Source organism: Capsicum annuum, chromosome 12 (assembly GCF_002878395.1).
Source record: "Capsicum annuum cultivar UCD-10X-F1 chromosome 12, UCD10Xv1.1, whole genome shotgun sequence".
NCBI classification, from domain to species: domain Eukaryota; kingdom Viridiplantae; phylum Streptophyta; class Magnoliopsida; order Solanales; family Solanaceae; genus Capsicum; species Capsicum annuum.
Genome location: NC_061122.1, coordinates 162737491 through 162799407, shown reverse-complemented (window position 1 = coordinate 162799407; position 61917 = coordinate 162737491). Strand labels below are relative to the sequence as shown.

At 36.5% G+C, this 61917-nt stretch overlaps 1 pseudogene; it reads right to left on the bottom strand.

Moving 5' to 3' along the window:
• Positions 1-9952: 9952 nt before the first annotated feature.
• Positions 9953-53256, bottom strand: LOC107849148 (annotated as a pseudogene).
• Between the last annotated feature and the right edge of the window lie 8661 nt (positions 53257-61917).

The following is a 61917-nucleotide window of genomic DNA, read 5'->3' as shown; positions in this document are numbered from 1 at the left end:
CACTCCTATCCCTTGGACGAATATTTTCATTTACGTGATTTCTATGAGCAAAACTAATAATAAGGCTTTCATCGTATAATATACTCAAAGAATTATCTCCAATATCGTGATCAACTCTACCAACGTCATCACTAACTTGAGCCTCATCAAACAAATCATACACATGCTCAAGTAATGGACTACATTCATGAGTAAGTTGATCGCTATATACACCCTCACTAGTTGTCAGCAACTCACATGCCAACTTAGACTCACCTTGTTTTCACAAAGGTCAACTAGTGTGTGAATACTTTTAGTACATGGCAATGAAACCTTATTCAAGTCACTAGTTCTAGCACTAGATGGACATAAATCATTCGTACGAGAAAAATCAATTTTGTCATCTATAGGATCAACTAGTGCTTGCTTACTTACAACAAGAATTGGATCTTCTTTCAACCTAACAATACTAAGAGTATCACAAAGGTAAGGCTCATGCAATTCTCCTTTAGGCAAACCTCCAACTACATCCACTTGGCTATGACTAGCCACTTCACAATATTCTAAAATTGTAGGAGTGTCAGAGATATCATTTTTACCTTATAGCTCATATAAGGAGGGCATTTGGTTTCCAACTCCTTTGCATGACACCCACTCTCTTTCTCGTCTTTTAATATCATGTGTGATAGCTTCAAGACGATCCAAGTCAATAGAATTAAAAGGAGGAATTGGATTTGGGGAACTAAAAATTTAGCATAGCCTTTCAAGGTTCCATTTGAATTCTTCAAAGGGGTCCTTGAAAGCATTATTATCCATGGCACCTAATAAAAATAACAATAAAAATAACACACAAGTTAGCTCAAAAGTATCCTCACCACACTCTCACACCTTTGGTTACGTCACGCTTGGCTTCACAAGTGTTGAAAATTGGCTTGTAATCCGTGAGAGGTTGAGGGATGAGTTCCACTCTTGCCTGAAATAGATTTTCATTTGAAGACTCAAAGAAATCTTGTTCGGACTTAAGCTAAGAAACTAAAATGAATCAAAAAGACATAAAGCACACAAGAAACATAAACACGAACAAAAACAAACTCAAAACTAACTTACAACCTAGTAGGTGATTACCAGTTTGTCAATTAGTACTAGAATCAATAAATGAAACTAAAGTAACAAATAAAAAAAACTTAGAAATTTAAAATTTGAGCCTAAGGGTCGTTCTTGAGAGTGATGATGTGGCAACCACGTGGCAGCCTTGAATTGGCGTTAAAATTGTTGAAAGTTTGAAATTTTTTCTTGTCTCAAAGTTGGATTTGATCAATCTTCAATTTGGAATGGTGGAAATCGGTTAACGATGGAAACACAAGACCTGGAGCCCTTTTTCAAATTTAAAAAGGAGTTTGACTTTCTTGCATGTTTTTAGCAAAACACCTTTTTGAAGACCTTTTGGCTCTTTCCTCTTTTGTAAGTCTTAGAAAGTGCTCTTTCTTTCTTTTGGTAAACAAGACTTTGAAAGACCTTTTGTTCCCTTCCCCTTTGGATGTCTTAAAGTTGTGTCTTTCAAGACTAACAACAAGACACACTCTCTTTCTTTAATTTCTAAGATCAAACAACCACTTTCTCTTCAACAAGATATGAAGATGGTGAAGAACACCAAGAACACAACTTTGAATCTTAGGGTTCTAAGGTTCACGTTGGACCCCCAAATATCAACAATTCATGTTCAAGCTCAATTCTTCAACAATAAACATCAACAACACATTTTTTCAGCCACCAATCCCCAACAACAACATCGACAAAACATGTTCAAGCTCAAGATTTAAATTTAGACTCAAGTAGTGTTAGTGAGGAAAAGCCTAACACTAGAAACATTCAAAACACATAAAAACCTCCTAGACCTAGGCTCAAACTTTCAGCCAAGGAACAACAACAAGAACAACAACTTTTTTTGAGATTTTTCAAAGCTTCGGCCAAGATACAAAATATGAACAACAATTTCGGCCAAGACACAAAAACAGATAGAATGTGTTCTTTTTTTTATTTTCAGTTTTCTACACTTTTTTTTAATTTTCAAACTAACCAGCCCAAGATTGATTTTGTTGGAACAAAATCAATCCTTGCTTTGATATCAAATGATAATGGATCGACTAAGAACTCACAAAAATAGCCAACAACACAAGAACAACAAGAAGAAAACATGACATTAAAGAAGCAACACCAACGATGTTGAGATAAAAAGATGTAAACAACAAAACTATTACAAGAAAGTAAAGGATAGATAGTGAGACATACACTATTACAAGAAGTAGGAACTAAAGTGTGTATCAAATAATAGAACTCCTAAGACTTACTTGTAACACTACACTCTTACATAGACACAAGAGGAATGTCAATCTCCTCAAGCACCAATATTTTTAAGCCAAAATGCAACACAAGTGAATCTACACCTGTTCTTGCCCTAGTTTCGGGTAAAACTTTCTCACAAGAGAGAAAATCTCACAATGTTTCTTCAGTAACCCATATGCAACAAAACTAAGTGAAATAACCCTAAAGAGTTCTTATAGTCTATTATAAATGAAGATAAAATGACCACATTGCCTTTAATGAGAGGGGTAACCCTGATGTGTTAAAACACTATGTGCAATCTCTAAAATACCCCTAATTAAGGGACGGCCATGGTGTGTTTGGACTTGATGAATGGTATCTCTTCAATGCTCTCAATATTGTGGGTGGTTCATGCTTCAACACTTGTATTCTTGGGTTGGAATCAAGTTAAGCATCCATACAACCTTCCACACACAAAATTACTCTATTGTGGGATCCAAGTGGGTCCCCCATGTGTGTCCCCGTGCCTTTAATGTGGCCACAATTGAATTTTGTATTTTTTGGCCTTGCATGATGTCTTCAAACTTGACCACAGCCAAAATGAGTCCAAAGAGGAATAGTCTAAAAAATAAAACCATAAAATAAGGGTCTTCCGGAAAATGGAAACTCACCACTTTAAGCTGAGTCATGAACAACCAGAAATTACCTATCATTACACAGGAAAAGCAGAAGTATCTTTGAACCCTGCATCACGGGGGATACAACGTCCGAGGATGATTAGATAGGTGAGCGCTAGCATGTAATCAGGATAGGAATAAAATAATATCAATCTGAAGTCAAGTCCAAACCCATTGTACATGTTCACATATATACATACTTGCATACACATATATATATATACGATGCTAGTATAAGAAATAAGGTTTAGCATGAAATTTAAAATATTAACCTAGACTATGTAGCTCAACCGTCTGAAAGACACCTACGAAAAATATGGGTTCAGCTTCCCCTTCTGATAGAGACCCAGTATGTGTTAGTCGCACATACCAGAGATATCCAAGTAAGTCCATGGAATGCCCCGACTCCACATCAATCTAGGATAAATATGTATAGTATAGTGTGAACTATGCACACGGTCATAACACCCCCACGCCGGCAAATGTGGTTTTCATTATTCGTCCTCTTTTGGACTTACATCTTCACCGTGAGCTACACAACCAAACCCAATTAAAAGAAGTTTCACATAACCCATCTATTTAACCAAGGAATTATCCTTTAAGTCATCAACCACATGTATCGTCATCCATTACACTTGCAAACTTTTAATTATGTCCTACCAATTCCATCAACTTGGAAAAATGCCACGACCCCCTTTGTTCAATAAATCAAGTTGGAAGAATGTCACGACCCCCCTTGTTCAATAAATTAAGTTGGGGGAATGCCACGACCCCCTTTATTCATTAAATTATGTTTAAAATAAAAAACATGGCCAACAAGGCCTTTAAAATTCTTTTTATCTATTTATCTATTTATTTAATGCAATAGTTTAGGGAAATCATATGATTAAGCATATTTCAAATTCAATTAACACAATTTTCAAAATCAAATTTCAAACCAAAATCATCAATTTGGGGGAGTGCCTCAACCCTCATCCCATTCACCATACCCAGCAACCCAACGAGTTTCAAAATACATAAATAAAATATGAACACTTGCATTAAAATCATGGGATTTCAAATCAAGTAGCAATCCATCGAAAACCCTTAACCCAAATCAAAATCCATATTTAAATACACATGTATAACCATTCACATGCTTTAAATAAAAGAAATTAGAGGGATAGGTACATGCCTAAAAGTATTAGGAATTATGGAGAGAAATCAACCTCTGAGCCCTAGATGATCAACCTTGGGAAACCCTAGCCTTGTTCTTACTTTGGGGAATTTGAGAGAAAAGAAGTGTATTTTAATTACTTTTGGAGTGTTAATAAGAACCTAAAGTGTTTTTAAGTCGTGGGCCACAATTGGGGAAAGAGAAAAATGACTAAATTTCCCCCAATTAAAACATAGGAAAAACTATAGCCAGTGACTACGAGTCATGTCACGACTCCTGACATCAGATTATGAGTCGCTGCCACGACTTTTAGTCTAGACAGAGACACGTGGAATCTTCATTGCTAACCCTATGATTCGTAATTGTACCATACGACTCGTACACATGCCTTACAACTCGTAGGGTCCTAGTCGTAACCATCACAATGACTTGGGCACCTATACTAGTTTGGTCATGAGTCACACACTATGACTCTTGACCACTCCTTACGACTCGTGACCACTCCTTACGACTCGTTAGGTACTAATCATAATTAAGATAAAAACTTGGGCAACCTCACTGGTCACCCTACGACTCAAGACCTATGACTCATAAGGATATCTTATGACTCGTTAGGTGAGTCATAGCCTGGGCAGTAAGCTCAAAACTCAAGAAATTTTTAGAGGCAAAAATCTGGGATGTTACATTTATCCTAATTGGTAAGAAACTTTTCACGCATATCTTCCTTTAATAGAAAAGCTCAACTCAATGTTAAATTTCCTATTTCTTAAAATAAATCACACCTTAAAATTTGAATGATTCAACCCACAAAAAATACACAATCAAATATACCCTTTTCTCAATTTTGTTGGTCAAACTTTTCCAACGAACAAAAATACTTCTTTTTCACCGTGCAACACTAGTAAGTTGTTTATAAATGAATAAAAGTAAAATGGAATAGGATAATATAAAAACATGGAACTAGAGGAAATTTCTATTACAAACTCTTCTTTTGTCCAGTTATGTTCAAATTTTAAATTTTGGTACGGAATTCTATGTGTATCTAGATTTTAAACCAGTGAATAAATTTTCTGAGCAAATAATATGATAAAAATTTGTGTAGATCTTAATCGCATATAAAGATATATGAATGAAGAGATAACATGAGTGACATATATGGAAACCTAAATCATCCTGAGCTATATCCAATCGACTTAATCTATTGTATTTGACTATTAAGTGTCATTTTTTATGAGCTCTGCACTGATGCGAATCCATGAACAGAGAAAGGGGGTATATTTCTTTGTGTTTGAACTGATGTATATAAATTTTTCATGAGCTATGCACTGGTAATTATCCAGTGGCTTAATCTCATTGAAAAATTTTGTCTAATAGAATCGAGGGTATATTGATTTGTATCATTTTTATGGATCGAGCGGATTAGATTACAGTGTGTTTTATTTTTTTAAAAATGAGTCATTCAACCTTGATTTGAGCTTTTATGTTAATGGAAGTGTACATGTGAAATGTTTCTTAACAATGAGTGTAAATTTGACCCTAATATATGACATCGTGGGTTAATTTGGCCCTAAAGTATGATAACAAGAATAAATTTGACCTGAAAGTATTACGAAGGGTATATTTAGCTAATTTTTCAAAGTAGATGGGGTAAATTTGACCAATTTCCAATATGTAAAAGCTAAAATAATGTATATATTAATAATATCAAAGGTTTCAAAACATACATGACAAAATTACCCCTCAAATTCCTACTAGAACATTTTCTAAATCCCTTTTCATCTTTCTTCCAAGAAATTGAACTTTATTTGTTTGTCCCTTTAATTGTAATCTATCATTTTATTTGGGTAAAGATCATGAAAAAGTGCTAACGTTCAAACATTTTCCCAAAATATCCATAAGTTTAAGAACTTAAAATTAGTTCGTGTTTTTTATGTTCATTTTGGGGATAAACAATTTTTCACTTGCTTATTTTATGTTCTTATATTCGTTAATTTAAAAGCTTCTGCGTTCTTAATTTTATGCTTTTAACGTTAGCATAAATATCTGTTAAGAACTCAGGACATGGGGAAATAGTTTTTGCGAACTATGTTGTAAATAGTTTTTAACACTATATATCAACTTTTCTCAAGAATATTGTGAAATTTTTTTTACAAACATTTACGTTCATTTTGGGGTAAATGAGCAATTGATGTTTTATAAAAATGTATAGGTAGAGTGTATTTTGTAAAAAAACTCCGTTGCAACGAAAGTTTAGAGGATATCTTTACATAAACTAACATTTTTTTTATAAAAATTATACGAGACATTATTTTTAATACATTAAATCAAACAGTGTATAAGAAATAATGTTAGCATAACTAATGCAAGCATAACTAATTCCAATATTATTAATGCAAGCATAACTAATTGGGGGAATCCACAACCCCCTTAGGTCATTTAATCAAGTTAGGGGAATGCCACGATCCCCTTTATTCATTAAATCAAGTTTAAAATAAAAAACATGGCCAACAAGGCCTTCAACCCCCCCCCCCCCCCCTTTTTTTTTTATCTATTTAACCATTTATGCAATGCAAAGTTTAGGGAAGTAAGCTGAATCATCTGATTAACCATATTTCAAACCCAATTATGCAAGTGGATTAAGGTAATACAATTTTCAAAACCAAAATCATCAATTTTGGAAGGGGGAGGGGGAAGGCCTTGACCCTCATTTCATTTATTATACCTATGTACCCCAACGGGTTTCAAAAACATAAATAAAACATGAACACTTGCATTAAAACCATGAGATTTCAAATCAAGTTACAATCCTCCCAAAACCCTCAACCTAAATTCAAATCTATATTCAAATCCACATGAATAACCACTTAAGCACATGCTTTAAGTAAAATAAATTTAATGGGAGAGGTATTAGCAATTATGGGGAGAAATCAACCTATGAGCCCTAGATGATCAATCTTGAGAAGCCCTAGCCTTGTTCTTACTTTGGGGAATTTGAGAGAAGAGAAGTGTCTTTTGATTTCTTTTTGAGTGATAATAAGACCCTAAAATGTTTTTAAGTCGTGGTCCACAATTAGGGAAATAGCGAAATGACTAAAGTACCCTTAATTAAAATACAGGAAAAACTATCGCCAGTGAATGTGAGTCACGTCACGACTCATGATGTCTGGTTATAAGTCGTTGCCACGACTCATGGTTTGGGCAGAGACATGGGGCCTCTTTACTATTAACCCTACGAGTCCTACCCTACAACTCGTACATAGACTTTACGACTCGTAGTGTCCTAGTTTTAACCACCATAATTACTTTAACACCTACACTGGTTTGGTAACGAGTCACACACTACGACTTGTGATTACTTCTTACGACTCATTAGGTACTAATCGTAATCAGGATAAAAACTTGGGCAAACTCACTGGTCATCCTACGGCTCAAGCCTATGACTCATAAGGAGATCTTATGACTCGTTAGGTGAGTTGTAGCCTGGGCATAAGGTCAATACTCAAGAAATTTCCAGGGGTAAAAATCTAGGTATTCATTACTACCTCCCTCCCCAGGATTATTCATCCCCAAATAAAGAGTTAAGGCATTAATTAGTACGATTGTAAGACAAAAACACAACCACAATTCCTTTAACAAAGTCATAAAACAAAGAGAGTAGGAAAACCATACCTTAAGCATGATTATCCAACTTAGGGAACAAGAACAGATACTTGGACTTCATGTCCCCTTCAGCTTCCCAAGTAGCTTCTTTAATTTTTTGGTTCCTCCATAAAACCTTACCGACGCCACATCTATAGTCCTCAAATGATGGACTAGTATATCCAAAATCTCTTCCTAGACTTTCTCATAAGACAAGGAATTCGAAATAACAATATCAATAATGGGCACCACCAAAGAAGTATCACCCACGCACTTCTTCAACATCAAAACTTGGAAAATCGGGTGAACGAAACCCAAAATCTAAGACAAATCCAACTCATAATCAACTTTCCTCACCCACCTCAAAATCAAGTACAAACTAATATAATAGTGGCTAAGCTTCCCCTTCTTTCCAAACCTCATTATTCTCTTCACATAGGATACCTTCAAGAACACCCACTTACCAACCTTAAACTTTAACTCTCTTTGCCTCACATCTCCATAGGACTTTTAGGGACTCTGAGTAGTCTTAAGTTGATCCCAAATCACCTTCACCTTCTCCATGGCTTGGTGAACTAAGTTCGGATAAAACAATCTGATCTCTCTAACCTTAAACCAACTAATAGGAGATCTACACCTCCTACCATAAAGATCCTCAAAAGGAGCCATCCCAATACTAGTGTGACAAATATTATTATACGCAAATTCAATGAGAGGCAAATGATCCACCCAACTACCTCCAAATCAATCACATAAGCCCTTAGCATATCTTTCGAAGTCTGAATATTCTTTTCTATTTGTCCATTCATTTGAGGCTAAAATGCAGTGTAAGGTTCACCCATGTGCCCAAGACTTGCTGAAACAAATGCTAAAAGCAAGTAGAAAATCACGTATCTTGATCCAAAATGATAAAAACTGGAGCACCATACAATTTAACGATCTCCAGATTAAACAACTTTGTATAATCATATTCGATGTAAGTAGACCTTATAGGTAAGAAGTGAGCAGACTTAGTTATTGTATCCATGATGACCCAAATCAAATCAAGTTGATGCCGATATCGCGGAAGATAGGTAATAAAGTCCATGTTGATGACCTCTCACTTCCACATAGGCAACTCAACCTCTTGAGGCATTCTACCAAGCCTTAACTGCTCAACCTTCACTGACATACCATACACCTAGCCACGAAGTTAGCCATATCTTTCTTCATATTGTTCCACTAATAAATCTCCTTTAGGTCACGATACATCTTTGTCGAACCAGGATGAATTGTATACCTCAACTCATGAGCCTCAGTAAAAGATCTTTCTTGCAGCCCATCAACTTCAGGAACACACAATCTACCTTGGTACCTCAAGATAACATCTCCACCATTCTCAAATGTCATAACGTTCTGTTAACCCACATTATTCTTAATCTGCATCAAGATGGGGTCCAAAACCCGCTTTTTCTTCACCTCTACACTAATAGAGGACTTCACCAACTCTTGTATAATCACATCTTTATCATTGGAATCCAAAAGACGAACTCCAAGGTTAGCCAACTGGTAAATGTCCTTCACTAATCTTTGCTTCTCACTATCCATATGAGCCAACCTACCTTTGGAAAACCTAATAAGTGTATCAAAAACCACATTAGCCTTACTTGGATGGTACTGGAGACTCATATCCTAGTCCTTGAGCAACTCAATCCATATCCTTTGCCTAGGATTCAACTCCATCTAGATGAACACATACTGCAAGCTTTTATGATCTGAATAGATATCAATATGAACCCCATACAAGTAATGACACCAAACCAACAAGCTGACAAAGTTCTCCTATAAATTCCTTATCAAATATGAAGGTCTCCCTAATACTGCAACAAGCTTAGTCAGGTCATCAACGTGACTGTTGTTACCACTTAGAAGAACTGATAACACAAGAATAATATCAGGATAAAAAGGTAAAAATTACCAGTGAATTAACGGTAAACCTAACAATCGATAATCAAATTGTATTAGTTGCATAGATTAGGTTGGAAAATTACAAGCAGATCACATTTTGGTCAATAAGGTAATATTATAAAAAATATTTATACATTTCAATATTAAATCTTAATACATAAGCTACTGCAAAGATAGGGTGGTGAGATAAGTTAAATATAAAGTGCAAAAGAAAGAAAGCATAGTTAGCATTTCAACCTGTTCCATCATTGGCAATATCAACCCCATCAAAGCTTAGGATTACATTAGATGGCATCAGTATCATAGACTCGAGAGCCGTAGGGTCGATTTTTCTTTTACAGACACCTTTCTGATCATGTTTCATTCCCATTGATAAATGCAGATCTGGATTTTCCATCTTTTGCCACTCAACCCTAAGAATGGGAAACCCTGGGGAAAAATAAAAATAATGATAATATGCCAAAAAGACATTACAAAAATAAAAAAGTCAAATGGGCATTAATTGTATATAGTAGCTTGTCCAATTTTGACAAAAGTAGTTGCACACTTTCAAGTTACATTATGAGAAAATAAAAGAAGATGATCCTTATGCATCACGCATAAAGGTATTCATATTATAGCACATTAAAATAGTGTCAGTGGCTAGTAACCTAGGACATGCATTCTATCCATCTTTATCTTATTTTCAATTATTTGTAATAGTTGGCATGCATGACTTATACATGTCTCGTTGTATCAACTTTTTCTGACACTAAAAATTTCACTTAGCCATTCATTTTGAAAACATCAAAATTCTATTACTTTGCTTTTATTTTTAATATATAAGGAAGCATCATAACCGTATCGAATATGCAGATTAGCATATTATCCTCATTATTTGTAGACTCAGGAAAATAGTTCAAGTTTAGTGCAACTTATGATCCCACCTAAATATAACTTCTTAAAATAAATAAAATTGTAACCTTTGGGTTTTAGAAAGAATCCTTTGTAAATCATAAGTCTTTGATGAAGAGTCCTGATGTGTCGTGGTTTCATGGCACATTCGATGCTTAAAAGGGTGAAATTATGCATTGACTTAGGTTGTTTCATCGGATATGATGTGTGATTTGTATGTATTGCAGGTAAATTAGGTCACAAGTGGTGTTTGACTGGAAAAAAAAGAAAAAGCTCAGAAAGGTTGAAGTACTGATCAAGCTATGAGTCATTAAGTCACCTTACGACTCGTATCCAGACTCATGAGGATAACAGTAGCAAAAGCTAAGCAGAACTAAAGGAGCTAAGTAAAGACTGACCATGACTCATAAGGAGTAACTACGAGTTGTGGTGCACAACCTTGATGAAAAGAGTAGAAAAAACTGAGTTTCAGGAGTAAAATAATGGCTGACCATGACTCATAAGGAGTGACTACGAGTCATAATGAGAACTGTGGATAAAAGTCCTTAGGATTGACAAATAATGCTCTAATGGTAATGAGTGACGACCACGAGTCGTAAGGTCAGAGTATGGCTCATAGAGAGGAGCCATACTAATAAAAGACTCAACAATGCTGAAAGAAAAAGTTCACTGGAGTGACTACGACTAGCAACATACTACTAGTAAGGATACATGACGAGTCGTGACCACTAAAGACACAAAAGAGCTACGATAACAGGTAACGAGTAGTAACTAGTCCTAACGACTCATTGCCAAAGGTGTAACCAATGCCGATATAGTTTTTCTATTTTTTTTAATTAGGTTTCCTTTGTTATTTTAAGATACTATAAATTACCTTGGGTTATGCTTTTATTATCTTACATACTTTTGATAAATTCCTTAACTGCTGTGATTGCGCATATTGTAATCTTCTTTATATTAATTGTCTTCTAAGCTACTGCAGAATCTTGGAAATTGCCTATATTCGAGATCATTCTCAAAAAGGAGTTTGAGATTGGAAAAACGAATTATGATAGTGATTCAAGGATATCAACCCTCGTCTAATCTACTTGAGACCCAAAGGTGATAGTTGTACTGGGTCAAGGATAAGGTTTAGAAATATAATGCCCTGAGACTTTAAAGGTGTAGGGTGAGATTTATCAATGTGTTCACAAGACTGTTGGTAATGCATAGCTTGTCAGACTTTGTATGCAGAGCAGTGGGATAGGTGAATTGAACACAAGAAACTTATGGAGTTAGAAGCTAGGGGAACACAGTCCTAGTGTTCAAGCTCTATTTTCTATAACCTAAAGCACTCAAGTTCGGTTACGTTACGTATTACTGTGACTTTCAAATTCTAGAATTTACTTTTCCACACTGCCCGTGATTTTATCAAGTTTGAGACATAATTCCACACATTTCTTTGTGTTTGACCCCAACCAGGTTTGGGTTACTATATTTGACATCGACCAAGGCATACTTCTTTAGAGGTTTGTTTTTTGTACAAGTGAAAGTGTATCATGGCCACGATTTAGGGATGAGGAGGAATATTCAGATCCCCCTTGAGGATATCGAAAGAATGAAGACTACTTTGTTATGTTTTGGGCTTCGGGTCACTTTTGGGCCCATTGTGTAATAAATAGCCCATGGCTATAAATAGATAGTTTTCTTTCATTTTTAGGTAGATTATTTTGGATATGTTTTGAAATACACTTGCGAGTGTTTATGTTAAGCTTTTTGGGCGCTTACGAATTATCTAAAAATATGGGTTGTGAGGGTTTAAATTCCCTCTCAGTCTTCGTAGAAGAATTGGTGCTTGTAGTCGGATTATGTTTGAGGGCCTCAATTTAGTATGTTGTGGTTTGCTTTTGTTCCTTCTCTTATGTCATTCCATCTATCCATTACGTTATTGCTTTATTTTATTTTGTTGTCCTTTTTTTTGTTTTGTTTCTAATTTCGTGTTTTACATCTCATATTATTTGGTATCAGAGCCGACCTTAGAATCGTTACCACGATTCTAGTCTTGGGTCTCGTTGTGTTGGAAAATCGAAAATCCAAAAAAAATTTTACTATTCATATTTTTGCCATTAGGTCAAACTTTGAGTCTTTGATTTTATTGTTTTTATTGTATTTTGGTGGTAGATTCTTATTCTCTAACACCATTAGAGTCTAAACGTTGAATTTAAGATTAATTGTAGGGGAATCGGAGGGTCTACCAATGAATGAGAAGCTTAAGTTTGAAGGTTGAAGGTGGAGTTAAAATTTGAAATTTTTGGTTTAGAATCTGAGGAAATTGATGCTTGGAATGTTTTAGAAGGTTTAAAATAGCCTGCCTAAGTTCAAATTTTCACCATATTTCGAGCAAAGGTTAAAGATTTAGAGCATTTTGAAGTTGTTGGTGTTCTTGAGTGTTCTTGGAGAAATTCAAATCTTCAAGGGGAATTTTCTTCAAAAGGTGGTTGTTTATTCCTTAAAAGTGAATAAAATGGTTTAAAAAAGTATTTGTACAAGTACCTTAATAACATTCCACAAGAGAGTACAAAAGGGGACCATTTAGATGGCAAAAGGGCCATTTGAAGAGAGAGGGGCGGGTGACCTGCCTTGTATCTGTGCCCAAGATGCTCTTGGTCTGCTCCAGCAGGTCCAACGTATCTCTAACCAGTAGGAGGTGGTCCTCCTGCATCCAAGGTGAGATTGACAAGCACCCCACCTTCTTTAACAACCCCCCAAATGCACCTCAACACAGAACCCCTCAAATTGAGCATAAATCAGCCCCAACGCATCCCAACACAATTCAACACTTCTCCAACATCAATTCAACTTTTAAATCACTTATTATCACTTCAAAACTCCATTAAACTAGGTTCAAAAACATCAATTTCATATCTTAATTCCTCCTTTCATTTCTTTGAATCTTGAAACTAATTAACAATTAAGCCATAATCTCTTAGTTGTTCAATTAGTTTTTGTTTGCTCTTCTTTTGTGTCTTTGTTTCTTGCATATTTTCCTTTTCTTATATTTTGCTTTCTTAGTTTAGCACTTGAAATTCAAGTTCTTCAAGTCCTTCACATATTAATGAAGTCATATACGTTAAGCAACCAAGACCAACAAGTTGAGCTAAATTATGAGCCAAACCAAACACTTGGATTGAGAGTGTTAATTCCACTAACTTTAACTTTGTTGCTAGTTGTGTTTGAGTGTCTTGTTGATAGGCACTATGGAAATGGATGATGAAATCCAGCCTACTTCAAGCGGGTCAAGCTTTGACACCTTGGTCGAGGCAATAATGGGAATGCGGCAAGATGTGATGAGAAGTTGTCCACTTTGGAGGAGAGTGACGAATTTTAATGGAAGGATGGTGAGTGTGGAAGGAAACCATAATTCTTCCAATGCTACTCCTCAACTCCACCTCTGAGCATACTCAAGTATGCAAGTTCAATAGAATTCGGCTACCATCTCTCCTAGAACTCTCCGCCATATATTCTACCCTCCCCACAAGTAAGTGCTCCCTTTCCTATCACTACTACTACCGAGCAAACTCCACGACATGTAGCCCTACCACTACAATTCAACCAACAAACCCTCCAAAACACCACCCAAGCTCCCTAAATCCTTACTCCATCCTATCAAACACCCCCAATTCAAGTTCCAAACTACCAAATTCCCCAAGGATTGAACCTATAAAGCTTCAATCCACTTTACTACCCACCCTATCAAGTACCTCAAATCCAAATACCACACTACCAAAGGAGACTAAATCCGAATCCATCCTACCAAGCTCCACTTAACCAAATGCCACCAAACCAAGCCGTTGGAGTTTAAGAGGAATTTGTAGGACATGTTGAAGGAGGTGGTACATATGGTGCCCAAGGGCATGTACCAAGAGACCAAGGTGGCTATGGAGGTTGTGATATAGGTCTCAATTCTATCAATATCACTGTTTCTAGCTTTCATAAAGGTAGAGATCTCGAAGGGTACCTTAAATAGGAGTTGAAATTTGATAGGATCTTCCAAGCTAATAATTTTCCCGATGTTAAGAAAATTTGAAGGATATGCTTTGACTTGGTGGGAATCGGCTAAGAGAATAAAAGGGATCGTTCATGAAGGTCAATATCCACCATGGGATATTATGAAGGTCCTTATGAGAGCTAAGTATGTACCGAAGAGATATAGACAAGGGTTACTTGCCAACTTATACAATTTGAGACAAGAAGACAAGAGTGTTGAAGCATACTATGATGAATTTCAAAATCTACTCTTGAAGATTGATTACAACGAAGATGAAGAGCACACCAAGATCCTATTTAATGTAAGATGAATCAAGATATTGCCTCTCGAATAACAATACATAAATTTGCCCGGATGGATGATCTTTTAGAAGCGGCTATTGATTTTAAGAGAGATATCAAGTTGGAGAAGGAGGCAACTAAGCCTAAGGTGGGGAATCAATTGTCCTCCAACTGGAGTCAAGGCTCCGACTTTAAGAAGACTTTTGAGAAAAAGACCATTGAGAAGAGTGCTCCAAAGTATCCACCTAGAGAAGGAGGTAATCCTAATCTTTAGAGTACTCAATAATTTAAATGTCAAGGATGGGATCACCAAATAAGTGAGTGTCCAACAAGAAGAGCCAACATACTTCGAGAAGGTAATCCATACTGAGAAGATAGAGTATAGCATGAGGAAGGAGTTGGTGATCTTAATGAAAATGTGGAGATTGATGTGAATCCACGTGATGGGGATCTTACCATTCCAAATTTGCTAGCCAACAAAGTGCCGATGGCGGAAGTTTGGCCTAAAAAAAGTGAGCTTAGCGTCCACCTTACTTGGCTACACATGTTATGGTCCCTACCACTTCTATGAACTCCACGGAATTCCTTGATCTTGAACATGATGAACTTTTGAATTTGAGGATAAATTCTCTTCAAGAAGGAGAGGATGATACAAGTAAAAGTGCATCAAGGCCACGGTTTAGGGACAAAGAGGAATATCAAGATCCCTCATGAGGAGATAAGAATAATGAAGACTACTTTGTTATGTTTTAGGCTTTGAGTCAGTTTTGGGCCCAATAGCTTTCAGGGTCACTTTTGGGGCCATTGTGTAATAAATAGCCCATGGCTATAAATAGCTAGTTTTCTTTCATTTTTAGGCAGATGTTTTGGATATGTTTTGAAATACACTTGTGAGTGTTTATGTTGAGCTTGTTGGGAGCTTACAGATTGTTTAAAAATGTGGGTTGTGAGGGTTCAACGTCCCTCTCGGTCTTCGTAGGAGAATTGGTGCTTGTAGTCAGATTACATTAGAGGGCCTCAATTTAGTATATTGTGGTTTGCTTGTGTTTTTTCTTTTGTGTCATTCTATCTATCCTTTACGTTATTGCTTCATTTTCCTTTATTATCCATATTTTTGAGTTGTTTCTAATTTTGTGTTTTACATCTCGTATCAGTTTTTAGGCGACATCAAATTTTGCGCCATTGTCGGGAAATAAGGTGTTGAGTTATTGATTGGATTAGCTGAAGTTTCAAATTTTTATTTTCTATTTTTAGTTGGGTATACACAGATGTTTGCCTAACACTAGGAGTCAAGGCCATCCCTTGCTCCCATTGAATCCTAAACCGAGTGAGATTGCTACAGCTGAATCGTACGATGACAAAACCAATATGTGCATGTTATTTAAAAGGGGTTTGGGATGACCCATATGCATTACCTCCCTTTGCTTCAAGTGATCCACAGAATGTTGCTAATAGATAAGATGGAGCAGATGTTAGCAGAAGTGGCTAACCAGAGAAGGGAGGTTGAGGAAGCCCATTTAGCTAAGTAGGCAGAGCTAGACTGACCAAGATCGATAGTTGATCGTCGAGTAGGACTCGACGCTAATTGAGATAAAGCATGAGGTGGCAGAGCTCAAGTAATACCGACATATTAGTATTTACAGTCGTATATGAAGATGAGGATATGGGATATGTTGAGTCTCCTGAGATGGGAGAAATCATTCCTCTTGCTTTATTACCAAATGTTAAGTTCGATATTACCAGTGTAATGATTCAGCTGCTGAATTTAAAGGGTGTATTTTTGGGGTAATCGATGGATGATGCGAATATGGATCTTGCCAATTTTACTGGGATTTGCACTTTGTGTACCATTCTAGGGGGGATTAGAAAACATTGAGACTGAAGTTGTTCCCATTGTCGTTGGCTGGAGAAGCATTATTGTGGTTGGGGAAACTTCCTAGAGGCTCAATCATGACTTGGAACAAGTTGTATAAATAATTTTTGAACCATTTCCTTCCCAATACCAGGATGCTAAGCTAAAAATAAAATTTACAACTTTAGGTAGTTGACCGACGAGTCCATGTATGAAGCGTGGTTTCAGTTCAAAAAGAAGTTAAGCATGGTACCTAATCACTGCATTCCAGGGTCTAATTTGCTGGAGATATTCTACAGAACCCTGACTATTAGCTCTAGTGTGATGGCAAACAGAACATTTGGAGGAGCATTTATGTGTCTGCGCTAGGAGATGGCACAGGAAATGCTAGATGAGAACTTGGCCACTAACCGAGAATGGCACACTAGGGAGGCTGATAAAGGTGCTGGTACGTATGTCATTAGAGCTGCTAGTGACTAAAAAGTTGGTATGATTTGGTAGCAGAAGAAGTTGCACAGCTTAGAATGGAGATTTGGTTGTTCACAAAACAATTTGCAATAATGAATTCCGAAAAATGAATGTAGTAAGGCACAAAGGTCTTCTTCCAGAGCTTATGGGTCTGATGTGGATGAGGAAGCTAAGTATTTGGATCTAGAATTGGCAGTTTTCTGAAGGGCAAGGGAACCAAGGTCAGAACTATTATGGTGATAGAAACCAACACAAAAGCAGAAAGCACAATGGTGATTGAAACTGTGAAGATGACTTTAAAGAGAAGAGTGACAGATATATTCCACCTAGTGGTCGTGATACCTTGTTTAGAATAGAATCAATGTTGCCCAAACTGTTGAAAGGACAAGAGAGTCAGGCGAGCTATCTTAAGAAGTTTAAAATGGATATATCAGGGTTAAACCAGAAAGTTGAGTCGCATGCCACTGCGATAAAACAACTGGAGCAGCAGTTTGGCCAAATGTCGGCCACACTGAATCATAGGCAGCCAGTCACTCTCCCAGAAATATAATGCAAAATTTAAAAAATAATAGTCATTGTTATGCCATTACCACTCAAAGTGGTAAAACCATCATATATCTCCCCATGCCTGCTGCAGAAGCACCAAGGAATGATGATGATGAGATTTATGTTGATGAGACACCTATAACAGAATCTGAAACATCAAAATATATTAAACATATTAATGATAAGAATAAAAGGAAGGAGAAGGTTGAAGAGACGGTATTAAGGACAATTCCGAGGCCTCCCCCATATTTTCCTCAAAGGCTGAAAAAGAAATAAAAAGAAGGTAAATATCAAAAGTATCTATCAATATTGAAGGAACCATTTGTCAATGTTCCCCTTTTTGAGGAATTGGAGCAAATGCTTGGATACACGAAGTTCGTGAACGATTTGGTCACTAGGAAGAGGACGGTGAGTTTTAAGCCCGGTGATAATGTGCACCATTATAGTTGTTAGAATGCGAGTAGAAATATGAATAGTATATACAAAATCCTACTTGGAAAAGGATTGTACTATAGTGTCTATAAATAGGGTCTCGATGTAATTATGTAAACACACCATTCAATAATATTTTTCTCTATTAATTCTCACATGGTATCAGAGCATTGGTGAGAAACATCAGAAAAAACCCTCAATCACGCTAATTTCAGTGTCTGATTTACATCATATTTAATTTTGTGGGTTATGTGAAAAATACAACACCACCAAGAGGATCAAAATAATCAGACAACAAAAAGCCTACCAAATAGCTAGAAAAGTAACAGCCACATACCCCCATATGCCGGCCGAAGTCCCGTAATTTTGGTGAGATTTACTTCACGCGTCGGCGCGTGAGCACATCTCCAGTTGAATTTTTGACTTTTTCTTTTTTCTAGTGGGGTGGCCGATCTATTCTGACTCTAGCCACATACCCTTTTCCAGATTCCTCCAAGTATTTAGAGATTTCAATCATCGAAACCTAAATTCCAGCGACTTCATAATTTTTGGTAACTATTTTCTGGTTCGAGCAACTGTTTCTTGGGGATTTCAAGAAAAATTACCAAGATGTGTTTTGGGCATGATATTTTTTGCTAAGAAAATATAGGAATTTGAAGTTCAAGTACTATGATCACTTCCGAAACTTTAATGGGAACTTTAAATTATTTAGTGCTTTCCTCAATTGAGTTGTGGTGCAAAGGTCAAGGTGTTCAAGATCACATAACGAATAAGGCTAGTATGGTAGATGTAGATGAAAAAGCAAAATCTAGAATGGAAGATGCAAAAGCTAAAGAGCAATAGGAGAATGTTGACGCTCAATTATGTAGTCTTTTATGGCGATTTATTAATTCCAAGTTGATACCCTTGTTTTGTTTATTCCAGACATGTTATTTAGTTTGGGAAAAGACTCATGCTTTATACATTAATAACATATCTCATTTTTATGATGTGATAGCTCGAATGACTAACTTAAAGAAACAGGAATCTTATATGTCTACTTTTTTAGGACAAGTACAAGCTGTCATGGAAGAATTTGATACATTGATGCCCGTCAATGCGGATATAGAAAAACAACAAGAGCATAGACAGATGTTATTTTTAGTTCTTACACTTGCTAAACTTTCTACAGACCATGATGTTGTATGTGATTAAATTTTTGCTAGCCCTGCGGTTCCTATAATTAATGAGTTATTCTCTCGTCTGCTTCGTCTTGCCGTGCCTCCCAGTCACAAAGTAGCTTCATCACCCATTGTTGACTCTTCTATTCTTGCATGTCAAACCATAAAAAAATAAGCATAGCCTATGAAAAATTGGTGAGGAGGAGGTCGTTTTGGAAAATCTCGATCAAAGTGTAGTTATTGTCATAAAATTGGACACACTCAGGATATATGTCATAGTTTGCATGGTCCACCACCCAGTTTTGATCCTGTTGTTGTAAAGAAATATAATGAGTTCCGTCGGAATCGAGCAAGTAAGCAGATATCTCCATAGCCTAATCGACCATCCAATAATACTCATACTGCCTAAATAGAATATGATGAGTTCCTTCAGTACAGGGCAAGCAGATATCTCCACAAGTAGCCTCATTTGCCTCGTCTAATGCTTCTGTTGATAGTAATCCTTTTGCTTGTGTTTCACAGTCTATTACTCTTGGATCATGGGTTGTGGACTCAGGTGCTTTTGATCATATTCTTGGTAAAAAACACTTTTGTCTAATATTATTTATTCATAATCTCTTTCTGCTATTACTTTAGCTAATAGGATCCGAACAAAACCAAAAGGAATTGGAAAAGCCAAACCCCTATCTTCTATCACTATAGACTCTGTTCTTTATGTCCCTGGTTATCCTTTTAATCTTGCATTTGTTAGTCGTTTGACACGTGCCCTTAATTATGGTATAACTTTTTAATGACTCTTTTCTAATGCAAGATCGCAATACGGGGCAAAAGATTGGTGCAGGACATGAATCACAAGGCCTTTACCATCTTACCTCTTCAAATTCCTTCCCAACATGCTCTGTTACAGGCCCTCCAGACCTATTTCACAAATGTTTGGGTCATCCGAGTCTATCCAAACTACAAAAGAAGGTGCCTAGTTTGTCTAGTTTATCCATATGAGATTGTGAGTCATGTCAACTTGGGAAACACATCCGTGCTGCTTTCCTATATAGTATTGAGAGTCGTTCAGAGTCTATTTTCTCATTAGTACATTCTGATATTCGGGGTCCTAGTAGAGTCAGTTCACCTTTAGGTTTTCATTATTTTGTTAGTTTTATTGATGATTCTTAAGGATGTACTTGGGTTTTGTTAATGATAGATCGTTCTGAGATATTTTCTATTTTCAAAAGTTTTTGTGCTGAAGTACAAACTCAATTTGGTGTTTCTATTCGTACTTTTCATAGTAATAATACCTTAGAATACTTATCTTCTCAGTTTCAGGAGTTTATGACTCATCACAGAATTGTTCACCAGACATCTTATTTGTACACCCCTCAAAGGAATAGTATAGCAGAAAGAAAAAATAAGCATCTTTTTGAGACTGCTCGCACTCTTCTCATTGAATCCCATGTTTCTCTCTAATTTTAGGGTATTTCAGTCCTTACATCTTGTTATATAATTAAGCGAATGGCATGATCTTCCATTCAGAATAAGGTTCCCCATTCTATATTATTTCCACAGACACATCCCCCTCTCGGTGTCTTTGGGAGCACATGTTTTGTTCATAACTTAGCCCCTGGAAAGGATAAATTAACCTCTCGTGCTCTCAAGTATATCTTTCTTGGTTACTCTCAAGTTCAAAAAGGGTATCGTTATTATTCACCAGATCTTCATCGCTACTTTTTGTCCGTGGATGTCACTTTAAGCCCTTATGATACTTTTATATTCAAAAGGATGTCATTCAGTTTGTGCCATGCTCCAGCCATATTTCATAGATGTATGATGTCTATATTCTCTAACATGGTGGAAGACACCATTGAGGTCTTCATGGACAATTTTTGTGTAGTTGGTGATTCTTTTGTTGACTGTTTGGTCCACTTGACCAATGCTCTCCATAGATGTGAGGAATGCAGCTTGGTCTTGAATTGGGAGAAAGGACATTTTATGGAAAAATAAGGTATCATTCTAGGGTACAAGATCTCAAAAAGGGGCATCGAGGTAGATAAAGTAAAAATCAAAGTAATTAAGAAGCTGCCACCACTAGTCAAGGGTATTCAAAGTTTTTTGGGTCATGCTGGCTTTTACAGGCTGTGCTTCTTCAAGGATTTCTCGAGGATCACAAAACCTCTATGCAAGCTTCTTGAGAAAGAGGTAAACTTTATTTTTTATGATGCAAGTAGAAAGGCTTTTGAGTGCCTGAAGGAGCGGTTAGTGTCAGCTCCTATCATTGTGTCCCTGATTATTCCATGCCATTTGAGATCATGTGTGATGTGAGTGGTGTGGCTTTGGGTGCTGTCCTAGGCCAAAGGCGAGAAAAAATCCTTCACCCAATTTACTATGCCAGCAAGGCATTAAACCCAACACAAAAGAACTACACAGTGACTGAGCAAGATTTGCTTGCAATGGTTTTTGCCTTCGAAAAATTTTGGTCCTATTTGATTGGGACTAAGGTCATAGTCCATACAGATCATGGAACTTTGAGATTCAAAATGGCAAAGAAAGATGCAAAACCAAGATTGATTCATTGGGTACAGGCATGAAAAATCAAGCAGCAGATCACTTGTCTAGACTTAAAGAAGAAGCAATACAGGAAGTGTGGGATGGGCTTGAAATCGATGATACTTTCCAGGACGAGCAGATTTTGGCAGCATCGCAAAACTTAATTCCCTAGTTTACTGAATTCGTCAATTACTAGGGGAGTAATTTTGTTCCGGAAGACTTACCCTTCCAACAGCAGAAGAGATTTATGCATGAGGTAAGGAAGTTTTTTTAAAATGGGCCTTACCTATTCAAGATTTGTTTGATTGGAGTTATTCGTAGATGTATCCCGGAGGTGGAGATGATGAGTATTCTTGAGGCTTGTCATGCTTCACCTGTTAGGGGTTACCATAGAGGAAACCGCACAACCCACAAAATCTTGCAATGTGGGTATCACTAGCCTACAATCCATAAGGATGCTCATGACTTTGCACTAGTCTGTGACCTATGCCAGTGTCAAGGCAATATTTCACGATGCTATGAACTCCCTATGACCCCTATTCTTGAGTTGGAGTTGTTCGATGTGTGGGAAGTTGACTTCATGAGTCTGTTTGTGAGCTCCCATGGTATGAATTACATTCTGATTGCGGTTGACTATATGTCTAAATGGGTGGAAGCGGTAGCTCTACCCAACAATGAAGGTAGAAGTGTCACCGCATTTCTAAAAAAGAACATCTTTTCTCGATTTGGTAATCCATATGAAATTGTTAGTGATGACGAGTCGCATTTCTATAATTGTCAGTTCAAGAGCCTACTTGAAAAATATGGTGTGAAGCATTAAGTTACAACACCTTACCATCCTCAAACGAGCGGGTAATTTGAGGTCTCCAATAGAGAAACCAAGTCCATATTGGCGAAGATTGTGAATGCCAATAGAATTAATTGGTATCGAACAACTTACAAGACACCCATAGATGCCTCTCTATATCATCTTGTGTATGTATGGCATGGCATGCCACTTTTCTGTTGAACTTGAGCACAAGGCATTATGGGCGCTGAAGAAGCTGAACTTTGAGTGGCATGATGCAGCTAAGTTGAGGATGAGCAATGTCAATGAGTTGGATAAGTTCCAACTTCGTGTTTATGAGAGTTCTGCTCTGTATAAGGAGAAGATGAAGATATATCATGATCAAAAAATTGAGAAAAGAGTGTTTTAGCCCAGTGATCTGGTCTATTGTATAATTCAAAACATTACTTGTTTCCAATAAAGTTGAAGGCTAGGTGGTATGGACCATTCACCGTGGTGAGGATGTTCCCATATGGTGCTATAGAGCTGAAACGTGATAGTAAAGCCCCATTCAAGGTGAATGCACAAAGGGTGAAGCAGTATTGTAAAAGGCGCTCGTCATATCGCCAATGGCAAATGACGAGGTGAGGCAAGGCATAGTCGCCTCTTATTGTCGTGGCGTTGCAAAATCCAAAAGGTAATGCCTTTTTAAGAAAGGCGACATGGCGAGGCGAGTCAGTGAGATACCGCGTCCCCTTTTCAATTTATTTAAGAAAATTAGGGTTTTAGGATTAAAAGCTAATTTTAGGGCTCATTTTCCCATTTTGTCTCTACCAACTTACTCGATTGGCGACTGTGAATGCTACCATCTACCATCTAACAAGTCTGACCTCGACTTCGAAAACCGATGGTAACTACTCCGACGACTCCAGCTACTCCGAAAGTATCAATTTCTATTATTTTTTCTTCTTCTTCTAAATCCATCGACTCCATCTACTCAATTGGCATACCAATTTCTTTTCTTCCTTTTTTTCTCTTCTTCTTCTATTTTTTTCCTCTGTAAAAGTAATACAGTGTTACACTGTCACTGTAACAGACAAACAGTAACTATATATGTATTTGTTGGTTTTAATACAATTAAAAACTGAAAATTGAGATGAGCTAGAAGAAGAGAGACGTAGAGAAGTTTATTTTTCTTTTCTGGTAAAAGCTACATATTATTGATCATCAACTCCTACTTAAATAGAGTTATTACAACCAAAAATATATTAAACTTACCATAAAAGAAAACCTCTTTGCTACCAAAAATAATAACTAATCAGTTTCCTACGAAATATAAAAATCCTAATTTGACTAGAAGTTGTATGTAAAAAAGTTGGAGAAAAATAAAAAATCAATCACGTGCATTCTTCCTTAATGCAACTTTTAATACTTCTCCTTGCTTTAAGAACTGCAAAATTTTGTATTCTGTCTTGGGATCTCCGCACTTGATAATCGAAAGTGACCTTGTGAATAAATCTACAGATTCATCTTTTGGCTTGTAGTGAACTAAACTCACTTCTTGTCTTGAATGCATCCAACAACAACAACAACAACAAGCCCAGTGTATTCCCACACAATGGGGTCTTGGGAGGGTAAAATGTACATAGTCCATACCGCTACCCCCAAAGAAGTAGAGAGGCTATTTTCACTAGGGTCATGTCCTCGATAAGATGAAGCTCCTCCATGTCATGTCTAATCACTCCCCTCTAATATTTCTTCGGCCTCCCTCTACTCCTCCCAATTCCATCCAAGGCTAGCCTCTCACACCTGCGAACTGGGGCATCCGAGCCCCTTCTCATTACATACCCAAACTATCTCAGCTTTCCTTCCCGCATCTTGTCCTCCACCTAAGCCACTCCTACCTTCTCCCGAACAATCTCATTCCTAACTCTATCCCGTCTTGTAAGCCCACACATCCAGTGCAATATTATTATTCTGCCACCTTCAATTTCTAATTATGGGATTTCTTGACAGGCCAACACTCCGCTCTATACAACATGACTGGATGGACTGCCACTCTATAGAATTTGCCTTTAAGTCTAAGGGGAACCTTCCTATCACACAACACTCTAGAGGAGATCCTCCACTTCATACAACCAAATCCTATACGATTAAAGACATCCTCGTCAATCTCACTATTCCCTTAAATCATAGACCCAAGATACTTAAAACTTTCCTTCTTACATACAACTTGGGAATCCAACCTCACCACCACTTCATCTTCCTGCCTTAAGTTGCTAAACTTGCACTCCAAATACTCTGTCTTGGACCTACTCAACCTGAACCCCTTAGATTCTAGGGTTTTTTTCCATACCTCTAATTTTTCATTCACACCCCACCGCGTCTCATCAATTAGCACTACATCATCTACAAATAACTTACTCCAAGGCACTTCACCTTGAATACTCTGCGTCAACACGTCCATCACCAGCACAAATACGAATGGACTAAGTGTCAAACCTTGATGAAACCTTGGCTCGATCGAAAAGTGTGCTGAGTCTTCTCCCGCCATTCGCACACAAGTCTTTTCTCCAGCGTACATGTCTTTAATAGCTCTGGTGTACGCCTTCGGAACCCTTTTCACCTCCAAGTATCTCCAAAGAACCTCCCTAGGGACTTTGTCATAAGCCTTCTCCAGATCGATGAACACCATGTGCAAATCCCTGTTTCTTCCCCTATACAGCTCCATTAATCTCCTCACCAAGTGGATTGCCTCTGTCGTTGAGTGACCATACATAAAACCAAACTATTTCTCCAAAATAGGCACGATCCTTCTCAATCTCCGCTCGACCACCTTCTCCTAAATCTTCATAGTATGACTCAACAACTTAATACCCCTATTGTTGTTTCAACTCTAAATGTTCCCCTTATATTTATATAACAGAATCATCATACTCTATCTCTAGGCCTCGGGTATTCTTGCAGTATTAAAAATATCATTTAACAATTCAATCAACCATCTTAAGCCTGCGCCACCCATAAACTTCCAAAAATCCACTGGAATCTCGTCGGGCCCCGTCGCCCTACCCTTCTCCATCCTATGAATAGCCTCCCTGACCTCCTCCACCTTGAAATGTCTACAGTAATTGAAATCATGGCTCTACTCCAAATACTCCATCTCCCCTAACTTAATGCCTCTATCCCCTTCCTCATTTAAAAGTCTATAAAAATACTCATGTTATCTCTTCTTAATATGAACATCCTCCACCAAAACTCTACCATCCTCCCTCTTAATTCACTTCACTTGGTCAAGGTCATGACCCTTCCGCTCCCTAGCCTTAGCAAGCCTATACAACTTCTTTTCCCTGCCTTTCTCCTCTAACTCCACATATAAGCTCTCAAAAGCTATTGTTTTAGCAGCCATAACTGCTAACTTAGCCTCCTTCTTTGCCACTTTGTAAACCTCCCTATTTACCCGCTTCCCCTCTTCATCTTTACTCTCAATCAACTTAACATACGCCCCCTTCTTTATCTTTAGTTTCTTCTTAACTTCTTTATTCCTCCACCAGTCTCCCTTATACCTTCTTGCCCGCCCCCTCGAAACACCCAACACTTCTCTAGCAGTCTCTGTGATGCAGCTGGCAGCCTTATCCTATCTAATATCCATGTCCCCCTTATACTCTAACACCCCTAGCCTTACCACCTTCTCTCTTCTCTCTAGTATGGTAACTGGCATCAAGCAATCCCACTTAATTTTAGGTCGATCCTCCCCGACCCTTCCCTTTTTTATCTTCTTAATAATCAAGTCCATCACCAGAAGCCTATGCTGGGTCGAAAGATGCTCACTCAAAATAACTTTACAGTCCTCACATAAAACCCTATCCCCCTTCCTAAGCAACATAAAGTCAATCTGAGCAGCTCCCTTGCCATTTTTATCACCAAAACTAAAACCTCTATACACATCATCATAACCTCCCAGAAGATCCCCAATGTGCCCATTAAATTCTCCTACAATGACAATCTTCTCCGAGCTAGGAATGCTTCTTACCACCCCATCCAACGCCTCCCAGAATCTTTCTTTCACCTCCTCTTCCAAACCCACTTGCGGCGCCTAAACACTTTACACATGTAGTGAAAACCCCTCAATGACCAACTTAATCATCATCAGCCTATCACTGATTCTCTTAACCTCCACCACCTACTCTCTAAGCTCTTCATCTACTAAAATTCCTGCTCTATTTCGATGCCTCTCACTCCCTGAGTACCACAACTTGTACCCATCCACCTTCCTAGCCTTAGACCCTACCCACTTAGTGTCCTAAACACAGGCAATGTTAATCCTTCTCTTCTTAAGAATCTTCACCAAATCTATGAACTTACCCTAAAAGGTCTCTATATTCCAAGACCCTACCCTTAACCTATCTTCTCTCGCCACCCACATAACTTTACCACCCCTTGTCGCACTAGCCCTACCATCTGACCTGGATTGTACATCCCCCCTGCCCTTTCGTCTTTACCCCACCCAAAATAACCCTCAACCCCAGCTCTCTCAGATATGACCCTATTCCACCATCAATCCTCATAACCACCACTCAAAAAATGAAAACCCCCAAGCCGACAAATAAATAAAGCAACCGTAGGAAAATAAGGAAAAATAGGAAAATAGTAAGAAAATAAAAGGCACATATATAATATTCTATCCGGACTAATATCTAGAAAAATACAACACTATGCACCATTACACAAAAACAGCTCATCAAAACTTAAATCACAAGCAACAGGGTAATACAAAGAATCTAAACGGTAAGAAATAACTAAATATCAAAGTTTAGATATCACCGGGGTACTCCTGTGTGCTGCTGGTTCAGGCAATTTTAGAGTCGAATCTAGTTGCCAGAATAGAGTCACCGGCAAACAGTTGCCAGTGCGTTGTCGGAGTTTGCCTGATCTTTTTTGGCTATTACCGTAAGTCTGGAATATGCTGGCCTGCTATATGTTGTTGTCTTAACCTATTATGACCAGTGCTTTCCCTTATAATATTACCGGAGTCGAGCCAGTGGAAACCCCTAATCCCATCGGTGATAACAGTAGGGAGAGTGTAACAAGGGATGGAAGAGAGAAAGAAGGGGTTGAGAAAGATTAGGAGAGAGAGAGAATAAGGAGAAAAAGTACCCACATGTTCTCGGCGCGTCTACGCCAGCACTGGTATCAAAGATGGCCGACCAGTCAATGCGAGCTGTACGGTTCAGACGTAGTGAACGTTAGGTCACAGTGTGAATGCTAGAGAGTGAATGTTAGAGCTTCTTTGTCTTGAATGCAACCCTTGACTATTAAATCCTTTTGGCATGTCTTCCTACTTCGTTTGCATCTTGAATTTGAATTTATCCATTTTATTTTTCTGAAACATAGATAACTCCTCCATTGCTTCAATTCCTCTACGAACATTAAAATCTCCTTTAAACCTAGGAGGTTCACATATTACTTATGCTTTTTCAATTAGAAGACCAATAACAACATACCAAGTGTATTCCCATATAGTGGGGTTTGGGGAGGGTAGAGAGTACGCAGACCATACCACTACCTCAGGAGAAGTAGATAGGCTATTTCTAATAGACCCCCAGCTTAGAGCCGATAATAGTATAACAAACACAAAAGATAAGTGCAAAATAAACTCACACCGCTAGCAACAAGATAATACTACAACCACAAGATAAAAATAAGTACTATCTAATTGAAATCATAGACATCACACTGCACCACATATAAAAAGTACAGACACAAAAGAACACTTCCTTATTATTACCGATGCACTACCCTCTACCCTAATATACATCCTCCACACCTTCCTATCAAGGTTCATGTCCTCTGTAAGTTATAACTGCTCTATATCATACCTAATCACCTTCTTCCAATATTTATTTGGTCTACCTATACCCCACCTAAAACCATTTATACCTAGTGTCTCATTCCTCTGCACTGGAGCATTCAAACCCCTCCTCATCACGTGTTTGAACCAACATAACCTTACTTCTCGTATCTTATCCACCAAAGAAACTCCCACCTTCTCTCGAATAATCTAATTCCTAACCCTATATTTCCTGGTATGTCTTACAACATTCACATTTCTGCCAGCTTCAACTTTTGGATGTGAAAGTTCTTAACTGGCCAACATTTTGCTCTATAGAACATAGCCGTAGAACTTACATTTAATCTTTGGGGACACCTTCTTATCACATAATACGCTCATAGCGAGCCAATATTTTAACCACCCTATCCCAATACGATCCGTGACATCCTCGTCAATCTCGCCATTATCCTAAATCATAGACCTCAAATACTTGAAACTCTCCCTCTTCTGATTGACCTGCCAGTCCAGCTTCACCACAACTCTATCCTTCTGTGACACCTCCCTAGACTTACACTACTGTAGAGGTAAAAGTAAAGTTGATAGATAAAGGATTTAAGCTATAGGTGGACATATGAATTTGAGATGAGATGTTGAATATATAGACCCGGTTTAATGAGTTTGAGCAGCGTATCAGGTGGAATCTTGAGGGTATCTAATCCCCAAATTTAACATGTGTATAGGCTAAGTTGGTCGAGCTCAGGAAGGCAATTGAGGAGCTGCATGATAAACTATTCGCATATATACCCATTATAGATGAGATCCCGATAAAGGAGGAGATATCGAATATTTGGGTTGTACCAGACACCATGGTTAATGTTGACGAAAGTGAAAGAGGTAGGAAGAGAAAGAGAATTTAGATTGAGAAGATTAAGGAAATTTAGACTAGGAAGATTGAGGCTGCAAAGGCAGCTAACAGACTAGATGAGCAGGATTGTCAGATTAGGGTCCAAAAGATGGCGATGCGAGCCAATAGCTCCCGAGTTGTTTATACTATAGATCTAAGTGGTAGTACCACTCTGCCACTAGAGCCACCATTTAGTGCACCAACCACAGTCGATGCCACTATTGCTAGGAGTGTCTCGGCTAATACGAGGCCACTGATGCTGAGGGTGGGGCCCATCCCGAGGCCCCTTATAATGACACTGCATGAGTCAATGCCTAGTGTTATAGGTATGTCTTCACCCCTTGGTTTTAGTTTATATATAAATTGGGGATAGTGAAAATGCTTTCAGTTGGGGATGGGGGTGTACTACTTAGCCTCCGGGGGTTGTTGTTGCCATGTTTCTTTTCCCATCATCTATGATTAAATACGAAACCAACATGTCTAGTTTAAATGTGTGTTTTGATTTATATTCGTGTTTTGTGATGTTTTGTGTGATGTTTAATTAGGAAGAAATTTGTACCTAAGGCAGTTGACGTGTTTTGTGTAATTGTGCAGAAATTGTTTGAGAAAATGGTACCCCTCCTAAAAATTTGAGTATAACTGTGTGATATGTATATGCGTGTGACCACTGTAAATTTGGTAATGGCATTAGAATTAGGGGCGTAATAACTGGGGAGACCAATTGTATGAACAGGATGGCAAATAACTAGTAATGTGACCCTGTATAATGTGTGTGAGGTGTTACCTAGTTCCCTGTGGGAATGGAATCCAAAACTTGCCCGGTTGGTCTTGCCTAGTCATAGGGTAGTGGTTAGGAAAGGATCATAGGTCATTTTTTGAAGCAGTCCGCTTTAACCTAAATAAACTAATCAAATGCGAATGAGAATCCCTTTATCCCAATTTTAGAGCTTTAACATACCTAATATTTTTTGTTTACACTAATTCACCTTCCTATTTTAATTGCAATGAACCTGTTTTAGCCCTGGTCCTCCTTGGACATTGTGTACCTCAGCTCAGGAAAATTGTCTAAGTTGAGGGTGGCTATTACAGGAGTACACAAAGAATATGGGTGTGAAAAAAGGGTGTAAATAGAAAATAAAGTAGGGTTGGGTGAGGTAGAAAAAAGTAAAAATAAAAAGAAAATCGTGAAAAATGAGAAAAGAATAAAAACCCCCACCCAGCCTAAATGAGTAGAAAAAACTAAAAGGAGAGACATAAGGGCGGGTTGAAAGAAAAGTTGGAAAATAAGTGGACCCCAAAGTACTTGTAGTGCCAAGGAGAATTAGTCACTAAAAAATTCCAAATATATCATACCAGCCCCAAGCCTACGTTACAAGCCAAATAAAGCCCTATAGTGATCCTAACCTGACTGTCCAAAACCTATGGCAAAGAAAATAAGGACAAGCTTATGGCGTTCTGTGCACACTGTGAAACTTTTTTGTGAGTGGGAGCGTCTTTCGCCCATCCTTGCATTATTATGTTTGATCTAACTGAGCGAATGCGACTTCTTTGAGTGTGAAGCTACATAGGTCGTGATGTTAGATTACTTATCTGCTTGGGTAGTATGACTTGTATGTATGGATGGTTGTTTATTGCTAATATAATGCCATCTCTTGATTCCTGTGTGTCACATTGCAGTGCCTAATCAATACATATTTGATTTTTAAAAAGTTAAAAATAGGCAGAAGGTAACATATTTTAAGCAAGGATTGATAAGTCGACTGCCAAAGGGATCTTAGAATCTTCTCGATTAAGCATTATTTGTGTTTTTGTTTTGTCAATTTGCTTAAGGATATGCAAACCTTCTAAGCTGAAGGGTTGATATGTCGTGGTTTCATGGCACATCGGATGCTTAAAACGCTGAAACTATGCATTGACTTAGATTGTTTTGTCGAATATAACGTGTGTTTTGTATGTATTGCAGGTAAATTAGGTCACAAGTGGTGTTTGACTGAAAAAAGGAGAACAAGCCCTAAAAAATTGAAGTACTGATCAGGCTACGAGTTGTTAAGTCACCTTATGACTCGTATCCAGACTCGTGAGGATAACAGTAGCAAAAACTAAGCAGAACTGAAGGAGATAAGTACAGACTGACCATGACTCGTAAGGAGTAACTATGATTCATGCTGTACAACCGTAATGAAAAGAGTAGACAAAGCTAAGTTTCAGGAGTAAAACAATGAGTGACCATAACTTGTAAGGAGTAACTACAAGTCGTGGTGAGAAGGCGTAATGAGAATAGTAGATAAAAGTCCTAAGGATTGACAAATAATTCTCTAATGGTAACGAGTGAATACCACGAGTAGTAAGGTCAGACTACAACTCATAGGGAGGAGCCATACTGATAAAAAACTCAATAACCCTGAAAGACGAAGTTCAATGGAGTGACTATGACTAGCATCATATGACTCATAAGGACATATGACAAGTCATGACCACTGAAGACACAAAAGAGCTATGACAGAAGTCACATACATTGACTTCATGATACTTGATATTTTTGTTTTTGGATTTTTGGTTTCATAATCAATTGAATATTTTGGATTTTATTCTTATCATTTTTGTATAATTCATTCTTTGTCTTCCTCATGGATTGTTGCATAATCATGAGCGGTTAAATTCCTTAACTAGGGTTGTGGGATCCCTAACGAATTAACAACGTAGAAGAATTGGGAGATTCATCTAGATTGTTTTGATTGCGTGTATTATAATCTTTTTCGTATTAATTGTCTTCTAAGCTACTGCAGAAGCTTAGGAATTGCCTGTATTCGAGATCATCCTCATAAAGGAGTTTGAGATTAGGAAAAGAGGATTACATAGTGATTCAAGGCTATCAACTCTCGTCTAATCAACTTGAGACCCAAAAGGTGATAGTTGTACTGGAGTCAAGGACAAGAGATATAAAGGTGATTCCCTGAGACTTAAAAGGTGAAGGATGAGATTTATCACTGCATTTACAGGACGGTTGATAATACATAACTTGTCAGACTTTGCATGTAGAGTAGCGAGGTAGGTGAATTAAATATGAGAAACTCACGGAGTTAGAAGCCAGGGGAAACATAGTCCTAGTGTTTATTTTCTTTTGTCTACAACCTAAAGCATTCAAGTTCATGATGTGTTACTGTAACTTACAAATCCCCCCATTTACTTTTCTGTACTACCCATGATTTCATTAAGTTAGAGATATAATTCCCCATATTTCCTGTGGGTTCATCCCCTACTAGTTTGAGTTACTATATTTGACATCGACCACAACATACTTCTTTGGAGGTTAGTTTTTGGGCGACATCAAGTCCCACATTGAATGGAATCATGAGCTATCTTTTCAGGTTGAGTAAGGCCCAAGATTTATTTTTTTTAAACATGGTATCAGAGCAGGACCATCAGGGGTCTATAGGGGAAACAACCTCTTTACTACCTTTGAGGTAGTGGTATGGATTACGTACACTTTACCCTTCCCAAATGCAGCTTTGTGTGAATACACTGGGTATGTTGTTGTTGTTGGTATCAGACTAGGAACAAACACATAGCAGGAGCTTTAATGCATTGGGTTTCCCTTCGATATTATAGTAGGACCCATCCTAATCAATTATTTTGTACTGATGTTGGCCCTCATATTAATTGTCCATGCACCAGATGCCCGACCCTAGGTGCGAGGTGGGGTGTCCTAATTTGGATGAAAAGGGGATAGGTGATATCCATATAAGGACTTAGGCAATCCTCTCCTCACGAGCTAATTTTGGGATTGAGTTAAGCCTTAATTCATTTCCTTAGTAGTCTAATTTATGTAGCTCAAAAACACTTTAACACATATGCACTGAATTGAGTATGAAATTACTAAAAAATGCCTACTAGTAACAAGTTTTTTGAAGTAAGATGTAGAAAATAAAAAATTTATCCAAACTCAGACAAATTAGGATTGACGAGACAAAAAAGGACCAATTTGTGTAATAAGAAAAACTTCCAAATTTCCCCTCATCTTGATTTTCCTCAATGACTTAGGAAAGCAAGAATCAAAACAAAATCAGAATTTCTTGAAAATACCTTAATTCTCAAGCAATTAAATCCCCCCACCCCACCTTTTTTTATTTTCATTTTCTTTTTTTGCTTTTTATTTTGCTATATAGCTTACCTTTTAAATTACTACAATTGAAAAAAACTACTTTTTGATTTTTTCATTTTAAACTCCCAAAATTATCAAGAACAAAGCCTTGACAGAATTATTCTGATACCACTTGATAAGAATTGAGTTACTTGAATAAATACGAAAATAAGGAGAAAGTAAAAATATTACGACTAAAGATGAGAAATTAAAGATAGGCAAAATTTAAGAAGAAAACCCTCGATATCGTGATTAAGTGCTAAGAACCCTAATTGATCTTAGTAATCAAAATTAGTGGATTAAAATTAAGTATGATACTCTAAGGATCTGATTCTGTGAACTTTCTTTTTTGTGTTTTTTGACTATTTTACCTCTCCCAGTGTTTGTTACGTGATGTTTTTGGGGTATGGCGATGATTGGAATATTTTTTGATGAGATCCAAAATAATTTGTTGCGAGTTGTAGTTTTTAAGGGTTAAAGGCCGTATAGTTGACTTCGGTCAATATTTACTATTTTGTATGTTGGATGGCAAAACGGACAACGTTGCAGATCCAAAATGTCGATTTTGGGTTGGTAGCATGGTTGGTGTGATTTTATGGCTTTCAGGTCTTATTTTTACCCTTGATTTGAAAAATTATGAAATTAGCTCTCATGATCAATTTTGTGAAAATCATCTCTTTTCAAAAATCTTATTCTTCAATCTAAATCTCATTTTAACTAGGTTTTCTCCTATGGGTTACATCAATCATGAGTAAGATCTTTCTAAATAGAAATTTCAATTTCACCCTTTCTTTTCGAAATCACATTTTGGTATCCGTTTTGACCCCAACTCAAAAATAGGCAATATGGGTATCTTTGGATTTATTTTAACGCATAAATCCTATATTTGTATGTTTTAGTTGATTGTAAGGCTGTTCGAGATGGGAAGGCTCCAAGTTGAAGGGTTTCAAACTAGATTTTATTGCTTTGAGGTAGGTCATGACTTAACCTTTTCAGACTAGATTGAATAGTTAATATTTATATAAAAGCATGGTAAGGTATGGGTAATGATCATGGAAATAATGTTATTACTGTTGTATGCACATGAGAGGGCTTATGTTATTAGTAGTGATTTGAGACGATAATGGTTATGTGAGGCCCATGTAGGGTCTTCTATCATATTTTTGGTCTTGTGTATACATTTGGTTGTTTTCTTCATCGTAGAAATGCCTAAGTTGGGGTTATTGTGACATTAGTGATGTCTTACTTGCATATTTCACTCTAATGGTACATTACTTATACTAATTTGGGGGTAGTTGACATATTGAGTAGATTTTAAGCTCGCGTGCGTGTATATTGACTAGATTTGAGATCTTCATACTGGTTGTTGTGAGCATTACATCCTCATATCATACATATATCTATGAGACTTTGATACTAGAGTGGAAACATTGATTTTTGACAGAAATGTGACACTTTTACAAAACCCTCGGTCGTATCCAATGAGACAGAAAGAAGATATGGATATTAAGATTGGAAGTGAGTATCGAGATTGTATATGGGTTGCGAACCCCAGTGTTCCTATCTGAAAGTACAGATGTTCAATAGGTGCATACATAGGTTGTGCGATAACCTCGATCATATCACATCATCATCATTATCATCCTCATTGCATTTCATCCATTTATGCATCTTTATTGTTGTGTTTTTTGTATTTTATCTGATGCATGTCTATTGTGTTTGTTTTACGTACCTATCACCGGTTTATGTACTATATTTAGAACTATTAGTATGAGCTACCACTTGGGACATTTTTTGTTTGCAGGTGGCATGCTCAAAGTGTGTATTCATATAGTCATTTTCTACTTTGCTTAGCTTTACTAGTATGCCTATGATACCTACTGAGTACAAGTGGTCCATAATCATCCCTATTGTGCCATTTCAATGTAGATCGAGGTACGAGTGCGCATGCGGCAGCTGAGTTTGGGTGGTGATTTGATACATTTGAGGTTAGAGCTGCTCTATACTTCTGGAGTCTTACCACCGACCTCTTATCTAGTTAATGTCTTATGTTTATATATAGAGACAAACTTGTCATTTTCTTTTGAATTTTCAGTTGTATTTTCAGACCTCGAGTTGTATATAGATGGTTCTTACACCGTGACTCTAGGTTTTGAGATAGTTTATGGTATTTGTTATTGTTCAGACTTCTGCTATAATTGTAATGTATGGTTTGACTTCACTTTATAAGTCTCGTCTTGAGATTTGTGTTATGATTTCATATTGCATATCAGTTTGGGTGATCGGCTTACTTGTCTGGGCTTAGTCGCGATAAGTGTCTTCATGACCCTTAGTTTTTGTGTCATGACAAATTGGTCTTAGAGCATCCAGGTTCATCGGTCTCATCAGTGTAAGAATAGGGTGTCTGGTATAGTCTCGTGGATCGATATATAAATATCCATATCTATCTTCGAAAGGCCATAAGTTATCTTTATAAAACTTCCTTGTTTTATTCCTCACTGTGCGGATCTTTCATACCTTGTGTTCTAGATTGTCTTTCATTCTTTTCTGCATAGATGGTGAGGACTAGATCCTGTAAGACTAGGGATGCTAAGCCATCATTCGATGAGAGACCCCAGTCTAAGGGACAAGTTATGGATCGTGGATGGGCCTGAGCTAGAGGGCGGGCATGAGGATCTGCCCCTTCCAAAGGTATTACTAGGGGATTTCCCTTGAGCCTCAGCTTTAACATGCCAGAAATATGGGACCTACTCAGGTTCCATAGTGTTCTTCTACCCTGGTCTTGGAGAGATTACTAATTTATTTGCTGACTCATTTGTAGGGTGTCCTTTTGAGTGTACCTGGTGTTCTTCCAGTCTATTAGAACCAGAGTATGCTTATGGTATTTCTCCAGCTCCGAGTATTGCACCTCTATTAGAGCTAGAGTCTTCTTATGGTGTTCCTCCAGCTTTGAGCTTTGAGTGTTGTACCTCCATTTGTGCTTGAGTTTACCTATGGTGTTCCTCCAGCTTCGAATGTGGTTCCTCCAATGATACCGACATTTGCTTGTGGTACTTCACAGATATAAGTGTTGTTCCTCCTTCTGTGGCAGTATCCGAGTATGGTATTTCGAGATCAGGAGTTCAGCCTTCATCTGTGTTACCCCCTTAGGTGGGATCACAGCGGCCCGATTTACTATGCCTCCTATTGCTACAGGTACAGTTATGTCTACTAAGGCTAAAAAAAGGTTTGAGAGATTAACGTTTTCCGTTGCCTCTAGTTCGAAGACAAATTAGATTCTTCGTTGTGGATATTAAAGGACTTAATTCTGTAAAATTTTCTTTTTTAGTGTTTTTACCATTTTACCCCTTCCCGTGGTTGTTACACAATATTTCTAAGGTGTAAGGATGATTGACACGATTCCTGATGCAATTCAAAATGATTTGTGCGAGTTTCTGTTTTTAGGGGTTAAAAAAGTCTTAAAGTTGACTTTGGTCAATATTTATTATTTTGTGTGTCGGACGACAAAACCTATTACAGCAGTAAATCTAAAACGTCGATGTTGGATTGGTAGCATGATTGGTGTGATTTTATGGCTTTTGGGTATCATTCTGATCCTCGGTTCAAAAAATTATGAAATTGGGTCACAGGGGTTAATTTTGTGAAAACCACCTCTTTTTGAAAATCTGATGTCACTGTTGTGTCTGGAACGTCGAATTTAGTCTCATAGCATATTTTGTTTTCCTTCACGGGATTCCGAATGTATCCCAAAGGCTTGATCCACAACTTTGCTTCTTTAGCAAAGCAGCTGGTGCGCTAGTTATCTGGTGCAGCCACTTTTGCGTCCGAGGTGCCTCTAAAGTGGAGCATAGTTGGTAGCCAGGTATCCTTAAACCTGGGCCTTGGCCACTAAAGCGGCCTCTACTTTAGTGGTCAACCCATATAGGGCCACTATAGTGACCTCTTAAGCGATTATCAGTGTTGGGTCAATATAAAAACCTTCTTCCTTGATTTCTTCCAATTTTGAGACTTTGAGTTTCGGGTTAGGAGATTTTTGGACAAGTTCTTCCATTTTCAAGTTTGAGTCAGACCCAAATTACTATTTTAATTATTTTACTTCGATTTTTGTTGTCTAAAACCTATTAGTTTGTGATTTCAAAAGTTAAATTTTGAAAATTTTGCCTGACAGGCCTAAAATAGTATGTCTTCAATCGAAACCTCATTTTCAATTTGTTTTCTATTGGATTTTCTCCTACGAGTTTCATTAATCATGGGTAAGGTCTTTATAAACAAAAAATTCGATTGTACCCTGTCTTTAGAAAATCCATTTTCGAGGTCCGTTTTGATCCTGACATGAAAAGAGTCTATATGATTATCGTTGGCATTTTTTTAAATGGGTAGATCCTACATTTGTATGTTTTAGTTGATTCCGAGGCTGTTCAAGAAGGGAAGGCTCCAAGTTGAAGGGTTTCAAACTAGATTTTATTGCTTTGAGGTAGGTCATGACTTAACCTTTTCAGACTAGATTGAATAGTTAATATTTATATAAAAGCATGGTAAAGGTATGGGTAATGATCATGGAAATAATGTTATTACTGTTGTATGCACATGAGAGGGCTTATGTTATTAGTAGTGATTTGAGACGATAATGGTTATGTGAGGCCCATGTAGGGTCTTCTATCATATTTTTGGTCTTGTGTATACATTTGGTTGTTTTCTTCATCGTAGAAATGCCTAAGTTGGGGTTATTGTGACATTAGTGATGTCTTACTTGCATATTTCACTCTAATGGTACATTACTTATACCGAATCATGAATTATTGTCATATTGAGTAGATTTTGAGCTCATGTGTGTGTATATTGATTGGATTTGAGATCTTCATACTGGTTATTGTGAGCATTACATCCTCATATCATATATACATTTATGAGACTTTGATACTATTGTGGAAATACTAATTTTTGACAGAAATGTGACACTTTTACAAAACCCTCGATCGTATCCCATGAGACAAAAGGAGATATGGATAGTGAGATTGAAAGTGAGTATTGAGATTGTATATGGGTTGCGAACCCCCAATGGGTCCTATCTGGAAGCACAAATATTCGATAGGTGCATACAGAGGTTATGCAATGACCTTAATCATATCACATCATTATCATTATCATCCTTATTGTATTTCATCCATTTATGCATCTTCATTGTTGTGTTTTTTGTATTTTATCTGATGGATGTCTATTGTATTTGTTTTACGTACTTGTCAAGAATGGACCTTGGGCCTAACTTAACCTTAAAAGCTAGCTCATAAGGGGAGGATTGTCCAAGTCCATATAAGGAGATCAATTACCCATCCTTTTCTATGTGGGATACTTAACACTCCCTTGCATGCCCAGGCCTCGTTAACAGGAGCGTGGGCAAGATGATATGAAAGCCCAACATCGGTGAACAATGATTTGGGATGGTCCTGACTCTGACATCATCTTGATCATTGCTAGTGATAATAATATCGTCAACATAAACCACCAAATAAATACACAAATTTGGTTTAGAATGGCGATAAAACACTGAATGACCAGCTCCACTACGAATCATGCCAAACTCCTGAATCACTATGCTAAACTTTCTGAACCAGGATCGATAGGATTGTTTCAAACCATAGAGTGACTTGTGCAATCGACATACAAGGCTACTAGACTCCCCCTGAGCAACAAAACCAGTTGGTTGTTCCATATAGAATTCTTCCTCAATATCACCATGCAAAAAAACATTTTTAATATCCAACTGATAAAGAGGCCAATAACGAACAACAACCGTAGAGAGAAAAAATGGACTGATGCTATTTTATCCACGAGAGAGAAAATATAATGTGGGTTAGTATTATGAGTGGATATTATACCTTTTTTGAAGTGCAATTGATTGACTAGAAGGAGGAAAGTCCGCAGTAGGAGAAGCATCAGACGCATGACATGAATCATCTGGGACTGATGATGGACATGTGCGGCGGTGATAAGTCAAAATTGGTGGCACTGTAGCTGGAGATGGAGAAATAACTTTAGATTCCTCAAAGATTGGTGTGGGTAAGATGAGAGGTATGGGTAAAAACTCAGAGATATTAAGATGATCAGAAGATGTATAATAAGGTTGAGATTCAAAGAATGTGACATTAGCAGACATAAGGTAGAGACCCAAATCAGGTGAATAGCATCGACACCCTTTTTAAACTTGAGAGTACCTAAGAAGACACATTTTAGAGCACGAGAGGCCAATTTATATTTTCTTGGAACTAAGTTATGAACAAAACATGTGCTCCCAAAAACATAAGGGGGATAAAGTAGAGATGTGACTGAGGAAATAGTATGGAATGGGGAACCTGATTCTGGATCAAAGATGATGGCATTCTATTAATAAGATAGCAAGATGCGAGGACTGCATCGCCCCAAAATATGGGATTCAATAATAAGAGTGCGAGCAGTCTCAATACGATGCCTACTTTTCCTTTCTGCTATACCGTTCTGCTAAAGGGTGTATGGACATGATGTTCGGTGAATGATTCCCTGATGAGTCATAAACTCCTGAAACTAGGAGGATAAGTATTCCAAGGCATTATCACTACGAAAAGCATGAATAGAAACACCAAATTAATTTTGTATTTACGCACAAAAACCTTTGAATATAGAGAATAACTCGAAACGATCTTTTATCAAGTAAACCCAAGTACATCTTGAAAAATCATCGATGAAAGTAACAAAGTAACGAAATTCTAAGGGTGAACTGACTCTACTCGGACCCCAAATATTAGAATGAACTAATGAGAAAATAGATTTTGAACGTATCCCAAAGACTTGATCCATAACTTTGCATCTTTAGCAAAGTTGCTGGTGCGCTAGTTATCTGGTTCAACCACTTTAGCATAGAGGTGTACAAACTGATCCGATGAATCAAACCAAACTGAGAAAAAAAACCGACTTATGGTTTGGTTTGATTGGTTTGGTGTTGGCAAAAAAAATCTGATCATTCTTAGTCTGGTTTGGTATTAACAAAAATAAAATCAAACCGAACTGACGTAATATATCTATAATTTTAATTTTTTATTCGTAAAAAACTATTACTTATAATCTACTTTCTAATTACTTTTATTATTTTTTTATATTCAGAAAATAGATATATATATTCTTGGGCCTTTAATTATAGTATTTTTTCATTAATAAATAATTAATACAAAACCCAATATTAATATAAAAACCTAAAACTCTTTAATTGCTTCACTTTTCACATTTTACTTTCCAAGTTTTCAGAGAGTTCTCATTATTTACTCATCTTACTTTTCTCATTTTTCAAGTTATGATTTAGGTTTGTTTCTTTTTTTTTTTTAATGGAATTATGTTATAATTAATTACTTTATGGAGTCAAGTTTTTTATAAGTTGTATCCAATTCTTCATTCTTTTGTATGCTCACATTTTATGTGAAGGAAACTTTCAGACAAACTACAGTGACTAGTGACTTAGAAATTGAACTACTTAGGCATCCACATAATATTACTTTGAGAGATAGTAGTTTAGACGTCTTAGTAATTTGCCAACTTAATTTTTATTGGAACTACTCTACGACCATTGTTTTTTTTGTTTTATCTTTTTAGTGAAAATATTTTTTTTTCTTCAATCACATTATAATTGTAAAAAACTCGAGAAAATAAAAAAACCAAAATAATAAAAAAACCCGACTAAAACCAAAATTAAAAAACCGATTGTATATTGGTTTGATTTGGTTTACAGATTTAGAAAATCGACATTATTGGTTTGGTTACATTTTAATAAAAATCGGACCATCCCGACCAATGTACACCTCTACTTTAGCGTTCGAGGCACCGCTAAAGCAGAGCCCAATAGGTAGCCAGGTATCGCTAAACCGAGCCATAGACACTATAGCAGCCTCTAGTTTAGCAGTGTACCCATGTAGCGATACCTCTAACCCCTTAAGCGGTCATCAGCATTGGGTCAATATAAAAATGTTCTTCCTCAATTTTGCTTCTATTTTTGAGACTTTGAGTTTTGGGTTATGAGATTTTCGGACAAATTCTTCCATTTTCAAGTTTGAGTAATACCCAAATCACTATTTCAATTATTTTACTTCGATTCTTATTGTCTAAAACCTGTTAATTTGTGATTTCAAAAGTGAATTTTTGAAATTTTTCTCTGACGGGCCTTAAATAGTGTTTCTTCAATCTAAACCTCATTTTTAATTTGTTTTCTCTTGGATTTTCTCCTACGGGTTTCTTTAATCATGAGTAAGGCCTTTCTAAATAAGAAATTCCTATTTAACCCTGTATTTTAAAAAATCTATTTTGGGGTTCGTTTTGACCCTGACTCAAAAAGAGGCAATATGGGTATCATTTTTTTTTAAATGTGTAGATTCTACATTTGTATGTTTTAGTTGATTGTAAGGTTTTTTGAGAGGGGATAGCTCTGGATTGAATTATTTTGGATTGAATTTCGTCTCTTCGATGTAGGTTATGGCTTGACTTTCTTCGAACTAGGTTGGGTATAGTTAATATTTATTTAAAAGAAATATAGGGTATTGGGTAACAATCATGGAAATAATGCTATTATTGTTGAGTGCCCATGTGGGGGCTTATGCTGGTGTCATTGGTGATTTGTGATGATAATTGCTATGTGTAGCGCATGTGGGGTCTTATCTGATATTGATATTGTTAGTCTTGTGTATACATTTGGTTGTTTTCTTTATGGTAGAAATGCCTAAGTAGGGGTTAATGTGAAATTAGTGATGTCTTACTTGCATATTTCACTCTAATAGTACATGACACACTGAATCATGGATGGTTGACATATTGAGTAGATTTGGAGCTCACGTGTGTTTATATTGACTATACTTGAGATCTTCATACTGGTTGTTGTGAGCATTACATCCTCATATCATACATACAAATATGAGACTTTGGTAAAAATGTGGAAATACTGATTTTTGACAGAAATGTGACACTTTTACAAGACCCTCTGCCATAGCCCACGACTCGGAGAGAAGATATGAAAATTAAGATTGGGATTAAATATTGAGATCGACTATGGGTTACGAACTCCATGGGGCCTACTTGAAATCACAGATGCTTAGTAGGTGTATACAGAGGTTATGCAATAACCTCGATCAAATCACATCATCATAATTATCATCCTCATTGCATTTCATTCATTTATGCATCTTTAGTGTTGTGTTTTTTTTTGTATTTTATTTGATATCTCTCTATTTGTTTATTTTACATACTTATCACCTACTTTTGTACTATATCTAGAACTATTAGTGGAGACGGTGTGATTCACCGTTTAGGATAATTTCTACTTGCAGGTGGCGTGCTCATAGTGTGTATGTATATACTTATTTTGTACTTTGCTTAGTCGGCCTATGATACTTACTGAGCACAAGTGGACCTTACTCATCCCTACTGTGATTTTCAGTGCAGATCCAAGTACGTATGTGTCACGCAGTAGCTGAGTTAGGGCGGTGATTTGATATATTTGAGGTAGGGGCCACTCAATGCTTCTAGAGTCTACATCTGACCTCCTCCTATCTAGTTGATGTCTTATGTTGTATTCAGAGACACTTGTGGTTTTCTTTTGGATTGTCAGTTGTATTTTCAGACCTCGAGTTGTATGTAGATAGTTCTTACACTGTGACACCACGTTTTAGGATGGTTTGTGGCATTTATTATTGTTTAGACTTCCACTATAATTGTAATATATGGTCCGACTTCACTCTAAAAGTCTTGCCTTAGGATTTGTGTTATGCTTTCGTATTGCATATCAGTTTGGGTGATCAACTTGTCACGACTTAGCCATGATAAGTGTCATCATGACCCTTAGTTTTTAGGTCATGACAGATACTAATAGAGTCAATTTAAGAACTTGGAGCAAAAGTGATCTAGACCTCTATTTCGAAGAAATTAAAGACAACAATTAGTGTAAGACTAATCACTTTCTTTAATTAACTTCAATGAAAACCAACGACATCAAGTTAAGAACTAATCTTACCTCCTAAAGAGTCATTCTTATAAAATTGCAAGATAAATCCTAAGTAGCCACACGACACACACAAAGGTGTAACAATGAGAAACCTCTCAAATAATATTAATCATGTCTTCTTGAAATAACAAAATCCATCAGTGTGTATAGGGAAAACCTATTCCAAATAGCATGGGATTTGAATTCTACTTTTATAGAAATAATAAATAGAAAATCTAACAAGGAAACCTTTAAACTAGGGAACTTTTAAACTAGGAAAGCAAGTAAAAATAATACCTATATTCTTCCTAAAATAACTTAACCAAAACTAAGGGGAAAAGTCAACTAAATAAGCACCAAACCCACGCCTAACATCAACTGATGTGTTATTTCAGCCTCCTTTCAGGCGTGTAATTTGTACCATTTGGGCTTTATTTTCATCTCTTTTTGATGGCTAAATTTTTAGCTCCATCAATGGATTTTCTTTGGGAATTTTCTTTGGGGATTCATGATTTCAGACAGTGTAATCTATGATTTCAAACTCTATAGATTTTTTTTTATCTTTGTTAATCCCAGAAAGTTTGTCTTTGGATTTGCTCTTTGACACAAAGGGCATTCCAAGATACATAGTCGGAGTGCTTCCCATTTCTCCACCTAATTTCTCAACATCTATTGCATTCTGTCCATCGTGAATTATTCACAGAAAGGATCCGACTCTTCCTCTAGATCATCCGTAATCCCGAGATAGCTTTAAATAAAGATAAAAATAATCCTTTAGATATCTTAGTTTACCATCTTCAGCATCAGAGAAAATTAAAGTGTTATCAACATACTGCAAATGAGTAACTTCCACCCTCTCCTCATGATTTTGTGCAACATTAAAGCCACAGATCCATCCATGTCTATGAGTTGTCCTTAATATGTAGTTAATGCCTACCATTTTTTTTATAAATGTTATTAAGACATACCAATTTTTATAGTGTCGTTAAAACATTCCACTGTTATAATGAATAGAAAAGGTGAAAGGGGATCACCTTATCTTTATCCTCTGTGAGATGCAAGGCACAATTCAGGAGCCCCATTAATCACTATTAAAAATTTAATATGGTTATGCACGATGTCAACCAGCTAATCCATTTCCTTCCAAACCCAATTTCCTATAAAATTTTGAGAAGGTACTCCCAATTCACACTAATCATATGCTTTTCCAATATTCAACTTGCATGTTATGTTTTTTTTTGGTTTCAAATCAGAGTCCAGGGGCATTAATTGTCAATCAAACTTTTATCTATGATTTGTCTTACCTTCTATGAATGTCATTCTTTGAGTGTCCATCAGTTTATGCATTAATTTCTTGAGCCTTTCTACGGAAAAAGTATTTGAATCCACTTATAGAAATTCTCGATAAGGCTGATAGATCTGAAGTATCTCAATTCTTTAGCACCACTCTTTTTAGGTATTAACACTACATAAGTATCATGAAGCTTTTTTCAAACATCTCCACTGAATGAAAATTTCGCACTGCAGCCATCACATCTGCCTTGATCACCTCCAGCATTTGATGAAAAATCTCATTGTGTATACATTTGGTCTAGGATCTTTGTCCACATCACAAAGTTTTAAAAATGAGCAATCTTCCTTTTTATATTCTCCAGTTTATCAATGCATTTACCTCCCATCACCAGCTTATCAGCATAGTTATTTTTCTTATGTGCATTGGCTATTCTTTGAAAGAACTTATCATTCTTATATCCCAGTTTAAGCCAAAGATCCTTGGATCTTCATCCCGGTGCTATTTCCTTTCTTTTTGCATATTTTTTAAAAAGTCATGACCATGCTTGGCTTTTTGAAAATTTCATCGGCAGTAAGCTTTCTTCTTCATTGTGTGTCATCCAACATTCCAGCTTATTGATCTAATTCAGAATGTCATTCTTTTTCTTTTGTATATCACCATAGTTGTTTTGGTTCCATTCCTTCAATTTGATGCTAAGAGGATTTAGTTTCCCGGCAAGTATGTAATTTGGCCGGCCTCCAATGTCCATTCAAGACCACCACTCTAGTACTTTATCACAAAAACCTTCCATCTCAAGGGACCAATTTTTGAAATTGATGATCTGTTAGTTTCCTAGTTACCACATTATAGAACCACTGTGGAATGGTCAGAACAAACTTTTGGTAATGCCTCCTGTCTAGTGTTTTTGAATTCTTTTTTTCGATCAAGTAGTATTTCTAAATATGTCATCCAAATCCTTAGAAATCAAAAATCTATCAATGTTCTATGTTATTTCCTGATTATTCTCCCAAAACCACGTAAATTACCCTTCCCATAAGGGTTCCCCCCCTCAGCTATATATCATCAATAAAATTTGAAGTTCCAAGAAAATTTTCTTTTGATAAAATGGTGGAAGAAGAGGAATGAGAAATGTTTTAAAGAAAAAAATCAAGTCTATTCATGAAGTGAAATGGAACTACATAGTGTCTTTATTTTTTGGCGTAATGAAACTGCTAGGGTAAATAGATGAACTTACAGACTTCTTAGATGCTTTGTAAATGTAGAGTATGACCAACTCTTTGTAAGATTTTTTTGAAGTTGGCCGGCATTCCTTGATGCTGAGGAATAAACAGTACCAACTGTCGCAAGAAAAAAAATCCGACATTGCTCTAGTGCTATTATTGCAATCCCTCCTTTTGACGGATATCTAACTACATTGAAGTCTCTAGCCAGAACCAAGGGTCCATTAAACAATTCTCTCAGAGCCCGAACTTCCTCCCATACTTTTTTCCTTTCCCTATTGCAGTTAGGAGAATAAACCCGTCATATACCAATCGAGCTACTATGATTGAGATGTAAGCTTACAAGTTAATGAGTGCATTCTTATTTTCACCATCTCAACCCACCCCCTTGTTCCAATTGGATCCAATTGAGCATATCTGAAACCCATATTCCCCAATTATTATTAAACCTTTTATCCAATACCTTCCAATTTTGTCTCCTGAAAGCACAAAATATCAACCTTCTATTTATGGAAGAGATTTCAATGTCACACTTGTTAAATACTGACATTCTAGGAAATTATTTTCATCTTCATTTATCCGTGTCGACATGGGTGCGACACCGAAAGTGAAGAGTCTGAGTAACTTAGATGCAGTGTCTAGAACCTATGGGGTATCGACTGGAGATCAATCAGAAACTTTTGGCCCCACTTGTATGAGAACTTAGAATACAAAGTGGGTGAGGGCGGTAGAATTTATTTTTGGAAAGACAAATAGATTGGGTAGGAGTCTTTAAGGGTTGGCCTTCTTTGACCTCTTTTCCTTCTGTGACAACCCTGAAGCAACAACTGTTAAGACTTGGTCCCCTAAGGGATGGAATCTTATCTTCAGGATATTTTTGAATGATTGTGAAGTGGATAGAGTTGTTGAACTTCTACTCAGATTGGGAGAATCCACAGGCAAGCCTACAGATATGGACAGTATAAGCTGGAAACTTGATACTGATGGAAAATTCTCAGTAGGTAGATTGTATAAAAAAGGGATATTGTCACAATTGGGAGTATCCCAGGGTCATGGAAATAGATATGGAAGCTCAACATTCCAGCCATGGTGAAATTCTTCACATGGTTAGTTTTGAGAAGGGAATGTGTCATGACCCAGCCCGAGGCCCTGGCTGTGACAGAAATCTGAAACCACACAGGCCCGAGATACCCCTACCACTCCCCAACCCACTAGTGATATTATCCGCTCTGGGCCCAGGCCCGCATGGCTTTAAAATATGTCACTAGGGAGTAAGTCTTTCTCACTTATATACCCAGCATCCCTCCTGTGTTTTGCCGATGTGGGACTCTTTTCTAAGTTAGGGTGTCACATACACCCCCCTTCAGACTCAGTGTCCTCGCCGAGGTTTACCCTACCGAATGGGATTTGCCTACACTCAGGACTGAGGTTTGTCCTTCCTTATCGGGATTCGCCTATACTCAGTTTGAACTCTGGTCCACATCGACAGGGATGACATAGGAGTGGCTCTAATACCATTCTGTCATAACCCGACCCGAGGACCTGGCCCCGACGGGCATCCTAAACGACACAGGCCCGAAATACCCTTGCCACTCCCCAACCCACTAGTGATATTGTCCTCTCTGGGCCCAGGCCCACACGGCTTTAAAGCGCGTAATTAGGGAGTAAGGATTTCTCCCTTATATAACCAGCATCCCTCCTGAGTTTTACCGATGTGGGACTCCTTCCTAAGTTGGGGTGTCACAGAATGTTTCACACAGGAAAAATTAAAGGAAAGAGGTTTTTAAATTGTTTCTTGGTTTTTTCTATCACAGGGAGGAAATTAACAGCCATTCATTTCTTCATTGCAAGATTACATCACAAATATGGCATATGTTTCTTAGCTTATCTTAAGAGACCTGGGCGATGCCTGAGCATACTGCTGACCTCCTAAGCTATTGGAGTAGAAAGGAAGGAAGCATGACTCAGAAACGATAGTGGACTTTAGTACCATCCTGTGTGTGGTGGTCAATTTGGAAAGAGAAACTTCAGATACTTTGAGAATATTATCAAAACAATACAGAAGGTTTAAGAAAATTGCATTAACACTTTGTACTTTTGGTGTAAAAAAGAGGTAGAACAGTTAATAGATTTCTTAGGGGCCTTGTAATTACAGTACTAGCTTGTAACTTTTTGGAGGTAGCAAGCATACCCTTAATGTTGAAGAATACAACTTTACCTTTATCCAAAAAAATAAATATAGAATAAATAAAAATACTTAAGATATAAATAAATAATAACCATACTCCATGCATCACAGCTTCCATGAATCCACTATATTACTTCCCTCATATTTAAAGAGCTTCTCCTCAAGCTCGAATTTCAATGCAGTCATCCAAAACTTCTAAAATATTATTAACTGAATCATCCAATTACAACCAAAAAAGTCATTTGCACTGGTGAGTTGTTGAATATAGTAGTCATAATTATCGCATAACCCCTTAGCTCTTCTCTCTGGCATTTCTCCATGAATTAATCGCTTGACTAAACTAGTAACAGATTTTGTTGAGTTTGTTGTGCTGTCCAAACTTGTCCAAGTTTACTGTCATGTCCCTTCGCTAAACTTACTTACTTTTTGCAGTTGTTTTTTTTTGTTCTAAAGCCTAAGATACACTCATGGTCGCCTATAATTCAGTTGGTTTGAGCAATTTCACATCCAATCTAATTGAATCATCCAACGCCTCCATAAATATACCCACAAGCAAGTTTTATGGACTAAGCTCATCAGCCCTAGCCGACTTGTCTTTAAACTGTCCTGAAACTGACGTTGATAAATTTCAACTATACTAGTTTTCCGAAGCATGACTAATTCGCTATCTGGTTTACTACTTAAAGGAGGTCCAAATCATTGGAAACAATGTTTCTGAAATTGTTCCCAACTCATTGGGCCCTTTGTTCGTTTAAGTTAATAGTACCATAATTATAATCCTCCCAATATGTGAAACCCGACCACTCCAACCTTTTCCACTTCTGTTGTATGTTGATTTTCAAAAAATTGTTCACAGCGATATGCCCAAATTAACGGGTTGTTGGTTACCGATTGTGAATTAGCTCTTGTTGGATGATTCTGATTGGGTAGTTAAAGAGGAATTGTATTTTCTATAGCTGTAGGAGTTGTTGATTCGCTGGTTGTCAAGGCATTACTTGACTCAGTTCCCTTCGTTGCTGATTTTGTGGAGCCAATTCCCATGCCAGAAAGTTGTTCTTGAATGACTTGGAAAAGTCTTTCACCAAAGCGTTGTTCCATCGTTGCAAGTTTAGAATCCAATAGGGTTTCTATAGTTGCACATTCTTCTTGAAATATGGAATTGATTTCATTGTCCATTATGTTAGGCTCTGAAACCAAATTGTTAGGATCTTTAGCAAAGGATCAAGTCACAGGACGATGAAGAGAAAAGTATAAACAATTGATTTCGACTTCTCTTGCCTTTGTTTGAATTCCTAGATCGACCTATTTAGTAGATAAAATCGGTTCGTTAAAGGAAGACTGAAAACTTAGAGTTCAGTAAAAAAAGAACTGTGATTTTTTCAGCTTATTGAAGGGAGGTTGAAACCTTAGAGTTCAATGGAAGAGAGAACTCCAACCTCTAGTTTTTGATTGAAACTATTCGTACAGATTATTCCTCATATCTCACATTAAATGAGAGTCTTATTACATAAACAAAAAGCCTAATCCTTATGAAACTACGCAACATAAACTATATTGTAGAATAATCAATAGAAAGCTAATCCTTATGAAACTAGGAAACATAAAACCATATTCCAGAATAATAAATAAAGTTACTAAAATATAAATATATACTCACCCCATCCCATTTTATTTGGCTTTATTTCCTTTTTGACCGTCCCAAAAAGAATATCATCTTTCCTTATTTGGCAACTATTTAATGGCATCATCCCCATTTTATCCTAACTGGGTCCCACTTAATAAGAAAAGACAACTAAAAAGTAAACATCAAAGTGACTTCAAGAGGGGCAATTTTATGAACTTTACAATGTCATCATTATTTCTAAACTCCGTGTCCGTTCAAATAGAGATACATAAAATGGGATAGAGGGAGTAATAAATAAAGCTATTTAAAATATAAATAAATAATAACCATATTTGATGCATTACAGTTTCAACGCATGCACAACAGATTATTACATTCATCAAGGGAGATTTGACTCCCTTCATTATAACCATCCCCAGGAAGGCATACCCAAAAATTCTATATGCTGAAACAGTCAAAAATAGGAAATGGTAGTGAAAAGAGTCAACCAGAGTATTGGTCAGCACAAGTGGTAACAAAATTATTGTGGTTGAGGGAATGTGTCAGTTGAGAACCATTTCACAAAGAGATGTGTAAAGAATAGATATTGAGACTAACTTAACCTCAAAAGCTAGCTCACGAGGGAAGGATTGTCGAAGTCCATATAAGGAGACCAATTGCCTATCATTTTCCTATGTGGGACTCTTACCATTCCCCGCACACCGTGACCTGTAAAATGGAATGTGCACAAAATAACATGGGGGCCCAACCTCATTGAACAAAGGATTGAAATAGGTTTGCCTATAATACCATGTAAAGAATGGATCTTGAACCTAACTTAACCTCAAAATCTAGATCATGAAGGGAGGATTTCCAAGTCCATATAAAGAGACCAATTGCCCATTCTTTTTTCAATGTGGGACTGTTAACAACATGAAAGAAAAAAACCAACACTTTTATATATAAGAAGGTAGGTTGTATTGAGTAGGAAGAACACCTTTGGGGTGACAATCCATACTTATTTGAGTTTCTAACAAAATTCATGGCGGAACAAATCCTTCAAGGAGAATCGAGATAGGAAAGAGTAAAAATCCAGCCGGAATAATGGAAACTAGTTGTTGTTGTTGCACAAGCAATCAAGAAAGAGAGTAGACATAGGTAAGAGAAATGGGTCCTCCTTTTCACCTCTATGACAGAAAAGATTTTTAAGGAAATTGACAAGCAGTGCAAAAGTTGGATAGAAACAAAGGAAGAAATATATCTCAAAAACCATCTTAAATAGCCAGGAATGAAGGTCAAAGAAGATGAAAGGTATGTTCCAAAAGTATTAAAGATTGACAATAAGGGTTTAGTTTCTATTATACCCATATGGAGTGAGATACCAACCATGGCTATTAGTGGAAAACGGAAGAAAATAAATCTCCAGAAGGACCGTCCAGTAATAGAGATAGGTAGCCAATAGTTATGATAGGTGTGCTAATGAGAGGTAAGGTTATATAGAGCCAGAAAAACATAGCATACAATTCAAATTAATATTGGTAGTTGGAATACAAGAATGTGACTAGGCATACGAAGATTTAAAAGCAAATGTGCCAATTAATGAAGCAGGGGAGGGGGAGAAGATAGCAGGCCCAAAGCATTTTTTCGAGACCCAATTTTTAGTTGCAAAACAATTTGAGCCTACACTTGACAGACTGGTCCGATTCAATTAGGTATGAAATGAAAGATAACACTATAGTACCCTAGGAAAACAAAAGAAACTCTGGAATATTAGATGCCCACCAAATCAAGGAAATAGAGTAATTGTTCCAGTAAAACTGATGATTATACAAATGCCATGACTATTATTAAGGGGAGAGATGCTTCTATTCTTAGATAAGCATGTCTTCTACGCTAAAATCATCCTTGTGGGTCTTTGAGATAATTTATCGAGTATGATTAAAAGTCTACCTTATTTTATTTTACCACCTTCAATTATCATATTGGTGCACTTAAAAATTGGTGAATTTTGAGTTTTACATAGGCAAAACCATCCGATAAAGTATGTGTTATGTATGCTATTGCACATACTATCGGAAATGATATCGGAAATGATATACTTTTAATCTTATCCAGTTATATATGAGCTCACATTCAAGTTAACACTTGCTTGACCACATTCATCTTATAGTTGTAACCAATATACATGACTATAATGAACTAAGACAGATGTGACCAACGCTAATAACAACTTTTTTTGATAAATACATTAACTACATGTTCCATTAGACTTACTAGAATATGCTTTATTCTTCTCATAGTCTCTAATGAAGTGCACGATTACAGGTGTTGGGATGACATAACCAATATTCTCCACATCTTCATGTTTAAGGGACTGAAATGCAATACCTACATAATTTTCTTTATCATTAAAAGCAGGCCCACCAGAATTTCAAAAATTTATAGCAGCATCAATTCGTAAACTAACAACATTCATCAGATACCAGAGCAATTGGATCATCAAATTGGGAAAGAACATTATAATAATTCATTAGTGAAAATTGATTACCTGGAGCCCCAAAAGTTTAGTAGACCCATGAACATAAGACAATATCTCTATGCGTGAAATAACACCACTTGTCACAGAGATTGTGTCACCCCCAATTGGATAACCTACTACTGTGACAGCATCTTGAAGCACTGGAAAATTACCAAATTCCACAGGTGAGACCCCCTCCCATAACTCATCACCATCCACAATAAGCAGAGCTACAGCACCACAAAATCCAAATTAACAGTGTACACAGAATATATGATTCAATTTTATTTCTTTTGATAGATGAAATGAAATAAGAAAACCTCCGCACTGATATCACATTCAGTTCCAATAGCAAGCACAGTGGCTACATACTTGGTATTAGACTCTTTATTCTTCAACTTAACCTACGTATAATGCTCGATGGAGTGTGCATCCGTGAGAACCTTTCTTCCTTTGATAGCAAACCCACTGCTACTCGAACTATACTGTCGTTTTCATTGCCACGGTAGGGAATAATTGGGTTCAGTAAGAATAAAAAACACCTTCACTGCTGTATCCATCTCCGGCACCACCGTAGTATTTAGCATAGTAGTATCCTCAGAAGAAAAAAGAGACACTGCTACCCCATTGACGCCTTTTATGGTTTTTCCATTTTTAGGGTTAGAATTTTTGGGTAGAATCGATATAGGTTAGGTATTTTGCTAAGACGACAACAATGGGGACGGTAGAAAGTAGAATAATGAGGTGGGTCAATGAGCTCAACGTTGCTGACAGAGAAAACGACGTCATCAATCGCGGTGAAGTTGATGTTGGGATGTCTGCTGTTGAAGGGGGGATCTGATTTTGCCTTTCTTCTATGTTTTTGTTTGTTTACACCAGCCATTGATTGAATGAAACATTTTCCCTTTATGAAATAGAGGGATGATTTTTACTTACAAGGCCAGATAGAAAACGAAAGAAGGGAGAGGAGAAAACAAGGGCTGAGAGAGGGGGGAAGGGAATTTGTGTAGGGATCTAGCTGATTTTTATATTGCTATGGCCTTGGTACCCGTGACTTGTGAGAGAGCTGGCAAAGGTTTTTGATGAATGACGTACTACACTTGTTCTCTATCCAAAAAGGTAAGAAGAAGAACAACATCAGATTCAGAGTAGCTTATAAGGGTGCATTTTTTTTTAAGACCAAGACGTCTGAATCTGAATGGATGTCTGATTGATTAAGATGTTGTTTCTAGATCAAAATACTGAATGATTAATATTGTTTGATTTTTTAACATCTGAATATATATAATTTATTTATTTACTTGTAATAAATATGCAATTCAAATTTGAAAAGTAATAAACTATTATATGAAAAAAATATTTAGATAAAGTATTAACTTAAACAACAAACATTATTTGAGTGATAATTAAAATATTTAAAAATATAAATAAATAAACTATGTTAAATATAATCATTGAACTATCTAAATTATTAAAAAAGATATATCGATTAAAAATTATTGTGATAAGATGTAATCATAAAATGAATTACTACAACAGTGAGAGAGTTTTGAGGTGTAAGTTAGAATTACTAGAATAGTTTAATATTTTTAATAACAAAGAGAGAGGAAAGTAAATAATTGTCAAATGAGAGAGGAAAATAAATAATTCAATACGTGAATTATTAGTATTATAATCCATTGCATTATAATTCATTTGATAATAAATTAAGTTATTTTAATTAATTTTACACGTATTTAGAGAGGAAAATAACAAAGTGAGAGAATTTTGAGGGAATATATTAGTTTTAGAAAAAGTCTGAATTGTATTCAGATTCTTTTTCATATCTGACTGATTCAGCGTATTTCAGACATATTAAGAGGTAGTTTAAAAAAAAACAAATGCACTTAATGGACTGAAGTCTGAACCATTCAGATTCAGACCTCCATTAAGTGCAAACAAATGAGGCCTAAGTTAGATGTGTTTGAATTTGGACTTATTTTTAAAGTATTTTTGATTTTTAAATATTTTCTTAAATTAGTAATATTTGGTAAAATTAGAAAATATTTTTAAGCATTCACTTTTGAGAAAAAAATATAAAAATAAGCTAAAAGTAGGACCTCCTTACTCATGAGTTTTGACTTTTAACTTATGTCACTTTTTAAAGCTCATCCAAACATTCTCATAAGTAGGGGAGACTCTGCTTTTGACTTTTGACTTATTTTGTATTTTTTTGACTTAAAATAGGTGTTTAAAAGCACTTTTTAACTTTGATACACACTACTAAAATTTAAAAAATATTCACAAAATCAAAAACACTTAACAATAAGTGAATCGAAACACACTTTTATACTTCTAAAACAGGACATAGAGGCTTTTAAGGGGTCGTTAGGTGGTCTTTAAAAAAAATAATGCATGCAGTACTGTTTAGTGTGAGTATCTTGTTTGAATCATTATTTTAGCTTTCATATACTTAATACTCTCTGCGTTTCATATTAGTTGGCCCTTAGATACTTGGCACACCTATTAAGAAAAATTTATTAGAGGTTTATTTTATCAAATTAGTCTTATTAATTATGCTTTGAAAATATAATAAGTTTATACATTTTATTTAGTCATTAATGATAGAAGTAGTATCAAAACAACATAATAATATTCTCTTGATTTTATAAAAGGAATAACTAAATTGAAACAAATATTTTTAAAGAAGGTCAACTAATACAAAACAGATGGAGTATATTGTATTATGTATTAATTATATCAAGGGAAAGGGTCAAATTTAGCTCTCTATTTTGAAAAATTGACTAAATATATCATTCGTTATATTTTGGTCAAATTTAGCCTTTTTGTCAAACTTTGGGGTCAAATTTACCCTTATATTTTAGAAAATTGGCTAAACATATCCTTCATCATACTTTGAGGTCAAATTTACTATCAATGACATATTTGGAGCCATATTTATTAGTGCGATCAGAACTAGAGCTTGGCCATGACGGGTATCTCAAGTCCACCGAGAACCGAGACCACCCCATTTGCCTAGTCAAACAGGCCACAATACAACTAGCAGTGGATGAATTCCGAGCATATAACAACATAGAACTAAGTTCCAAACATATAACAAGATAGAACTAAGTTCCGAACATATAACAAGATAATTAAGCAACTAGCTTAGAAAAGGAATCTAAGAAACTTCAACAACCATCCCAATCTAAGTAATCCACAAAACCTCTAATAACCATGAATAACCTGATAATTGATCGAATACGAACTCACAAAAACAACCAACAACACAAGAACAACTGGAAGAAAAATACAACACGAAAGAAGCAACACCAATGATTTTGAGATTACAAGAAGCTAACAACCAAACTATTACAAGAAAGTAAAGGATAGATAGTGAGACATACAATATTACAAGAGGTAGGAACTAAAGTTTGTTTCAAACACTAGAACCCCTAAGACTTACAATAGAAACACCACACTCTAACGTAGACACAAGAGGGACGTCAATCTCCTCAAGCACCAACGTTTCTAAGCCAAAATGTAACACAAGTGAATCCACACTTCTTCTTTCCCTAGTTTTGGGTGGAACTCTCTCACAAGAGAGAAATCTCACAATGTTTCTTCAATAATCCATATTCAACAAAACTAAGTGAAATAACCCTAAAATATTCTACTTATAATCTATTACAAGTGAAGATAAAATGACCATATTGCACATAATGAGAGGGGAGGCCATGGTGTGTTAAGACACTATGTGCAAACTCTAAAATACCCTTAATGAAGGGGCAACCATGGTGTGTTTGGACTTGATGAATGAAGTCTCTTCAATGCTCTCAAAATCATGGGTGGTTCATGATTCAACACTTATATTCTCACGTTGGAAAAAAGGTAAGCATCCAAGAAACCTTCCACACATGGGATTTCTCTATTGTGGGCTCAAAATGGGTCCCCCTTGCGAGTTCTCGTGCCCTCAATGTGACCACAACTGGATTCTTTATGTGTTAGCCTTGTGTAATGTCTTCAAAAGCTATGACTTTGGCTTGTATCATCCTCCCCTTCTTGAAAATAATTCAACCTCTAATCCACACCTTGCAAAATCAACGAAAGGACAAACAAGCACAATATCCCCATGGCATAAGGGTTAGGGTTAGTGCAACAAATAACATCATCATGCCAAGGTGTTACACACTTGAAATATAACCACAAATCCCTTGTTTTTAACATGAAAAGCCTAGTGAATATGTCACAAAGAAAGTGGCTATAACAATCACCAAGAGATAATGAAACTTCCAAGGTCATAACGACATCATTAATTTTCAAAGGTAAGAATACCTTCATCATTGGATCCATAAGACACAAGTGTTCCTTCATCTCTTCAGTAGTCCACACCAAGAATGGTGTCTCAATTGAAGTTGAAGTTCATGGAAAATATATAGTAATGTCACTCAAACATGTGGACTAACCAACAAATATCCAATCTCCACATAAAGCCAATCCAAAACTATCATGGTTGTCATCATAAGCAAAGAGGTAGTATAGAAAGAAATCAAGTGTAAAGGAATTCATAGATGAAGACAAAGCATTTAAGAACATACACATTCTTTCTTTCAAACAAATAGACAAATTTGCATACACAAGTTGGGATTCACTGAACCTAAGCACAAGTGTGTCAAGCAAGGATGCACATTTAGAAGCATTACCCCAAGGAGACAATGACACTTTTTCTCTCGGGTCAATTTTCAAGGAACAATCACCTATTGGGTGTCTTAAATATTCAAGCAAATCAAAGCTTTCATCACCCAATCAATTATTCCTTGCCAAGACTACACATTTCCTACCCTTAAGAGTACTCTTATCTTCCAAGAAGAGATTTTCATCTTTAGGAGGAATGTTATCACACCATAGCGGGTTAGCATAGAGGATATAGCCTTCAAGACAAGCTATACCTCCAACATCAGTCTCACCACTAGGTTTCATTTGTAGTAATTATACTATTTTCAAACAAAATATTATACCTAAAGAGAGAGCAATCTATCCCGTGAACAGATTTGGAACAAGCAAGTTCTTCACTCTCTAAAATATCATTATCAAGTTTCAAATATGTTTCAAGCATAAAATTATCCCTATGAGCCAACCAAACATATTAATCTTTACCATAAGACAAGCCCACGGGTTTACTCCTATCCCTTGGATGAATATTTTCATTTACATGATTTCTATGAGCAAAACTAATAATAAGGCTTTCATCACACAATATACTCAAAGAATTATCTCTAATATCGTGATCAACTCTATCAACGTCATCACTAACTTAAGCCTCATCAAACAAATCTTACACATGCTTAAGTAGTGGACTATGTTCATGAGTAAGTTGATCATTATATACACCCTCTCTAGTTATCAGCAACTCACATACCAACTTAGACTCACCTTGTTTTCACAAAGGTCAACTAGTGTGTGAATACTCTCAGCACATGGCAATGAAACCTTATTCAAGTTACAAGTGCTAGCACTAGATGGACATAAATCATTCTTACGAGAAGAATTAATTTTGTCATCTATAGGATCAACTAGTGCTTGCTTACTTACAACAAGAATTGGATTTTCTTGCAACCTAACAATACTAAGTGTATCAGAAAGTTAAGGATCATGCAATTATCCTTTAGGAAAACCTCCAACTACATCCACTTGGCTACTACTATCCACTTCACAATATTCTAAAATTTTAGGAGTGTCAGAGATAACATTTTTACCGTATAGCTCATATGAGGAGGGCATTTGGTTTCCAACTTCTTTGCATGACACCCACTCCCTTTATCATCTATTAATATCATGTGTGATAGATTCAACATGATCCAAGTCAATAGGATTAAAAGGAGGAATTAGATTCGGGGAACTAAAAATTTGGCGTAGCCCTTCAAGGTTCCATTTGAATTCTTTAAGGTGGTCCTTGAGAGCATTATTATCCATGGTACCTAATAAAAATAACAACAAAAAAAGCACACAAGTTTGCTCAAAAGTATCCTCACCACACTCTCACACTTTTGGTTACCTCACGCTTGGCTTCACAAGTGTTGAAAATTGGATTGTAATCCGTGAGAGGTTGAGGGATAAGTTCTACTCTTTCCTAGAATAGATTTTCATTTGAAGACTCAAAGAAATCTTGTTCGGAATTGAGCCAAGAAACTACAATGAATCAAAAATATATAAAGCATACAAGAAACGTAAACACGAACAAAAACGTACTCAAAACTAACTTACAGCCTAGTAGGTGATTACTAGCTTGTCAATTAGTACTAGAATCAATAAATGAAACTAAAGTAACAAAGAAAAGAAACTTAGAAATCTGAAATTTGATCCTAAGGGTCGGTTCTTGATGAGCAATGATGTGGCAACCACGTGGCAACCTTGAATTGGCAATAAAATTATTGAAAGTTTGAAAATTTTTCTTGTCTCAAAGTTGGATTTGATCAATCTTCAATTTGGAATGGTGAAATCAGCTAACGAGGGAAACACAAGACTTGGAGCCCTTTTTCAAATTTAAAAAATAGTTTGACTTTTTTGCATGTTTTTAGCAAAACACCTTTTTGCAGACCTTTTGGCTCTTTCCTCTTTTGTAAGTCTTGGAAAATGCTCTTTCTCTATTTTGGCAAAGAAGACTTTTGAAAGACCTTTTGTTCCCTTTCCCCTTTGGATGTATTGAAGTTGTGTGTTTCAAGAATAGCAACAAGACACACTCTCTTTCTTTAATTTCTAAGATCAAACAACCACTTTCTCTTCAACAAGATAAGAAGATGGTGAAGAACACCAAGAACACCACTTTGAATCTTGGGGTTCTAAGGTTCACGTTGGACCCTCAAATATCAGCATTGCATGTTCAAGCTCAATTTTTCAACAGTAAATATCAACAACATATTTTTCCAGCTACCAATCCTCAACAACAACATCAACAAAATATGTCAAGCTCAAGATTTAGATTTAGACTCAAGTAGTGTTAGTGAGGAAGAATCTTACACTAGAAACATTCAAAACACACAAAAACCTCCAAGACCTAGGTTAAAACTTTCGGCCAAGGAACAACAAAAAGAACAACAATTTTTTTTGATATTTTTCAAAGCTTCGGCCAAGATACAAAAGAAGAACAACAATTTCGGCCAAGACACAAAAACAGACAGAATGTGTGTTTTCTTTATTTTCAGTTTTCTACACTCTTTTTTTAATTTTCAAACTAACAAGCCCAATATTGATTTTGTTGGAACAAAATCAATCCTTGCTCTAATACTAAATGGTAATGGATCGACTATGAACTCAGTAAAATAGCCAACAACACAAGAAAAACAAGAAGAAAACACGACACTAAAGAAACAACACCAACGATGTTGATATTACAAGAAGCAAACAACAAAACTATTACAAGAAAGTAAAGGATATATAGTGAGACATACACTATTACAAGAAGTAGGAACTAAAGTGTGTATCAAATAATAGAACCCATAAGACTTACTAGTAACACTACACTCTTACGTAGACATAAGAGGGATGCCAATCTCCTTAAGCACCAATGTTTGTAAGCCAAAATGCAACACAAGTAAATCCACACCTGTTCTAGCCCTAGTTTCGGGTGGAGCTCTCTCATAATGTTTATTCAATAATCTATATTCAACAAAACTAAGTGAAATAACCCTAAAATATTCTACTTATAGTCTATTACAAAGGAAGATAAAATGACCACATTTCCCTTAATGAGAGGGGTAACTATGATGTGTTAAGACATCATGTGCAATGTCTAAAATAACCCTAATGAAGGGGCGGCCATGGTGTGTTTGGACTTGATGAATGGTGTCTCTTCAATGCTCTCACTATTGTGGGTGGTTCATGCTTCAACACTTGTATTCTCGAGTTGGAATCAAGGTAAGCATCCATGCAACCTTCCACACACAAAATTGCTCTATTGTGGGATCAAAGTGGGTCCCCCATGCGTGTCCCCATGCCCTAAATGAGGCCATATCTAAATTTTGTATTTGTTGGCTTTGGATGATGTCTTCAAAAGCTATGATGGCCATTTGGCTTATATCACAACCTAAGTCGGGACATGCCCCTGACCGTAGCCAAAATGAGTCCAAAGAGAAATAGTTTAAACATAAATGAAATAAAACCATAAAATAAGGGTCTTTCGGAGAATGCAAGCTCACCACTTCAAGCTGAGTCACGAATAATCCAGAAATTACCTATCACTGCGCAGGAAAAGCAGAAGTGTCTTTGGACCCTGCATCATAGGGGATACAACATTCGGGGATGATTAGATAAGGTGAGCGCTAGCATGTAATCCGGATAGGAATAAAATAATATCAATCTGAAGTTAAGTCCAAACCCAATGTATATGTTCATATATATGCATACTTGCATACATATATATATATACACGATGCTAGTATAGGAAATAAGGTTTAGCATGAAATTTAAAATATTAACCTAGACTATATAGCTCAATTGTCTAAAAGACACCCACAGAAAATATGGGTTTATCTTCCCCTTCTGAAAGAGCCCCAGTGTGTGTTAGCGCACTTACCAGAGATATCCAAGGAAGTCCATGGAATGCCCCGACTCTACATCAAACTAGGACAAATATGTATAGTATAGTGGGAACTGTGCACACGATCATCAACACCCCCACACCGATAAATGTGGTTTTCATTATTCATCCTCTTTTGGACTTACATATTCACCATAAGCTACACAACCAAACCCAATTTAAATAAATTTTACATAACCCATCTATTTAACGAAGGAATTATCTATTAAGGCATCAATCACAGGTATTATCATCCATTACTACTTGCAAACTTTTAATTATACCCTACCAATTCCATCAACTTGGGGAAATGCCATGGCCCCCTTTGTTCAATAAATCAAGTTGGGAGAATTCCACGACCCCCTTTGTTCAATAAATCAAGTTGGGGGAATGGCACGACCCCCTTTATTCATTAAATTATGTTTAAAATAAAAAAACATGGCCAATAAAGCCTTTAAAATCCTTTTTATCTGTTTATCTATTTATTTAATACAATAGTTTAGGGAAATCATATGATTAACTATATTTAAAATTCAATTATGCGAGTGGGTTGAGGGAACACAATTTTCAAAATCAAATTTCAAACCCAAATTATCAATTTGGGGGAGTGCCTCGACCCTCATCCCATTCACCATACCCATGCATCCTGACGAGTTTCAAAATACTTAAATAAAATATGAACACTTGCATTAAAACCACGAGAATTCAAATCAAGTAATAATCCTTCCAAAACCCCCAACCCAAATCAAAATCCATATTTAAATACACATGCATAACCATTCACATGCTTTAAATAAAACAAATTTAGAGGGAGAGGTACATGCCTGAAAGTATTAAGAATTATGGGGAGAAATCAACCTCTGAACCCTGGATAATCAACCTTGGGAAACCCTAGCCTTGTTCTTACTTTGGGGAATTTGAGCGAAAAGAAGTGTATTTTTATTACTTTTGGAGTGTTAATAAGAACCTAAAGTGTTTTTAAGTTGTGGG